General features: G+C 48.9%; 1 long non-coding RNA gene and 1 pseudogene across 1 annotated transcript; both read left to right on the top strand.

Annotated features, from left to right (window-relative positions):
- Positions 1–35739: 35739 nt before the first annotated feature.
- On the top strand, positions 35740–38619 carry LOC146177821 (uncharacterized; annotated as a pseudogene).
- Positions 38620–67000: 28381 nt separating this feature from the next.
- Positions 67001–68962, top strand: LOC146177820 (uncharacterized). Its single transcript, XR_014701094.1, has 2 exons — positions 67001–67658; positions 68212–68962. It is a non-coding gene; the product is annotated as an uncharacterized LOC146177820 (long non-coding RNA).
- The last annotated feature ends 3127 nt before the right edge of the window (positions 68963–72089 follow it).

Below are 72089 nucleotides of genomic sequence, written 5' to 3'. Positions count from 1 at the left end.
ACCCCTACTGGCAGCGTAGTCTACGACAGTGTCCGCCGCCGCTTGCAGGCGCTCCTCAATGCTCGCATCACTACCCTGGTTAACTCAGAGATTGATGTCATCCGCATAAATACTGAAATTTAGCCCCTTTATGCTCCTCAGAGCTTCTGGGAGGCCCCCCAGCGCTACGTTGAAAAGGAACGGGGAGAGAACCGAGCCCTGCGGCGTCCCCCTGCTCCCTAACGTCATTGTGGGGGACTGGATGTCTTGAAACTTTATGCAGGCAGTTCTGTTTGACAAGAAGTCCTTAATGTACTCATATGTTCGTTCACCTACTCCGATTTCTGGGAGACCGTGGAGGATCGCTTCATGTTTAATTTTGTCAAAAGCCTTTGTGAAGTCTAGGCCGAGAATCGCTTTGGCGCCCACCGCGCACGGCGCGCCTAGCGGTGTGACATCACAGCTGGAAGAGCCCAGTGACCTCTTTTTCAAGGGATCACTGGGCTCTTCCAGCTGTGACGTCCCACCGCTAGGAGCGCCGCGCGCGGCGGGCGCAGGTGTTAGGCAGCAGCCGCCACGCGCGGCCTCGCCTCGCGACGGCACAAGTTGGAGCCCTACTGTTGCAGCTGTGACGTCACACCGCTAGGCGCGCCGCTCGCGGCGGGCGCAGGAGTTAGGCAGCAGCCACCGAGAACTAATCAACATAAATATTCTTTTCTTCAAACCATCTCGCGGACTGCTTTTTTCGGGTCCTGGTTGTATCCGGAGTGGGCTCAAGGAGAAGGCAAAAGGGAGCGGACAAGAAGGGGTGTTTTACATAGATGAGATGGTAACTTGATTAGTGGCATAGATGTGAAGCTTTTGTATGTAATCAGACTTGCGAGCATGACGATGGACAATAATAATAATAATTGGTTCACAGGAAGGGAAAGACGCTGCGAGGCGCGAAGGCTTTTGATGAAAGTGCGCGCTCCAAGAGTGCCGCCGCTCCTACAGGCCGGCATAAGTCGTGTCCAGTATCCCCCCCCCCCCTCGTCATTGTCACCACCACCGTGGAGCCTGGCTAGCGAAAACTCGCTCCAGGCAGCCGACTACGACAACGAGACTGAATTTGTATCGGAGCTTGACCGCCTCGAAAAGCTAAGGTGTGTCAACTCTCCAATGTCTACATTTTGTGTTCTGAATTTTGTGCATTTATTTCCTTTGAGGTGCCAGTACCTTTGCTCTTCAATCTGAACGATAGAATTCATTTCGTCTGTCCTATGCCGTATAATGAGCTATAAATACCGTTGCTTCTCGCAAGCGAATCACGGCGTGGCGTATGTGAAGACCGAGCTCTGGTTGGACGGCGTTCCAAACGGCATCTCAAGTGTCCGACAAATAAACGGCGCGCAGCAGGAAGTACGCCAATATACCGGCGCCGACGCTTCGGAGACATTTTTTGTGTGCTTTGAGTTTCGAACTGCCCAACGTCGTGGCGTCTCCGGTTGTCACGAAATCGGCGCACATTTTCATCAAGCCGGTACGGCGCGAGGCCCGCGCGGCGTCGCGTGCAAAAGCATGGAGAGAAAAGCCTCCTTCCCCGCGCGGGAGAGCGCGTAACTTTGTACGCGTTGCCGTCACCCTCTTTCCCATTTCCCGGGGAGGACGGTGGTTCATCGGCCTGGAATACGCCAGAAAATTCCAGAATCTTCTATGGGACCTGGCCAATGACGACGCGCGGCTCGACGGGAGGGGGAGAGAGCGCTATAACCAGCGAAGCTAAGTGTGTGTGCGCGCTAGCTTTGACGCGTGCTAACAGACAGACGCGGCGCGCCCTATTTAAAGAGTCCGCGCTGCTTGTTGAGTCAGTCAGTTCGTCAGTGTTTTGCGACGTGCTCGCCTGTGCTTCGGCTAGACTCCCGGGGATCACCCGCTGCTGGCAAGCCCACGGACCTTCAAGGGAGCGGCGCTCGTCTCGTATGGCGACCACATCGTGACTCTTGAGGCGTCGGACTGCAACAGTGCCCGGTGAACAATTTGGTGTTTGTTTATGTAACTCTCTCGTGTTTGATCTGTTGGAAAGCCTCTGTGTTATTGAATCATTCTGTAGTTGCATGCTTAGCGCTTGTTTTCTGTGAACCTCTCGTCTGTTGTGTTTCAAGTGTTCTTGTGTATCCCTTTGTATCGTCTCTTGCTGTACATAAATTGTGTTTTGCTTGTTACTTCTGACTCCGATCCTTACTCTGGTTTGAACCGGCGACAGCTGGGCACCAAACGACCACCCCCTTCTGTCACTACAAGGTAGTTGAATTTCGGCTGAGCTTGCCACGCAGGTCGAGGGCATCTCCTTTGCGACCGGAACAGCTACCCCCACTCACTCTAAGGGTGCCTGGGAGTGTGCGCACCGTTAAGGGCGCATCGTTAATAATACCCCTAATTATTAACGGGTGACACCGGAATACAGGATTTCCATAACTGCCGCCAGCTAAATCTGATAGTGAATAGGGTCTATAGACTCCTCCCGCACCACATATATGTATAACGGGTAGAGAAAGTTCCGGAATTTGCGAGATAAATGAACAGGTCCGAACGGACAAAAGTTTTTGATTGGAAGTTTCTAAATGAAAGGGGAAATGCAACTAAAGCGACCCACAGTAGAGGAAGCGGGTTCGGAGAGACCCCACGTATCTCCCCTGAGAAATAGCGAAAGGGATAGGTTGTAGGGGAAAGGGAAGTAGGAATGAGAATAGGGTTATGGGATTTTGGAGAAGAATGTAGGCAGTGGTAGAATTTTGGCTGAAAATTTGAGTCGAGATCCCTTTCGGGCCTCTGTAGAGGGCGAGTACTCCCTCTTAGCCGTATATGCGGCCCTCAGCCCCAAGATTATTCCACCACTGCAAGGCATTTGCCGGGTTCCCGGCGTCTGAGACAGACTTTCTTCATGAAGCCGCTTTTGAGGTTCCCCGTCCATCAAGCTCGGTTCCATCACCCCGACTCTACTTGAGGTACTAGCGAGGTAGATTTCGCTTAGCGCCCATCTCTACTCCAAGGTACTAGGCAAGAGACCAGACTTCAATCCGGGGAACACTGAAGGATACTCTTCCCCGGGTTTCGCCCGACAGTGCATGCTGGAAGGTATGTTGATCAGCGTTCAGTCGCTTTACTCCCATCCGTTGCTACATGCTTATGTCCGCCTCGTGCTGTAAGGCCTTGTATCCTACACAGGATGCTTCCCACGTGAGCACTTGGCGAATTGTTCGTCGGGCTACTAACCGGTTCCCAGGCCTGTATTTCCACGCTGTTCTCCCGTACTAGGCGCGTCCACACGTATGTTCCACCAGTCGTTTCCGAAGATTCGATTTTACTAGCTTTTAGCTATTCTCCACAGTCTTTTTCTCTCTTTCAAGGGAAAAGTGAGTTCCCCAGAACCCAAGCTTGGTTCGAACCAGCCGCCTGGCTTCCGTTGAGGCATAGTTCTCTTCGGAAACGGAAACCAACGCGCTTGCGGTTGGGTAATGCTTTTATGCACGAGGAGAATTTTCAATCCAAGGTACAGAGTCAGCTTCCTGCATTTTATAACCATACTCCGCAGCTACGCCACCGTTCCCAAGGCAGCGGGGAGGGCTTTTCCTTGGCCTATCGACAGCCCCATATGTTGATTTTTGTTCAGCATCCAAGGTTAGCTAACTGCGTTTCCTAACCGTACTCCGTGGCTACGCCGCCTTTCATCATACTGTTGCGGATGGTTTCTCCCCTGATGGGGCTGGTACAGGTTGGTCACCGCCGCTTGCGGCGGGGGCTAGCCTGGCACCGAATTTTTATCTGTTGTAGGCCGTCATTGCACACACCACCGCTGGTGGTGGACGACGGCTTTTGTTGCGGCGCGTGTCTTTCTTTCCCCCTTCCTTTTCTTTCTTCTCTATATTCTCTTCTATCTGCACGAGGCAGCGGAGGTGGCTCAGCTACAGAGCCAGTAGCAGGCCCGTGCATTTTCTTTTCCTTCTTCCTACAGCCACAAGAACAACAACTTTCATCTGCAGCGGGCTGGGCTTTCCAACGGCCTGCCGATCAACCTAGATACTGCAGAAGAGCTTAGCACCAGAAGCCAGCTAGCCACGTTTCCTTGCGTACTCCGAAGCTACGCCGCCGTTCCCTTGGCAGCGGGCAGAGCTTTCCCTTGGCCTGCCAACCGACGCCAATACTGGACTGCAATAAGAGCCCAGTATCCAAAACCAGCTAGCTGCGTTTCCTTTCGTGCTCCCCAGCTCGCCACCATTCCCTTGACAGCGGGCAGGGCGTTCCCTTGGCCTGCCATCCGACTCCAATACTGGACTCCAATAAGAGCCCAGCATCCGAAATCAGCTAGCTGCGTTTCCTTTCGTACTCCGTAGCTACGCCGCCGTTCCGTTGGCAGCGGGCAGATAGATAGATGGATTTATTGAAAGGAAAAGGCAGAGAGGTTGGCCCGAATAATTCAAATCTGGCCTGCTACTCTGCACTGGGGAAGGGGAAGGAGAGAAGAAAGAAGGTCATGATGGGTGACGATGTGGGAGAAGGCATATGAAATATATATACAGACACAGCAGCTTGCTTTACAAACGTGAATCAAGTCCGCTGGCGCTCAAATAACGGCAAAGAGCGCGCACTGCCTGGACGCCCTTCCCCTTGTCCTGCCAAGCGCCCAGCAGCAGTTCCTCCGACAGAGGCCTCTTGTCTAAACGCTTCAAGGAAGCAGCTAGCACATTTCTTTCGTTCGCATACTCTGGGCACACCAATAATACATGGTCCACAGTCTCTGGGATGCCACAAGTTAAACATTCCGGTGAGTCCAGCTGTCCAATTAAATGTAAGTATTTGCGCGTGAAAGCCACGTTTAAACGAAGTCGATGTATCAAGCATGTCTGATGACGCGGAATATCACGCGGAACATAAAATTTAAATGTTCGATCAAGCCTTCTTAGACGGATGTGTCGGGCGTCTGGTTGAGCCCAGTAAGCTGCTGTAGCAATATTCATATAACTCTTTAGAAGACACGTCGTATCCGCTCTTGAAAAAGGCACAGCTGTTTGGAAGCCATTGATGAGTGCGCTTTTCGCTTCAACATCGGCCTGCTCATTCCCATGGAGGCCGCAGTGGGCAGGAATCCATTGAAACATTATCGTGTGGCCTTGCAGCTGGGCAGATGTGATGAGATCCATAATGTTTAGTGCCAGGGACTGATAGGCAGTGTGGCGTAAGAAGTTTTCCAAAATTTGTAATGCAGTCTTCGAGTCCGTGAATATACACCATTTTTGAGGTGGTTCCCCACATATATAGCGAATAGATTCTCGAATGGCTACAAGTTCGGCAGCGGTTGATGTAGAGGTATGTCCCAAAAGGAAATGCAGAGTCGTTTTCCGAGCTGGTATGACCACAGCTGCAGCGGATGCCTGTGCTGACACAGATCCATCAGTGTATATGTGAATATAACTGGGATATTCTGACCAGATGTGTGCCAGAGTAAGTTGTTTGAGTCCACTAATTGGTACCATTGATTTCTTTAGTATTCCGGGAACACGAAGGTGCACAAAAGGTTTATCCATCGTCCATGGTGGTTGGGTGGGATGATATGGGAGGGCATATCCTGTCGGTACTTGCGACTGATGGCAGCGGAGTGCAGTTGTAAAACTGCAGTCCGGCCTCTCATCCAGAATCTTGCTGAGTGGGTGAAAACGGTGTCTTGTAAGTGCTCGTAAATATACACGAAGTGGTTCGTGTGACAAGTATTGGACATTGGGCGAGCGTGTGCCTCTTCAATTGTGCCTTTGTTAGAGGTGCATCTGGGCAGTCCAAGGCATATTTTCAGTGCCTGCGCTTGCACGCTCTCTAAAGTCCGCAAGCAGGAAATGCTCATACTAGAGAGTACTGGGAGACTGTACCGGATGTAGCCAACAAACAGAGCCTCGTAAAGGCGTATTAAGGAGCGCTCAGTTGGACCCCATTTGATGCCAGCTATGTAACGAAGTACATGGCAAAAATTAATTAGCCTCTTCTTCACCATAGCAATATGTTTCGACCAGGATAGTCGGTGGTCAATAATTACTCCCAAGAATCTGTGCCTGGAGACGTATGGTATTACGACTCCATGAAGGGTAATCGGGTAGTGGCTGACACATTTTCCCGTAAACGCGATCACTGCACACTTTTCTGCCGCTAAAAATAAACCTTGACGCCGTAAGTACATCGATGTTAATGACACAGCTCGTTGCAGTCTCGCACGTAGTTGTGGGCGCGTCGAACCAGAGGCCCAGATGCAGATGTCGTCAGCATATGCACTTATGTGGATGTTAGTTGGCAGTTCACTCACCAGGCCAATTAGCGCAACGTTAAATAAAGTTGGGCTGAGAACTCCTCCCTGTGGAACTCCACGACCGACCTGAAAGTGAGTAGTATCTCCTTCAGGCGTAGTCATGTAAACAGAACGGCCGCTGAGATAGCTTACAATCCACAAGTACAGCCGGCCACCAACTCCCACGTCGTCAAGTCCATCAAGAATAGCTTCATGGAGGACGTTGTCGTAAGCTCCCTTTATATCTAAAAATGCAGCAGCTACTAGTCGACGGTGACGCTTTTCGTGTTCTACTGTCGCCACAAGGTCGATGACGCTGTCAATGGAAGAGCGTCCACGGCGAAATCCAGTCATCATATTAGGATAAAGATCATTACTCTCTAGATACCACTCAAGTCTTGCCAGCACCATGCGCTCCATAACTTTTCCAACACAGCTTGCTAGGGCAACTGGCCGGTATGAGGTAAGTTCGAGAGGAGGCTTTCCAGGCTTCAAAAGAGCAACCAGGCGGCTAATTTTCCAGTGTTCAGGAACAGTACTAGAAACCCATATATCATTGAAATAATTAAGTAGTGCAGTTCTACCATCCTTGCCTAGGTTCGATAAGGTTGAATAAGTAATCCCGTCAGGACCAGGTGCAGATGAATGCCGACAAGAAGCAAGAGCGGCGTCTAATTCAGCTATTGTAAAGGGCACGTCGTATTGATCATTCGGCGAAGGTGGTGCAAAAACCTCTGAAATTGGTAACTGTGCCTGGTTTGTGCCCACAACCATTTTACAAAAATCTTCAGCTACGTCAACTTCATTGCGGCGTTGGTAAAGGGCCAGGGCACGAAAAGGGTGCCTTTCTCGCGGAGGTGTGCGCAAGCTTCTCGCAACATGCCAGATACGCGACAGGGGCTTACGGGGATCCAGTGATGAGCAGAACTGTCTCCAACTTTGTCGTCCTAACCTCTCCAGGTGACGCAAAACTTGACGTTTAGCTCGGCGAGAAAGTGCGAGATCTTGCGCGGATTTCGTTCTTCAGTACTTCCTTTCAGCCCGCCGACGGATCGCGCGAAGCCGCTCGAATTCCACGTCGATGCTGGACACTGACACCGGCACACTAACATAGCGAGTGTTCTCACTGAGAGAGGAAGTAATGAGTCCCTCTATTTGAGATGGTGACTGGAGGTCCACGCTGGAAGTCTCCACCGCTGCCCTAAAGGCGGGCCAGTCTGTGTATTGCACACGAGGTGAAGTGGCAGGTGCAAACCACTTGATGCATATGTACGTTGGTATATGATCACTCCCATGTGTTTCCACATCACTACACCAAGAAACGGAGGGATGGAGGTTTCTGGAAACAAACGCCACATCCAAGCAGCTGCTGTAGGTTGTTCCGCGTAGAAACGTCGGTGAGCCGTCGTTTATATTGACGAGATCTTGCGTATGCATAAAGTCTGCCAGGTCTCTTCCTCTATTGCTCATTATTGCACTACCCCACTGAGGGTGGTGAGCATTAAAGTCCCCCACAATAATACGAGGAGCTGCACAACACTGGATTGTTGAAAATAGATATGATTTGTCCAAGCCATCCCTCGGTGGAATATAAGCGCCAATTACAGAACATACTCGTCCTTTCAGGGTTAACGTCAAACAAATGTAGTGGTTCGTGTTGTGGGGCTGCAGAGCATGGCGGACGTGCGCAATGTCTTGGCGTACACATACCAGCACTTTGCTTGTTTCGTTTGCTTCTCTAGACCATAGCAGAACATATCCAGAAAGGCGGAAAGCAGCCGGCATGTTGGGCTCACAGATCACAATCACAGGAAAGCGGTACTTCTGTACCCGCTGTCGGAAGTCACTCAGCCGACCACGCAGGCCTCGGGCATTCCATTGCATCACAACACTGCGGCGCAAGTGCATCGTCACAGAGGTGGGGTTAGTTTGTTGCGCCATTGTGAATTATTGCAATGCCGCCAAGAGCGGCTCAAATGCGTCCAAAAACTGAACAGCAAACTTTGCTGTTTGCGTATTGATGCTGGAGAGCAGCACCCGCATTGAACGAACCAGCTGTTTCAGCATTTCTTTTACCTGCTGGCTGTCGGGGTTGTCGGAATTTTCAGTACGTGTGGCAACCAAACTGGGATTAGGCCTGGCGTTGGCCTTTGATGGTAGAGCTGGCCACTCAGCATCAGAGGCGGTAGGTAATACAACAGCCTCTGTCTGATCCTTGGCATGTGACACTGTCTGCGACATTACAGCAAGAGTACTCTTAGCGGGATTAGACTCAATCTGTTGTGGCACCTGAGCTGACGTTAACTCTGAAGTTGACTTATCCAGGCTAGGCTTGCCTTCCGATTCCTTGTGCCGGCGTCGGGAACGGTGCTTGCGACGACGAATAGACGCGGCCGCTTCTTGATGAGTCGAGTTATCTCTTACCATCTTTTTTAGTATACGTTTTTCATCCCGAATTTTAGGACAGTCCTTAGCCGTCGATTCATGGGCACCCGAGCAGTTAGAACACCTGACAGTCTCCGTCTCGCATGCGTCATGAGGATGCGTACCGCCGCATCGACGGCAGGATACCTCGTTTCGACAAACGGCGCTCACATGTCCGATCTTGTGGCATTTGTGGCACTGAACAGGTCTTGGAACATACATCCGAACTGGGTGCCTCACATAGCCCACTTTAACGTGGGATGGGAGGGATTCAGTTTCAAAGACTAATTTAACGCACTTTGAGCGGCCGAATCGATGAACATCCACAATGCGCGCCGTAGATTTGATCAGCGTGCAGAGATCGCTTTCACTTATCTCGGGGTCAACGTCGCTGATTACACCTGCAGTAGTCTTTTTCCCATGTGCAAGGAAGGAACGGACCGGCATGTTGCCTAGCGCACCAATTCCTTTCAGCTTGTCCACTGTTGCCTGGGATTTGACATCCACGGTCAGGACATTCTTCCAGGGATTAATTCTGACTTCGTCAACTTCACCGGGAACCAGCTGGTCGAAAAACTGCGTCAGGTGCTGTCTGTTTATCACATTCAGATTCGCCGTTGCCGTTGTTGGTACGAAGGCCACGGAGAAGATCCCTTGCTTTTCAGCGTTCTTCTTTGGTGTCTCACTCATTACTGATGTTCGGCGCAGCTTTCTTTTCAGGCGGCGCGACTGGACAGGCGTGTAGCTGTTGTCGGAATCCATCTCTGTCACGGTGGAGTCATCTGCCGAGTCTGGAAGCTCCACGTCCGCGACGTCAAGGTGACCCGTCGAGTACGCTGTAGCCTGTTCGATGGTGGCGGGTGGGCGCAGGGGTCGTGCGCCCGCCATCCCGAAGGATGTCGAGATCACAAATAGCTCACAGCGATATAAAATCCAGAAAAGTGGAAGAGCGCTAGCTTCAGACGTTCGGAAACCTCCACTTCTTCTTCTTCCTCCGGCAGCGGGCAGGGCGTTCCCTTGGCCTGCCAACCGACTCCAATGCTAGACTCCAATAAGATCCCAGCATCCGAAATCAGCTAGGTGCGTTTCCTTTCGTACTATGTAGTACGCCGCCATTCCCTTGGCAGCGGGGAGTCCGTTCCCTTGACCTGCTGACCGAATCCAATACAGGACTCCAATAAGAGCCCAGCATTTGAAATCAGATAGCTCGTTTCCTTTCGTACTCCGCAGCTACGCCACTGTTCCCTTGGCAGCGGGCAGGGCGTTCCCTTGGCCCGCCAACAGACTCCAATGCTGGACTCCAATAAGAACCCAGCATCCTAAATCAGCTAGGTGCGTTTCCTTTCGTACTATTTAGCACGCCGCCGTTCCCTTGGCCGTGGGCAGGGCGTTTCGTTGGCCTGCCGACCGACTCTAATATATTGGTGCCTCACAGCGCGCCGTCTGTTACATCACTCTCTGAAGTCTTTCGGGACGAGGTGCGTCTGGCATCGCAGCAGCACCAACTCTCTGATATTCCTAGACGGACTGAGGTCAGACCTACGTATGCATCTGTCCTCTGTCGGGCGCCAGCACCAATTTTCGACGTGAATATCGCGACTCAAGCAGTGCACACAGTCTAGTCTTTCCCGTGTGCCTGATCGACCAGTCTAACAGCGGCCCCAAGCGTGCTTACATCTCGATTGTATTACCGGGCTCGTTGCAGGAGCGTTGCCTTCATGGTGGTCGCTTTAGTAAGGAATTCAGCAACAGTACGCGCTGGACTTCGCGCAAGACCGGCGAAAAGCACCTGCTTGACCCCGCGCATGAGGTGGTGAAGCCTCGTCTCCTCGGCCATGGAGGGGTTAGCACGCTTGACGAGGCACGTCATGTCCTCCATATACATGCGGACACTTTCGTTAGTCCGCTGGTTACGGGAGTGAAGCGCACCTTTAGCTTTCTCCTGGCTGTCTGCGTTGGGGAATGTGGCTAGCAGATTTTGGCTAAATATCTCCCAGGTAGACAGGTTATTCTCGTGGTTCTCATACCATGTCCTTTCGGAGTCCTCTAGTGCAAAATACACGTTATGGAGCTTACCGTCGTCGCTTCAGCTATTGTAATGGGTGACCCGTTCGAAGGTGTCCAGCCAGCCTTCCGCATCCTCGTACACATCGCCATGGAAAGATGGTGGTGTTCGCGGCGTGTGGTAGCAGATGGGCGCCGAAGACATGCTATCTGTGGCCATTTTTGGTGGAACAGGCGGTCGAGACTGCGTCGTCCTCGTCGAGGTGGCAAGAGGCTCGAATTCAGCTGACTGGCTGCGGAGGCGGTGGCTTGGGCGCTGATGGATCGGTGTGAGATCCTTGTTTTTATTGTGAAAACAATACTGCTAGCACTTCGAGCCTTTGGCGGGTCGTGGCGCCTCCATACATGACCTTTAACGTGACCGTGTGACGTCGCGCCAGACCGAGAGACGGGACCACAGCTCGCGCCATCGGATGGCGGTAGTGAGTCCTTACAGGAGCCGCAGCGGTGACGCCACGCCATTTTCACGTGACCGTGTGACTTCACGACAGACCGAGAGACGGGGCCCCAGCTCGCGCCATCGGATGGTGGCGGCGAGTCCATACACGGCGATGTGTCGCAGCCGAGAGAGGGCGCTCGCTGTTTGTGATGTCACGCTAGGAGGATAAATGGGGCTGTAGCTCGTGGGAATTCCTCCCCTGATGGGGCGTGGACAGGTAGGTCACCGCCGCTTGCGGTGAGGGCTAGCCTGCCACAGACTTTTTATCTGTTGTAGGCTGTCATTGCACCCGCCACCGTTTCGGTGGTGGATGATGGCCGTTGTTGCGGCGCGCGTCTTTCTCTCCCTCTTCCTTTTGTTTCTTCTCTATCTTTTTCTCTGTCTACACGAGGCAGTGGAGGGGGCCCCGATTGATGTGAACTCAAAACAGGCAATAAAAAAAAGCCGGGGTGGTGCAGTGGTAAGACGCCCCATTACTGTGCCGGAGTACCCGGGTTCGAACCCGACCTCGGCGGCTGCGTTTCGATGGAGGCGAAACGAAGAGGCGTCCGTGTGCTGTCCGATGTCAGTGCACGTTAAAGATCCCCAGGTGGTCGAAATTACTCTGTAGCCCTCCCCTACGGCTCCTCTTTCCTTTTTCCACTTTCACTCCCATCTTCCCCCCTTCCCTTACGGCGCGGTTGCGGTGTCCACAGAAAACAAGTGAGACAGTTACCGCGCCTTTCTCTACCTATAAATAAATCAATAAATAAATTTCCCTTTCCCTCCCACTACAATGCTCGACACTTTCTTCTTCTCTACGCCCGACTACTCCTCATCAGTACCAGCCCAGTTCTTATCCCGTGTGGCCAGATGCCGTCATCTTGTCCGCCTCAACACAAAAGCGCGCCATGAAGACCGCAAGAGTCGCTACGATTCTACGCATCGTGCGGTCTCTTTTCGTCCCGGTGACGAAGTCCTGCTTTACACACCACTGCGCGCCCCGGGCCTTAGTGATAAATTTCCGCGTCGCTATCTTGGTCCCTACAAGATCATAAACCAAACTTCCCCCGTGAACTACCAAGTCACACCTGTTGATCCCCAAGCCGATCGACGCCACCGTGGAACTGAAATTGTTCATGTCTCCCGCTTGAAGCCGTTTGTGCGCCGCGGTCCATCGGTTGATTAGGAGCGGCCAGGCTGGCCGCTTCCGACCCCCCGGGAGGATTGTGTGAGCCTTCCACGAATCTTCTTTCATTTGTACATACCATAATCTTCTTTCTTTTGTACATACCATCGTCATCGCCCGCGGCGCCGGCTCCAGCACGCGCCTGGGTTCACCATCAGATTAAAACGCTGACATGGCGTACCTTGCCTTGCCGTCACGACTTTGGCGTCTCGACCTGGCCTTCTTTCACAATATACTCGTATGTTCTCTTGCCCACGTTTACTTCCTTCAGACCTCTGAGCACCGCCTCGTGTCGGACGTTGTCGAAGGCCTTCATGAGGTCAAAACCTAAGATCACCTTGGAATCTAATCCTTTCTTGTCTATAATGTCATGTTTTAGCCTGAGCATTATATCCTGCGTGCTGAGCTTAGGTCTAAATCCCATTATCTCGTGCGGCCACATGTTTCCATCTTCCATGTATCTCGTTAAGCTCGTCTGCACTATGTGCTCCATGAGGTTCCCCACGCACGACGTCAGCGTGATCGGTCTTAGGTTTTCGAATTTTGGTTCCTTCCCCGGATTGGGCATGAGAACCACCTCTGCCTATTTCAATTCCTCCGGCAATTTACCTTCCTTCTATACTTTGTTCATGTATCGTGCAATCGCCTCTATCGAGTCGTCGTCTAGGTTACTGAGCGTGACATTAGATATTTTATCCGGGCCAGGGGCCGAGCGAGTTCTTAGCCCAGCAAAATCTGCTCTGATCTCCGCTATCGTAATGTCAGCGTCCAGCGCTTCATTTTCCGCTCCTCCATATTCTGCCTGTCGCACTGCCGCTGCGTCCCCTATGTAAATGTCCCTGAGCTTGTCAATCAGCTGTTTGTCCGTCCCCTAAAATGCTTGTCTTGCTTTCACCTGGTTGACGCTCGCTATATGTTTGGATTTGCTCGGGTCGAGAAGATGCCTCTGTATATTCCACGTCTTTGCTAGGCCCATAATCCTTTCTATCTCGTCGCACCTGCCGTAACAATTTTTGCTCGTTCAGTTTGATCGCATACACTTCAATTTCTTTCATGTGTCTGGCTAACGAGCGCCTTAGGTTTCTGTTCAATGTTTGAGATTTCTGTCTGTTTTCGAGCCTTTCTTTCTCCTTCCACATGCTCATTAGTTTGCTGTACTACCGCTTCCGCGTCCCTGGCATCTTCCCTCAGCCGTTTTGCCCAGTCTCCTGTGTCTTCAATTTCCTTAGCTTTGTGGCTTCTGCGAATCGCCCGGAATTTGTCCCACTCCACAAGTCTCGCCTGTTTGAGTTTCCTCAGCTTGACTCCTTCTCCCAGCTTCGTGGCTACAATGAAGTGGTCAGTGCCGAGATTTTCCATGGCCTTTACCCATTCTATTCTGCCAGTATTTTTACTGAAGGAGAGGTCCGGCGTGTTGTCTCTGCTTATACCGCCACCTACTCTAGTAGGCGCACACGGGTCGGTATGCAAGCTTAGTCCCAGGTTTTGGGACTCCTCAAGGAGAAGTTATGTTCGAAGCCGCTCTCCAAGCTGTCACCCGCCGTGCTCGTCCAGAGGGCGACGGTCTGTTCAGCTGCTGGCATTCGAAAGGGTTCTCCTCTCACCCGCCGTGCTCGGTTGCGCTGACCGGCGGTCTGTTGACTTGTACCTGCTGGGCACCTTGGAGTACTACCCGGAGTCGAACCAGGTTTACAGCATGTTTATTGCAACTGGTCTCTCCTTTTTGAAATCACCCCTGACCGCTCGTTAAATTGACTCCTAAACAAAGACCATATCGTAACGCCAATAGGGACGAAGTAAACTCTCTGGGCGGGGCCAAGGCTCCAGCATAGTTCCTCCTCACACCCGTAGTGCTGTGCGCACAACATCACGCGTGCACATTCCAGAGTTCAAATCCGCCGCCGTGGTCACGTACGTCCTTGCCGGACAGCCCGAGTCCCGTGGGAATGAGCTTCCTGGCCTCCGCTGCTCTTTTACACAAGAGCCCAGCGCTCGCACACACACAAACACACACCTCCACACACCGTGGATGATCTGTGGTTCGGAATAGTGCTGCTCGCCTTGCCGACGCGGGACATCCGGAGTCGTCTTGCGGGCGGCGTTGCGTCGGCGACTTGAAATCCGCGCCAGCCAGGCAATCCGCGATCCAGGGTCACGGGAAATGAACGAAACGTCACGCACCGCGCTCCGGCTCTCAAGTACACGCCCCGCAGCTGCGCTCTCGACGAGCAGGCGCCAGTCCAGAAGCCGACGGTGTGGTAAGTCGCGTTGATGAGCACAACAGAAGTCTACCCTTCGGATCTTACCTTGCGTACCCCCCTTCCTGGTGTGCCACATTAAAGTCCCTCACGATCACCAACGGGCTCGGCCCGGCCAGTTTAATGGCTTTTCTAAGTATCGTTCCAAATTTCATTTTCCTCTGCCTCGGGTTACTTGTAGATATTAAGCAGAAATATTCTTTTTGTTCTCTTGCGTCTAGGGATCATTTTTATCATAACCGCTTCTATGTCTCTCGTGCTCACGTCGTGCTCTAGTGTTGCTATATTCCTTTTGACCAGTGTGGCCACTCTGCATTTTTCACCCCTATCGCTATAGAATCTTTTGGTATCCGGCCAGTTTGACCCGATTTTCTTCGGTTTGCTGCAGCGCTATAGCAATTGGTTTGTCCTCTACATGTTCCAAGTGCTGCTGTAAAGCGCTCGCTTACGTCGGTACCCACGGTAATTCCATTGCCAAATGGTGGCGTTCTCTTTCTTATGATTCCTGCACATCATTGTGAAAAACTACACGGTCCTTGTTCGTCATCCTCTCGGTGATTCCGCTACAATCTGGTCCATCATCATCATCATCATCATCATCATCATCATCATCATCATCAGCCTGATTATACCCACTGCAGGGCGAAGGCCTCTCCCATATCTCTCCACTTAACCCGGTTCTGTGCTAGCTGAATCCACTTGACCCCTGCGAACTTCTTAATCTCATCCGCCCACCTAACTTTCTGCCGCCCCCTGCTACGCTTTCCTTCCCTTGGAATCCAGTTTGTTACCCTCAGCGACCATCGGTTATCCTCTCTTCGCACTACATGTCCTGCCCATGTCCATTTCTTCTTCTTAATTTCCACTAGAATGTCGTTAACTTGAGTTATTTCTCTGACCCACTCTGCACGCTTTCTATCTCTTAATGTTACCCCTACCATTTTTCGTTCCATAGCCCTCTGGGTTGTCCTCAACTTAAGTAGAACTCTCTTGGTTAGTCTCCACGTTTCAGCCCCATAGGTGAGTACAGGCAAGATGCAACTGTTGTATACTTTCCTCTTGAGCGATACCGGTAAGCTGCTAGTTATAATCTGCGAGTGCTTGCCAAATGCGCTCCATCCCAATCTTATTCTTCTTGTTATTTCCTTTTCATGATCCGGATCTGCGGTTACTACCTGTCCTAAGTAGATATATTCGCCTACTACTTCCAGTATTTCGCTACCTAATGTAAACTCCTGTTCCATCCATCTGGTCCATTAAACCCTTAATGTCTCCTAGAGCTTTTAATCTTACATTCACTTCCTGCATCTGCGTTTCTAGCCTATCAATTTTGCTCCGGTAGTGGATATCACATCAAGGATGTGACGTCACGCAACCGGAATTAGAGCCAAAAAAGGGCATAAGAGATTGGCGCGCAATTTTAAAGTACCAAAAACTAAAATGGGCAAACAAGGAGTGAATTAAGCTACTAGAAGCAACCAGAACTAACCAACAGCAGCATCCGAGCTTTCGCATTACTCCAATGTAGATTCTGCAGTGCTCTATAATTTCCTCGAAAGGCATACAAAGGTGCATAGGGATTGCCGCAGAGCACCTCTACTGAGAAGTTGCCGGCGCTAGGCCGCCACAACATGATTGAAGAAATGATCGAGGCTCACCTATGTTCACAATAAACACGGCGTACCACCACTTTCATCGGTAAGAGCTTGGTTTATAGTGCGAAGATACAACGGGGCCGAAAACCGTCCTTCCGCGCGGCATTCGAGCTCGCTTTTGGTTCGCTCAATCCCAAGGAATGTGCGTCTTGACTTCCGTATGGAACGATGGCAAGAAGGATGCGACACCAATTCTACCACCAAGACGCAAGCGCCATGTACACCGACGCAACGGATCATGCCCTCTACCCTGATATTGCAAAAGTGTTGACAGACGTGAATGGCAACCCTCTTAGTTGTACAATAGGTACGATCCACACAGAGGTTGCTTAGGAGACAGCCATGCCATTTACACTCTCTAACACCAACGCCACCACCATTATAAGCGACTCCAAGCGTGCCATCCAAAACTCCGCCCGTGGCCTCTTATCTGCCTCTGCGGAACGAATCATAGTGCAAAGCCCAAATTCCTATTCCGTTACTCCCATATTGGTCCTCATATGAGCAGCGGTGGCGTAGAGGTCGCATGTCCGCCTCACATGCAAGAGAACCATGGTTTCGATCCCGGTGCCGCGCAATTCTCTACGAATAAAAAGAACGCATGTCTATGCAATTGCATAAACAGATTTGAAGTGCCACCTGATGCCGGTTAACACCTCCGGAAATGCACTCGCTAACCAGGACAGGATGTGGCCACCCTGGTGAAATATTTGGCCACAAACGCCCATGAATAGTCTTACAAAACCTCTGCCCTCAGTCCCCAGCGGCTGCGGAGCAGCTGACCACAGCGGCGATCAGACCTGTAACGCAGCAAAGGATGCTAAGAACCTCTCGCTCCGGACAGGCTGCCATTAGAAACTGACCCTGGTAAAGTTTAATTCTAGAACCCTAGCTAGTAAGGCTAGCATAGCAGTGCTGTTTGAGGAACAAGATGGTATGAAATGGGATATCATGGACTTAGGTTAAGTTAGGAGGCCCAATGTGGCATATACCGCACTAACCGGTTTACCAGTTTACCGGAGAGAAGAGAAATAGGAGTAGGCTTCCTTGTCAATAAGGATATAGCTATTAATATAGGTGAGTTCTGTAGCATAAATGAGAGGGTGGCAAGCGTCGTAATTAATCTTAATAAGCGGTATAAACTGAATGTTGTACAAGCATACGCGCCTCATGTACTCATGATGACCAGGCCGCCGAAATCTTCTACAAAGATGTAGAATTGGCAATGGGGAAAGTAAAGACGCAGGGTACTTTACTAACAGCCCGAAATCTTCTACGAAGATGTAAAATTGGCAATGGGGAAAGTAAAGACGCAGGATACTTTACTAGTAGGGGATCTCAATGCCAAGGTAGAAAAAAAAACAGGCTGGCGACCAGGCAGTGGGCGACTATGGCATTGGTTCTAGGTATAGCAGGGTTGAGTTACTAGTTGCGTTTGCAGAGCGCAATAACTTAAGCATCATAAATACCTTCTTCAACAAAAGGAAGAACCGGAAGTGGCCATGGGGAAGCCCTAATGAGGAGACTAAGAATGAAATTGACCTGATACTTTGTTCTAACCGTGGAATCGTGCAGGATGTAGAGGTAAACGGAAAGGTTTGATGCAGTGACCACAGAATGGTATGGTCTCGAATTAATCTGGATTTGAAGGTGGAACGGAACAGACTAATGAGGAAGACGTCCTTCGACGATGTAGCGCGAAAAGGAAAAGTAAAGGAATGCAGGCTCTCGCAGCAAAATAGATATGCAGTGCTAACCATGGAGGCCGACCTTAGCCTAGAGGCAATTAACAGTAATTTCAGAATTACCGTTACTGGGTGTGCGGTATTGCCAAGCCGGTGTGGTACAGTGGTAAGGCGCCCGACTACTGTGCCGGAGTACCCGGGTTCGAACCCGACCTCGGCGGCTGCGTTTCGATGGAGGCGAAACGAAGAGGCGTCCGAGTGCTGTGCGATGTCAGCGCACGTTAAAGATCCCCAGGTGGTCGAAATTACTCCGTAGCTATCCACTACGGCTCCTCTTTCTCTCTTTCCACTTTAACTCCCATCTTCCTCCCTTCCCTTACGGAGCGGTTCAGGTGTCCACAGACACAATTTGGATTGGATTGGAAAACATTTATTTCGTCGCTCAAGCAGGTCTAAGGAGAGACATAATAGATGGCAGCTAGTCCATGGCTGGCGGCGACCTTATTAGCCCGCTCGATGGCCCGTAGTTGAATCTTCGGGTCCGAGCTGACCAGCACGGCTTCCCACTGCTCGGGAGAAGGGAGCTGTATTAATTCCACCGCAGGTGGATCATTTGCGCAGTTCCAGAGAATATGATCGTATGTCGCTCTTTCGCCGCATTTACTGCAGGTTGGGTTGTACTGACCTGGGTACATCAGGGCAAGCACCGCCGGATTTAGGAGAGAGCGTGTTTGTAGTCGGCGCCAGGTAACTTCCTGCGACTTTGTTAAAGATTTGTGGGGGGAGGGGGGGGGATATGTGCGCCTTTCCAGCCTGAAGTGATGGGTAATGTCATGAAAAGAAATTAACCCGTCCTTCGTGAAATTCGGGTCGGAGGGCGCGCTCACTGCCCGGTCGACGAAACCTCGGGCTTTCGCGTGAGCTGCCTCGTTCCCCGGATTAGACGAGTGGGCCGGGACCCAGATTAGTTCAATTTCCCTAACCGGAGTAGGGGTGCTTTGGAGGATGCGGAGGGTGTAGACGTGATGCGACCCCTCGCGAAATTGCGAATGGCTGTTTTAGAATCACTGAATATAATATCGGCGGACGTGTTTGCAATAGCTAAGGCTATGGCCGCTTCCTCCGCCTTCTCGGAGGAGGTGGTTGCGATTGATGCGGCCGCCAACGGGGAACCGTTCCCATTCACAGCGGCCAGTGCGAACGCTTGTCTCTGGGTATGCCGATATTCCGCCGCGTCCACGTATGCAGCATTGATGTGTCGGCCGTACTTGGCATGTAGGGCGCGAGCCCTCGCCATACGTTGGCCTTCGTGGTGCGCGGGGTGTATATTCTTGGGCAAAGGTTTAATGAATAGAGCTGTCCTGTGTGACAAATACTGCGCCTTTCCCTTCCTGTGAACCAATTATATATTTATTTTAGTTTGCGGTAGAAGTAGGAGGTACAATTGTTAGAAATTTTATCTCTATCTAAGCAAACGAAATATTTGATTAAGAAACGGAAATGAAAGCCTCCAACCTAACAGGTAGTCAATACAGCGAAGCGCTCAAAATCACAAAGGACGAGGAGGGAACAGGACAATAGCGCTCCTTTGTGATTTTGAGCGCTTCGCTGTATTGACGATGAACCAACACGCCCAAACATTTTCCCTTCTAACAGGTCGGCCAGATCTGGCATTAATATTAATCAATAAGCGCAAGGTGACCGACATAAGGAAGTGTAGCATGGGGAAAATTGAGCATGCTCTAGAGAACGGTCGTAGCCTGAACGCGCTAAAGAGGTAATTAGGGATAGCCAAAAATCAGATGTTTTAACTGATGCAGAAAGTCGGCAATGTCATTACCAACATTTATGGTCAAGATAATCAAGGTGACGGACCTCGTCAGTATCCGAAGTAGTCAGGACAAAAACGAAATTGGCTGTAGTAAAGCAAAATGAGCCCCGCCGGGGTGGTGCAGCGGTATGACGCCCGACTACTGTCCGGAGTTCCGGGGTCGAACCCGACCACGGAGGCTGCTTTTCGATGGAGGCGAAACGAAGTGGCGTCCGTGTGCTGTGCGATGTCAGCGCAAGTTAAAGATCCCCAGGTGGTCGAAATTACTCCGTAGCCCTCCACTGCGGCTCCCCTTTCTCTCTTTCCACTTTCAGTCCCACCTTCATCCCTTCCCTTACGCAACTAGGTGGTGTTGCCTTACGGCGCGGTTCAGGTGTCCACAGAGCAAGTGTGACAGACACTGCGCCTCTCCCTTCCTGTAAACCAATTATTATTATTATATTAATAAAGAGAAATGAGACGTTCCGCCAGTAAAGAAAGACGAGGTTAAGTAAGCCTTATAAGCTGTGAAAAGGGTGAAAGCAATAAGAAAAAAATTCCGACATCACTGGAGAGTATGGACTGGAGAAATGCGTAAGCTTAGGCGCTGCTGTGTTGTCCACGAGATGTGTCAGTGGGATTTCGTGAGTGATAAATACGGGGCCGTTCCTTTCCTGTTGCTTACATAATTAACCACATCAACCATTTTGTGACTTACGCATCTTTACTTGATACTCTATCCGATGGAACAATTCTCTTTTCGATATACCAACTAGTTCCTCTTCCGCGAGTGACAGACACGGGGTCTTTCCTTTCTTGTTTACCACTTAACTAGCCTAAGCTTCAATGGAGGCGAAACGGAGAGGCATCCGTAGGTTGTGCGATGTTAGCGTTGCTGTTGTTGTTGTGGCTGTATGACTGCTGAATAACCCTGTACTACCCCCCCCCCCTTATGTAATGTCCCGAACGGGACCTTTAAGGGTTAATAAATGATGAAATGATGATGAAAAGAAAATGCACGGGCCTGCTACTGGCTCCGTAGCTGAGCCACCTCCGCTGCCTCGTGCAGACAGAAGAGAAAATAGAGAAGAAAGAAAGGAAGAGGGAAAGAAAGACGCGCGCCGCAACAACAGCCGTCGTCCACCATCAAAGCGATGGCGGGTGCAATGACGGCCTACAACAGATAAAAAGAGTGGAACGCGATAGCGTCAGGGGCGAGTGGCGCGCCACGTGTCCGGGCAGCGCCGCACATTGCGAGAAGGGGTTCTTCTGTGTTTGCCGCAAGATGGCTCTGCATGTGCGCAGAGCGCAGAAGAAATGCAGCGGAAACGAACTTCGCTACTTGTGTAACTGCGACTTCTGTAAGTAAACGCTCATAATTACCGATATACACCGCAGTATAACGTTCTACGGCACGTTTCTAAGGCAACACCGCATTCACTAGAAGCGCTTTTGTACCGCTTTCAAGCATCGAACTCGTGGTTAAGTGGTAGCGTCTCCGTCTCACACTCCGGAGACCCTGGTTCGATTCCCACCCAGCCCAACTTGGAAGTTGCTTTTTATTTATCAAGTGCATGTCGGAATTTATCGCTCACGGCCAACGCCACCGACGACACCGGCTTTTCTGCGACACGAGCTCCTTAGCGCTACCGCGTTAAAATTCGGTGGCAGGATAGCCCCCGCCGCTAGCGGCCGTGACCCACATGCCCCAGCCCCATCAGGGGAGTGATGGTAGAGCACTTTAACGATTCCCAGGTGGTCGAACGTACTTCGGAGCCCTCCAGCATGGCACACCCTTTTGCTCTTTCCGCTATCATTCCCATCTTTCTTCCTTCCTTTCCGGCGTGATTAAGGGGTCCACAGAATAAGTAATAATAATAATAATACCTTTATTTTCCATCAAAGTGATGGGGGAGGCAGGGAGAAAAAGCCGAGCAATCGGCTTGACGAGCTCACACCCCCCCCCCAAAGAAAATACAAAGTAAATATACATAGGCAGAGCAGTGTAGCGTCCACAAAAAACAGTAAAATAAAATAAATAGAAGTACATTCGACGAGACATCGCGTTTAATGATAGCGCATAAAAAATTGATAAGAACCAGCACCTTATTGCACATGAACAGAGAGTCGGTAACAAAAAAAGAAAAGCGAGATCGCAGTATGATCAGGCAAAGTAAAATAACAAAAAAAAAAGGACCAGTTTCTTTCCATATAGCAGTAGTAATAATAGCAGTGTCAGCAATGCAGCAGTGACAGTAATAATAATAGCAGTGTCAAACTGTCGCACACAGAAAAGAAGAAGAAAAGACAGCAAAACATTCAAAAATTGAGTTTTTACACAAAAGAAAAACAATCGCAATCAATTCCCGTCACAAAGGTAGTACATCAAGATAACAACTTTGAAGGCTTCAAATAGCATATCAAAGACAAACAGGTTCAGTCGCTGATAAAACTACTCTGACGTCATCTTTCGATGACTGTTCGAGTTGAAAATCATGCTTAGCCAGTAAGTTTAACAATTTTGGAAGGCGACATTGAATCATCTGCTCACCATAATTTGTGCGGCATTGAAATTCGCTCCATATGTCTGAGTTACGAGTAGGGTAATGCACTTCCTTTCTCTGCAGGCAAGCCAGTTCTCTCAAAAAGCTGACATTGTTACGTATTTCCTTTTTATAGGCTAAAGCTAAGTGATAAGCGTACATATCATGAATCGCCATTATGTTATGTTTCTGGAAAAGTGGAAGAGATGGATGGTCATAAGGAACGTTAGATATAATTCTTAACATTTTTTTCTGCAGTCGATGTATTTTATGCATGTTTCTTAGGGTTGTCGTTCCCCACACCAAATGACAATATTTTATGTGCGAGTGAAACAGTGCATTGTATATAAGAACTTTAACTTGAGTAGGGAAGGTGTGTTTGTTGATATTAGTCAAGCCAACAGCACGTGACAACTTGTGTACAATGTAATCTACCTGGGCGTCCCATGACATCTGTTCTGTGAAAACGACACCAGGTATTTTAAATGAGCTAACGATATCTACTAGTGAATTATTATATCTGATATCTTCATTGATAAACACGTTTCTATTTTTCGGACGAAAGAGAATAGCTTTAGTTTTATTGGCATTTACTGTTAACTTGTTTCGTTCAGACCATTCTTCAAGCCTTATAAGCGCTCTGTTTGCCTGGTCAAATAAATGATTAGGCTAAGTCGCCGAAAAAAGTAATGTCGTGTCGTCTGCATAAATGACAAATTTGGTTTGGTCGTCTATGTCAACAATATCAATTACGTATATAATAAATAAAAATGGCCCCAGGATGCCACCCTGAGGCACGCCTGATAAGATTGACTTGGTGTCAGAAAGATAGGGCCCAAGATGAACAAACTGTCTACGGCTAGCCAAATAAGATTTTAAAAGTGAGAGGGCAGTTCCACGGAAACCATATATTTCCAACGTTTTTAAAAGTATATTGTAATCTATGCAATCAAAAGCTTTGGAAAAATCTACGTAAATTCCTAAAGCTAACTGTTTTTCTTCGAACGCTTTCATTATAAACTCTTTTTGTGTCAATAGAGCAAGTTCCGTTGATCGATGTTTGCGAAAACCAAACTGTGAAGAGTTCAGTATCCCGTACGTATTGCTGAAATTCAACATTCTGTTTAATATTATCTTCTCCAGCCCTTTAGAAAAAACGGACAACACAGATATAGGTCTGTAGTTCGCGATATCGTTTTTATTCCCTTTTTTTGTGCAAAACTGTCATTTTAGCTATCTGCATTCGCTTGGGGAATTGGCCTTGAGACAAACAGAGGTTGAAAATGTTGCTTAGGCATGGTGATATTAAATCCAGTACAAATTTCACAGGCTTGATTTTTAGACCATCGGCATCGGTGCTAGCACTGTTGTTTAACCCTGCGAAGGTTGAAATCACTTCAACGTCAATCACAGGACTCAAGAAAATGGATTCATCATTCGCTGACCCAATATAGCTCAGCGAGTGGTTATCACTATTATTCGAACCTACTTCAACAAAATAATCATTAAATGTGTTAGCTAAACAGGACCCACTTAGCTGCACATCCTTCCATTTAATTTTCATTGGTTCACTTTGGCCAGGACTAGGATTTATGAAATAAGTGAGCTTTTTCCATGTCAGGTCAGTTCTGGTTCCGCAAGAAGAGAATTGATTATAGAAGTATTGTTCGCTTGCACGTCTAATTTCTTTTGTTAATTTATTTCGAAGCGACTTGTACGACTTCAGAGTTTCAAGATCACGCGTCTTCAGGAATTGTTTGTACAGATTATCTTTGGCATTTATTCTGCTAAATAATTCAGTGACATAGTGTGACATATATTGCGCCTTTTTTGTGAACCATTTATTGGTTTGGTTTGGTTTGCGGGGTTTAACGTCACAAAGCAACTGCAGGCTATGAGACACGCCGTAGTGGAGGACTCCGGAAATTTCGACCACCCGGGGTTCTTTAACGTGCACTGACATCGTACAGTGCACGGGCGCCTAGCTTTTCGCCTCTAGCGAAAAGCGGCCGCCGAGGCCGGGATTCGTTTCCGCATTCAATTGGGAACAGTAGTCGAGCGCCGCAATCACTGCGCCGCCTCGGCGGGGCGTGAACCACTCTAATTACTTAATTAAATCACGTCAACCATTTGTCTCTTTCAGACCTTTGCTTGACGATCTCTCCTATGGTACCATTCTATCGGTTCCTCTTTTACAGCGCCGACAAAGGCATGTCCACACGAAACCCTCCTACATCGCCTTACAATGGTTACGCATTAAAACAAGGCCTATCAATAAAGGATGTGCCAAACAAAGCACGAATTGATCGAGAATATCGCGAAATGGGCTCATTAAATACCATATCCTACTATCCTCTTTCCTTCCCTTCACTTCCACTTCAATCAATCAATCAGCCTTTTATTTTGGAAATCAAACTAGCGCACTTCAAAACAAAGACACAGGAAGAAAACGACAACACAGCGCTGACTTCAACTGGTTTTTATTAGAGAGTGACACAATATATATGTACGAAAAGTGGGCGTGAAAGATGGTTGGTTGGTTTGTAGGGTTTAACGTCCCAAAGCGACTCAGGCTATGAGAGACGCCGTAGTGGAGGACTCCGGAAATTTCGACCACCTGGGGTTCTTTAACGTGCACTGACATCGCACAGCACACGGGCGCCTTGCTTTTCGCCTCCATCGAAAAGCTGCCGCCGAGGCCGGGATTTGATCCCGCGTCCTTGGGAACAGTAGTCGAGCGCCGTAACCACTGCGCCACCCCGGCGGGGTGGGCGTGAAAGAATTGATAACTGCTGAGTTTGCACGTGGCGTAAAACACCAAACGCAAAGTTAAAAGGCGCACGATAACAATATAGGTCAAAGCAAGGCAGAACGGCAGGGCTATGAAAAATAAAGAAGCGAAAAACGGGGAGGCATGTAGGTAAAAACAGTTAAAGATGGCACGATCCGAAGATACATACTAAAGTCGAAAAAAGACCAAAAGGGCATTAAGAGCGATAAAAGCCAATAGGGGCATTAAGAGCGATAAAAAACACAAAAGGGGCATTAAGAGCGATAAAAGAATCAAAAGGATAATTAAGAGCATTACAAGACCAAAAGGGCATTAAAAACAGAATACCTAAAACAACCAAGGCCAAACCGCTAGAGGCTGAGGAGTGTACCCGGAATCTAAACATTAAAACTACTGTACGTCTGGTTCAGATATTCTAACTCGCGTTTAGTCAGGGCTATTGAGGGTGTGCTAACACAATTTTGACCTAGCTTTAGAATGTGAGCGGCTTCTATGATTTCGCGTGTGAACTGATGTGCATTTCTCGCAATGACAGTGCAATTATGAAGGGATGGCTCACAGGGCTGAGAAGGACACTTTAGGCAGTGAACACCAAGGTTTCTTTTCGTAGTATTGTAAACACTGTTTGAGTGCTCCATAAGTCGTTCGTTTAGGCAACGCCCGGTTTGCCCCACGTAGGCCTTGCCACAGCTCAGGGCAATCTTATATACGACACCAAATTTGCAGGGAATGAAAGGTGCCTGGTGCCTAAAAGGGCAGGCTGGCTTTCGCACAGCCGGGGCATTGACTCTGCGGCAAAGCTTGGAAAGCTTGTCAGGCGCCGAGAACAAAACACGGATGCCTGCCTTTTGCCCAATCCGTTTGAGCCTGTGGGAAATAGTATGAAGGTAAGGCACCACAGCAACCTTGTGTTGATGCTCAGGAGCAGCTCTCACTTGACCCCTTTTAAGCTTCTGCAAGAGGGAGCCTGCTACTGAGGTCAGAAAATGCTCAGGGTAGCCAGCATTGATCAGCCGCTGAGTTTGCTCTTCGATGTTCTGGCCCATAGAGTGTACACAAGACTTCATTAAGGCATTTTTGAAACAATGGTTCACAATACCCCTCTTAACAATCTTAGAATGGGCTGAACTGTAGGGCAACAAGGACTTGCCCCCTCTCGGCTGGTACCACCAGCACAGGTGGTCATCTGCCCTGGATAGCCTTAAATCAAGAAAGCGTAAAGCTCCCTTATCCGGTACCTCATGGGTCAAAACAAGGGGAGAGAGGCACTGTTCAAAGCGAGAAAGCACTTCTGAAACTGAGCTCTGAAAAGTGCATTCGTTACTAGCCAAAAGGATTAAATAGTCATCGACAAATCTGAAAATCTTCACAGAAGCTGACGAAGATAGCTGCTGTTCTAATAGTCGGTCATGATGGGCGAGATATATATCACTTAATATTGGAGCAATGCAGGAGCCAATGCACACTCCGCTCTTTTGAATAAAAATGCTTTCATCCCATGAAACGAAAGTTGAGCTAAGGTAAACTGTCAAAAGTTCCAAGAAGCCGCTCACCGAGATGCCACAAGAATTCTGGAAGGTAACGGATCCGAACGCATCGATACAACTTTCAACACACAAAGAAGCTTCCACATGACAAGCTTCTTTTGTGTGTTGAAAGTTGTATCGATGCGTTCGGAAGCGAAGACTGGCAGGTTTTCGTATTTTAAAAACAGGTCAGTGTAGGGAAACAATAAGGAACACCAGCAATGCATCTCACAGGTCTTTTTTTGGAGAAGATGCAACTTGGTCATGTTCGTGATACCAGTGGTACCCCAAACGATAATACAGTATTGTAAGAGACAGAATTAAAGAGTTGTACACCAACAGCCCAGTTTTGACAGGAAGAATGGTGCGCAAGCGCGATATAACTCCGACAGCTGAGGATATTGTCACAGAAGCCAGTAAAACTGGGTAGATTAATTTATTTTCACCTGCGCAAAGGCACCGGCAAAAGAAGGCACGGAACCAACTGGCGGGCGAGCACCGAGAGCGAAGAAGACGAGCGCGTGCCAGTCTTCCGAGCTCGCCTAATAGTGGCATCAGTAAGATAACATTGCGGCATTGCCCCTCCCGGTGGGAAAGGCATCGTCCCGATGCCGAGTGGTGAGGTCGAGGGGAACCGTAGTCGGCGAGGATACCGCTTTCACATAAAGCAGTTAAAGAAGCGAAAAAAAAAGACACATATGTAGCTTGACTTAGCGGGAGTAGAAGGGCTTCATCCTGGCGACATGTACGACTTCTGGTTGTGCTTGCCGTCAGGATGAGCGAACAGGAATGAGCGATTAGGGATCACTTCGTAGGTGACGTCGCGGAGTTAGCGCTGTACTTCGTAGGGGCCAAGTAGCGGCGCAGAAGCTTCTCGGAGCTTCCTCGCTGGCGAACAGGTGTCCACACCCAAACCTGGTCGCCACGGTTGTAAATTACCTCCCTGTGACGAAGGTTATAACGTCGAGCATCTTTATCTTGCTGTGTCCGGACACTCAGTTGTGGGATTCGGGCTTGCCGCGGCTGCCCTTTGAGCGGCCGCCGCCCGTGCCATGCTGTTCTCCTCGTTCCCTTTCTCCCGCCTGAGGCGGCGGAGAGAGGTTCGGACGAATTGTCACTGTCGTTCGGCCACAGCGCCACCCTGGCGTCCCAGTGGCTGTTCTCATTGGCGCCTTTTGGCGGGAACACGGCACCGCTTAGACGGCCGCGCTCGCGCGACCGTCCGAGCGGTGCTGAGGGAGAGACCCCTCCGAGACATCGCAAGGTGCGTACGCTGCTGTTCTTGTCTGCCGGCCTTTGTCCGCGCAGACCAGTGTGTACTCGAGTTCGTCTGCTCCGGGTCGTACCTGAGAGCGCAACTCGAGCCTGTCGATCGTGATCCAACGATCCGCGACAGGCGTACCTTGCGGTGGTTGCCCACTCTCTCTCAAAGGAACCCTTAGACCATCGCGAAAGAGAGAGATCACAGCACGCCCCTGCGTGCTTGCGGCGCGCACTCCGTGTCGCTTCTTGCGCGCAGGGGATCGAGCCTTGCTCCTCGCGCGCTCCCGGGACAGAGTGACTGAGTATGTGTGTGTATGTGCGTTTGTATATATGTGTAAGTGTGTGTGTGTGTGTTCCGCTGGAGGAGGGCTTTTCAATAAACGTCTCCTTTGTCAACTTGGAGGCTTGTGTCCTTGTAGCGAAGTGCGCTCCTCTCTGTGGAGGTGGAGTGCGCGTTGTGGTGCTTCAGTGTGCGCGTGGTGACGGACGATCGGGGCTTCGGCTCGCGCGACGCTCGAACCCGCGGTGGTTGGTGGCCTATGACTACGTAGAAGCCACACAGTCTAGCCAGTACGGAGCGGCGCGGCGTTGGGACCACCAGCAAATTCTGAATGTCTGTGGAAGCGTAGTTTTTCTTGTAGAGGACGCCGTCACGCAAGCAGAACGACGACAGGTCACGCGTGAAAAGGCGAGGCGGTGATGAGGCGCCGAGAAAAACGGAGTCATCTGTTTCAATTGAAGAACACGGGATAGGGCCTCGGGATAGACAGTCAGCGTCACTGTGTTTCTTGGCGGACTTGTACACAATAATGACATCGAACTCCTGTAAGCGGAGACTCCAGCGGGCTAACCGGCCTGAAGGATCTTTGAGGTTTGCTAACCAACAGAGTGAGTGGTGGTCACTGACCACGCTAAACGGCCGACCATACAAATACGGCCGAAATTTTGTTACCGCCCACACAACTGCAAGGCACTCCTTCTCAGTAGTAGAATAATTCGCATCGGAAAGATACAGGGTGCGGCTGGCATAAGCAATCACCCGCTCAGCGCCATCTTGCCACTGAACGAGAACTGCACCGAGACCAACGTTACTGGCGTCGGTATGCAATTCTGTGTCGGCCTCCTCGTCGAAGTGGCCAAGTACGGGCGTTGTTTGGAGGCGCTTGCGAAGCTCCTCGAAGGCCCTTTGCTGCTCGTCGGCCCAGATGAAAGGCTGGTCGTCCTTTGTTAGTCGAGTCAATGGTTCCGCTATCCGGGAGACGTCGTGCACAAATCTCCTGTAATATGCACAGAGGCCCAAAAACCGACGCACGGAACATTTATCAGTGGGGGTAGGAAACGCCGCTACGGCAGCCGCCTTCTCTGGATCAGGGCTAATTCCTTCAGAGCTCACGGTGGGACCCAGGAACTGGAGCTTTTGGAATACAAAGTGGCATTTTTCTGGTTTTTGTGAGAGCCCGGCCCCGCGGATGGCATTTAGCACGGCTGTCAAACGTTTGAGGTAGGTCGCAGAGAAAATGACAACGTCGTCAAGGTAGACGAGGCACGTCTGCCATTTCAGGCCGGCTAGGACAGTGTCCGTCATTCTTCGAAAAGTTGCTCGAGCGGAACACAAACCGAAAGGAAGCACCTTAAATTCGTACAGTCCATCAGTAGTAATGAACGCGGTCTTCTCTCTATCACATTCATCGACTTCAATCTGCCAGTACCCACTGCGTAGATCGAGCGACGAAAAGTATCGGGTGTGGCGAAGTTGGTCGAACGAGTCGTCGATTCGAGGCAATGGGTAGACGTCCTTTTTTGTGATTTTGTTGAGCCTCCTATAGTCGACGCAGAATCTGAGTGTTCCGTCCTTTTTAGCACAACTGGTGAGGCCCATGGGCTTGTGGACGGCTGGATCACATCATCCCGAATCATTTCATCAACCTGCGCCCGAATAGCCTCTCGTTCTTTCGCCGATACTCGGTAGGGGTGTTGGCGGATACGGCGCTCGGTGGGATCAACTATAATTCGATGTTTGGCTACTGACCTCTGTTTCTATTTGGAAGTGAAGGCAAAGCAGTCACGGTAAGTGTCCAGAATTGCTTGAAGGCGGCATTTCTGGGTAAGAGACAAAGCAGGATTCAAGTCAGTTTGAAGAGTCTGTGCAGTGCTCTCGGGAGGGTTCTCGTTGGCCAGCGAAAGGGCGCAGTGGGCGGAGGGCGCACTGACTTCATCAAAGTAAGCGATGGCTGTACCTTGCGGTAAATGGCGTAATTCGGCACTAAAGTTCGTTAAAAGCAGTTCAGTTCGTTTATTACTCAAGGCAAAGACCCCCCGAGCGACGCAGACTTGTAAGCTCAACAATAAATTCACGTTCGTTTCCGCGAGGCCTTGAAGGGCGGGAGGGTTGTTGCACTGCACTGTAACAAACAAGCTGGTGCGTGGAGGTAAAGTGTCATGTTCGTCGCAGACTCGGAAAACTGGCCTGCCTGCGTAGTCGTCGCTGTGCTGTGTGTACACGTCGGAAATTGCGCAGTGAGTGGAAAAAGACACCATAAAGTCACGGAGGTCGATGATTGCGTCATTTTCTCTAAGCAAATCAAGGCCGAGAATCGGATCCTTGGAGCACTCTGCTACCACAACAAAGCATTATAAGAAAGTTACGTGGCGAATCTCAACGCGAGCGGCGCACACTCCGAGCGTCGTTACCACATGCTCTCCGGCTGTCCTTATCGGTGCTCCGTGCCAAGGAGTCAGGACTTTTCGCAGGATAGTAGCAAGGCCATGACTCATGAAGAGGGCTTCGTCGGGCTGGTTGGTTCATATTGAACGGAAGGAAGAAACAGCTTGCCCGAACGGACGAGGAGCAACGGACGGGTGGCTGATACAGGTGTCACCAAGTTTGTGAATGTGAAAAGCCTCAGATATGAGGCGTGAGGTCAGATCTTTATATTTGGCGATAATTGTGGTCTGGTTTAAAAATGCCTCACAGTCCTTGCAAGCGGTGGAATGAATGACTATGTTATTTTGGCATGACTTGTTTTCTATCTCTTTGGTGTGTTCGCGTAGTCTATCATTAACGCACCGTCCAGTTTGCCCGGTGTAAAATCGGGCGCATGAGAGTGGAATCTTGTAAACAGCACTACAACAACAGTTCACAAATTTCTTTCGGTGAAATTTCTTTTCACAAGTCTTCTCTCTACTTTCTCGGTTGACTTTCATGCACAACCCTCCTAACTTATTCCTGGAGGAAAAAAGAAGTTTCACGCCGGCTTTGCTGATAATATTTTCCAGGTTATGTGAAAGTTTATGCACATACGGTATGCACGCCATGTTCTTATTATTTCAATCGCGTGAAACCTGAATTCTGAGTTTTGATAGTATTGACTCGGCTACGCTTGAAAGGATCTTAGTCGGGTAGCCTGCAGTGGTGAGGCTAGTGATCTGTGCGTCAAAGCTGGCCTGAGTTTTGTGTATGCATGACCTATGCAAGGCTTTTTTAATGCAGATTTTTTCTATCCTGCGCTTAGTAATCTTCAAGTGAGCCGATCGGAAGGGCAGAAGGCTCTTCCGGGAGCGTGGAGAGTACATCCAACACTCATGGTCGTCCGATAGCACAAGTTCCAGATCTAATCGGCTCACTTTCGGCGCGTGTCTTTCTCTCCCTCTTTCTTTATCCTCTATTTTCTCTTCTGTCTGCGCGAGGCAGCGGTGGTGGCTCAGCTACAGAGCCAGTAGCAGGCCCGTTCATTTTCTTTTCCTTCTTCCTACAGCCACAATTCTCTTCTGTACTAAGATAAGACGCCCGACTACTGTGCCGGAGTACCCGGGTTCGAACCAGATCTCGGCGGCTGCGTTTCGATGGAGGCGAAACGAAGAGGCGTCCGTGTGCTGTGCGATGTCAGCGTACGTTAAAGATCCGCAGGTGGTCGAAATTACTCTGTAGCCCTCGACTACGGCTCCTCTTTATCTCTTTTCACTTTCACTCCCACCTTCATCTCTTCCCTTACGGCGCGGTTGAGGTGCCGGGGTGGTGCAGTGGTAAGACGCCCGACTACTGTGCCGGAGTACCCGGGTTCGAACCAGATCTCGGCGGCTGCGTTTCGATGGAGGCGAAACGAAGAGGCGTCCGTGTGCTGTGCGATGTCAGCGCACGTTAAAGATCCCCAGGTGGTCGAAATTATTCCGTAGCCCTCCACTACGGCTCCTCTTTCTCTCTTTCGACTTTCACTCCCACCTTCCTCCCTTCCCTTACTGCACGGTTGCGGTGTCCACAGAAAACCAAGTGAGACAGTTACCGCGCCTTTCCCTTCCTATAAATAAATAAATCAGTTCACACAAAACAAGTCACACAGTTACCGCGCCTTTCCATTCCAGTTTTTTTCTCTCCTGTACGCACGAGGCAGTGGAGGTGGCTCAGCTACAGAGCCAGTCGCAGGCCCATGGATTTTTTTCCTTCTTTCTACAGCCAAAAAAACAACGCTGACATCGCACAGCACATGGACGCCTCTTCGTTTCGCCTCCATCGAAAAGCAGCCGCCGGCAGTCGGGATCGAACCCGGGTACTCCGGCACCGTAGTCGGACGTCTTACCACTGCACTACCGCGGGGGGACTAAACGTATTTTAAAAAGTTTTGTTTCGAGGAAAGGAAAGGCGCTGTATCTTACACCGCTCAGCAGACACCAGAATCCTCTGTATTGGGAAGCGGGATGATTGAGGAGGGGGGGAGAAAGTGAGAAGAAAGTGGCGTGATGGAGCGCTCCGGAATAATTTAAACTACCAGGAGACCTTCAATGTGCCTGACATTGAACAACTCGCGGCCGTCTTTCCATTTCACCCCCATCAAAATGTCGCTACGATCGTGTTCGGTTCAGCATCCGAGTGTCGCGACGGATGCGTTTCTATGGAGGCGAAATGCGAAAGCATCTGTGTGCTGCGCGATGTCAGTGCAGCTTAAAGATCCCCAGGTGGGGAAAATTATTCCGCAGCCCTCCAGTACGGCACCTCTCTCTCTTTCAATCGCACCTTCATCCCTTTCCTTATTCCTTACAATACAGGTCAGGTATCCACGGAGATGCGTGCCACATACTGCGCCTTTCCTTTCCTAGAAACCAATTTTTCTTTCTCCTAATGAAGACAGATCGCGGAGGCGGAAATTTGAGATGATTGGCCATTTACGTACTACCTCGGCGCCAGGGCCAGATGACGTAACCAATAAAATGCTAAGAAACTTAGACTGAAAGCTCCTGTCAGCAATTAAGGACTTAATGAATGACTATTGGAAGAAATGTTAACTTCCGCAGATGTGTAAACACGTGAAGGTTGTCTTTACTCCTAAATCCAAAAAGAAACTAAGCATAGAGAACTGAAGACCCATCTCTCTTACGTCATGCTTAGGTAAACCTATGGAACACGTTATTCTAAATAGGTTTCAAAAGTACGCAGAAGAGTGACCTACTGCCCAGCTAAATAATTGGCTTCAGAAGTCAACTCTCTATCTAGTATGTAATGCTTCAGTTACATGCAGAAGTAATAGATCCTCCTAACAAAACCGGCACCAAATCCCTTGCCTTGGATCTGGAAAAAGCTTTCGACAATGTCTCTCACGGAGCCATTCTCCAAACCCTCTCCAAGGCGCTTATGCCTGCCACCTACCTCAAGATACACCTTTTCACGCTGAACTCCTCGCGATTTGGGGAGCCTTGTCAGGAGTGCCTTGCACCGGAACTGGGTCAATACGTATTCTTACTGATTCCTTTGAAGCTTACAAGGAAATCGCTACTTCGGGTTCACAAGATGCAACAGCTACGGCTATACAGCGCCTCCTTAAACGCCACCAACTCGCGACCAGAACTGTCGCTATTCTCTGGACCCCAGGTCACTCAGACGAATCGGGGCAAGGCGGCGGCACGCGCCGCGGCTGCCTTGGCAGGTGGGATGTCCACATTTGCTTCCCCACCCCCCTTGCTTCATCCTTATTCGACCTTGGGCGGGCAACTCACCTCTTCTCTTGCCCTTATGCACTATACTCGGACCAGTCTTCGTAGCCTCAGTCAACAACGCATGCAGGTGGCCACACCAGACCCACCTTTTACGAGAAGAACCCACCTCACCCGAAGTCAAGAAGTCTTTTTGAATAAGCTCATCGCCCATGCGGCTTACAAGCCACGTATTATGGCCCGCTGGCCTTAGTATACGGAGAAAATGATTACGTGCCCCCACTGTACGACTCTAACTCGCGGCGGCATATCTCATTTACTTTGGGATTGCCCTGCTTTTTCTGCTGGACGCCCCGAGATTGAACCCTACCGCCTGAACTACCGTTCCCTTCTAGAAAATGATGCTAACACACAAATGATATTTGCCAAGTATGGCTCGCTTATGGCCTGGTTAGAGCAATGTGATTCGAGTGACGACCTAAACAATGAAGATTCAGTCTACTCCCCTTTATCCCCATCCATGGCCATGAGCCTTCCCATTCAATAAAGGACATTCAATCAATCAATCAATCAATCAATCAATCGCGGGGTACAAAAACTTTAATTACATTCGTTCCTTTCTTTCGGGAAGGACTGTGGAGCTAAGTATTGCAGGACTTAGATCGGCCAAAATAGCAACAGACGACAGTGGAATCCCGTAAGGATCAGTCCTCTCTCCCTTCTTATTCAATCTAGCACTGATAGGTCTGTCTCACAAACTTGAAAAAAATCTTCAACACTCCCTATATGCTGACAATGTTACCTTGTGGGTAACAAAAGTTTCGGACGCTCACATAGTGTAAACGCTTCAAGAAGCAGTCAGTGTAGTCCAGTAATGCGTTCACCAGTATAGGCTAAAATGCTCATGGCCTAAGATTGAACTACTGGCAGTCAGAAGGGAAACGCAAGACAAAGTAGCGATAAAAGTATGCCTGCACGGGCTATCCATACCTGCAGTCGATACTATTCGAACACTCGGGCTCTACATCCAGAGCAATTGGAACAGCAATGTCTCTAACAGCAGGCTAGAAATGACTATGCAGCAGATCACTAGATTGATACACAGAGTAGCGGCAAGAGAGAGAGAGGAATGAAAGAGGCTGGCATTTGTCGTCTAATCCATGTCTTTGTACTAAGTCGATTTACATACTCAGTCTCTTATCTCCGCTTCATTCAATCTGACAAGGAGAAATTAGACATACTCATTAGAAGCACCTACAAGGCTGGACTAGGTCTACCCAGAAACACTTCAACCGTAAAACTTCTCTCACTTGGGATGCACAACACTGTAGAGGAGCTGATCACAGCACATAAGACAGCACAGCGACAAAGACTCACGAACTCTAAAACAGGCAGACAAATTATCAACCACATGGGAATTAATGCCGAGCCACTAGCAAACCACACAAGCTCACTACCAGGAGGAGTGCGCTACAAAATTATATCCAAACTTTTACCCAAAAACATGCATTCCTCCTTTCATAAAGGCAGGAGGAAAGCTAGAGCTGCGCCCTAAACAGAAAATACCGAAATCACGATGGATGGTGTACACCGACGCCTCGGACTGCAGTATGGCTGAAGGTACATTTGCCATCTGTGCAATTAAGCAGTTCAGTAATGTCATTAAATGCGCATCAGCCGCTTCGGTCAAGGTCCGCTACTCGGACCAAGCGGAAGAAGCCGCAATCGCTGTAGCCATCGCTAAAACAGATACAGACATAATTGTCAACGATTCAAAAACTGCCAGGCATAACTTTTCACGTGGCAGAATATAAAATACTGCCAGAAACATCCTGGCAGATATCATACTGGACAGAGAGATAGAACTCGTATGGACACCCGCCCACTCAGGGAACCGAGGTAATGAGGCTGCTCATCAACACGCTAGAGGTATTGTCGGCCGAGCGGTGAGACCTAATACCGTGCGACTTGAAATGGAAGAAATGTTCACATACAGCGATCTTACACAGCACTTCAAACTCTCTAGGAGAGTGTACCCACCAACACACAAATCACTAACAAGATAAGAAATTGTTTGGAGGAAACTACAAACGAACTCCTTCCCCAACCCTGAAATGGACAATCGCTATACTGCCAACCTTCTCGAATACATATGCGCAACTGGACTCCACTCCTTCTTTTAACTTTCTATCTCCTGCATCCCATTCCCCCTTTCTCAACTTATGTCTTGTGGCAAACTCTTCGAAAAAAAACCCCTGCAGTTTATGTACACATATTTCCGGACAGCATAAGCTCATCCTGCACAAGGTGCGGAGAGAAACCCGTTCTGAATCATATCCTGTGGCATCGCTCAGAGGACCCGCCTCCCAAAGCTCTCATAAAAGCTCCCTCGCTTGAATCCTGGAGGACGTGCTGCGTAACGTGAGCCTCAATATGCATTTGGACGCCGTAAACCGCGCTGAAGAAGTCGCCGCAAACAACCAGCTAATGGCCACTTGGCTCTTCCACTAAGACCCAAGGCCAGAAGCCCATTGCCAGCGACACCAATAGCTTAGAAGGACGTGGCAGGCATACTCCCAAGAGTTGGTGGGATGCTGAGGTCCGAAGGGTGATCATGGAAAGGAAGGAGGCGTGCCGGCAGCATCGACTGGCGCTGCGAACTAAACAGCCCGAGGGAGTCATTCTGTGCCTGTGGCAGGTGTATAAGGAGAAGAAGAAGGCAGCCAGCCTTGTACAGGATAAGGTTAGGACCTTGGATAGAAAGTTCTTGGATGAGCTTAGGAAAATTGGGCGAAAACCACCACTTTCGTTCTGGCAACACGTGAAGAGGTTGTAAGCCCATGCAGCACCGAAACAGCAGTTACAGGGCCCCGAGTCGTTACAGTTGCTCTCTCCAGAGGAGAGCCTAGAGCTGATGGCTGAACGAGTCAGAATGTCGTTTAGAAAGGGCAGTACACAGCCTGATGAACGAGAGCCAGAGCTACCAATGACAGGGCCACAGCCGGATCTTCAAAAGTGGTTGGGACAAGTCGGGGAGATAGAGCTGAAGGTTATTATCGGGCAACTTTCGGGCGGTACAGCGCGGGCATAGATGATGTCCCGGCATCGCTCCTGAAGATGGGTCCTACATAGAGCCAGGAATTGCGAGCAGTTTTAGGCTACTACTTGGAGTCGGGCGAAATTCCTGATGAACTGAGATTGGGCAGAATGCTGTTCCTGTTTAAAGGCTCTGGCAATCGCAGAAGCCCTGCGGCGTACAGACTAATCACGGTGTACCCGGCTTTATATACAGGGTGTTTGCTCAAGTCCTACGCAGACGAATCCAGGCATGGGCGGAGCAAAAGTGATGGGTGAGCTGCAGCAGGGTTTTCGTCAGGGCCGGAGATTGGAGGACCATTTATTCATTTTGACACAGTGTATCGAACTCGCGATGGGACAGGGTAGAGAGAAGGCACACGACTGCATGGGACATAATGTGCTGTGGAGGATGCTGCGCCTCAGGGGGTCTTCCTGAGGAGGTCATCGCCCGGCTACGCGCCCTCTATACAGACACCAAGGTAGTTTGAAGTGGCAAGGCCCCCAGTCTCATCCGGTCGAGGTGCAGCGGGGTCTACGACAGGGATGCAATCTCTCTCCGCTGTTGTTCATGCTGCTGCTGAGCGATCTTGAGGATGAATTGGAAAGGTGTGGCGAGGGTTTTAACTTGTTATACATGGACAGCGGCCGGGTAGTGCAACAGGTCCTACCGGGCCTGCTGTACGCAGACGATATTGTGCTTATGGTGGGCTCAGAGGCAAGACTGCAACAGTTGCTAGATATCTGCACAGTGCACGCGGAGCAGTTCGGTCTACAGTTCAGCACGAGGAAGAGTGCAGTACTGTGCTGGTCTCATGTCAGGACGGCTGTGGGACCGAGACTACTGCTACAAGGGCGCGAAATCCCGTGGGCTTCAACCTATAGGTACCTCGGGATAGACCTCATGACACAGTGTGCTTACTTGGTAGACTACGAGAGCAGCCTCCGTGCGAAGGCGGTGGCAAGCCAGAATGTCCTCAGAGCCAAGGCGTCGTGGTCGTTCAATAGAATGGAGGTCCTACGCACCATATGGAAGGCGGTGATGTTGCCAGGTCTGACATATGCAAATGCAGTGTTGTGTACTACGTGCTCGACGCGGGAATTTATGGAGCCAAGACACAGAGAGGTGGGAAGGCGGAAGCCCATCGTTCATCCCCCAAAGAGGCGGTGCAGGGTGATGTTGGCTGGCCCTCCTTCGAGGCCCGGGAGGCAGTAGCCAAGATTAGTTTTGAAATGCGTTCGTGGACTCTGGAGGCGGACCGCTGGGTTCATCGAGTACAACGCGGCCTTTTGTATTGCGGAGTATGCACACGCTGGAAGAGGAGGGTACGTGAACTGAGTGCAAAGTATGAGGTACTACTGCCAACAGTGAAAAACACTAAACACGCCTGCTGGACTACTTTGAGGGTGCGTGAACACGTGGCAGCGGCGGAGACCAGGTGGTGGCCAACCGCTGCAGCGGCCAAGCCGGCTCTTGGTATGTGCTCCACGCACAAGAGGGACATCACTCAGGAGCTGTCCCATGACAACTCCCTGGGGAGCGTCCTGCTTTTTGAGGCCCGTGCGGGGGTGCTGCACACGAAGGAATGGCACGCGCGGATCGAGGGCAGGGACAACGCAGATGACTTGTGTGCGGTGTGCGGGCGGGAGACAGACGATCGAACATACTGTGTTTGCTTGCCAAGTGCTCATGGCTTGTCGGCCTAGCGGGTCATCTTTGCCGCAGGTGCTGGGGTTCACGTCTGGACAGCCGCAAGGAGACGCTGCGATGTACAGTGATGAGACACAGCGGGATGAGAGGGCTGTGGAGACAACCAAACGACGCCTTGAGAACTGGATAAGTCATACTAGATAAATAGTGTTGGTGGCGTTGCGCCATGATGGGACAGACTCCGTCACAGTAGGGAATTGACTTAGGACCTTTCTGGTCCACCTGGTAAAAAAGGGAAGCCTCAGTACCAATCCAATCCAATCCAATCCAAGGACGTCTTCAAATGGGATTGTAAACATTGTAACTACTGAGTAAAAAACAAAATAATATTATACGTTCTTAGGTTGATGAACGTTAGCTTTTAAATTTCTTTAAGAGAACGCGGCATAATTATTGTGCAGTAATTATAGCGCAGCTTATTTTTTAGCGGCCTTTCTTACTTTTGCGAACCCGGTGGAACCTTCCAGAACGCGATGATCTTGCGTGCGGGAAGATCGTGGTTCAGCGGTGTCTTCTTTGTATGTCGCACTGATGAAGGAAACGTATCGTCACGTGTTCGTCTTGCCATTATTTGGAAGCGGCACACAACATAAACGTATTTGCTAATGTGCCACACGTAGTCGTTCGAGCATTATCTTTTTTTTTTGCGAGTAATAGATCACTGAGCACGGACTATGCAAAAGCCAATGCACACTCCCTTTTTTCTGGCTCTCGGTTTCTTCTTTGTGTTCCTTTAGCCGGGTTGGGCGTCATTCCATTCCCTCAACGGTAGGGTCCTCTGAGCAGTGTTACCTGGATAAAAAGAAATAATAGCGGGTTTAAAGTGTGCCGTATTCGTTGCCGACGTGTTCGGACGCAGGATCATGGGCTCCACCAGAGCAGCGATAGCGGCCCAAGCTGGCCGCGGTAACAGGTCCTATGTAAGTGAAGATAGTGAATATCATATTGTTTTGCCGCAGCTGCCCACAGGACGTGTTGCTTAAACACGATGTTTTTGCATGGTGACGTTCGAGCTAGGCCCTACCGCGTAGAAGACTTTCGGGATGCACTCGCCGAGACCGACGCGCTCGCCGAGGTTGTAGCCTTGGGGGCGTATCAGGTTAATCACGTGTGGGCTGTCACCTTCAAGACTGCTGAAGCCACGAAGCGTATTGTGGCTTTGAAAGAGCTGAAAGTGAAGGGCCGACGGTGTGTTATTATCGACCCTCATGACCAGCAAGTCCAACTCAGACTACATTGGATGATACACAGTGTCGCAGATGAGGACTTTCGCACGGCTTTCGCCGCATTCGGAAATGTGACGGAGGTCACTCGAGAGCGGTGGCGCGTCCAGGGCGTCAGCGAGAAAGGTTCGACAACGAGGTCAGTATTTCTCGAGTTGAAGGCCGGGAAGAAGGCGGATGACCTGCCCCATCAAATAAGGGTAGCAGGTGAGCTGGCCCTCGTCGTCGTCCTCGGAAGGCCTATGCAGTGCCTACGTTGTCATGGTTGTGGCCATGTACGACGCGAGTGCAAAGTACCGCGTTGTTCTCGCTGCCGACGCTTTGGACACACGGAAGTTGACTGTGTCCGCACCTACGCTGCGGCAACAGTGCCCGCTCTCAGAGAGGAGACGCCTGAAGATGTAATGGATGTTGTTGAGGTCGAGGAAGCTGCTAAAGGAAGCGAAGACGTGGAAACCTCTGCGGCATCCGTCAACGTGGAAGCACCGACCATCACCGGCAAAGAGGCGGGTGATGACACAGGAAAGCAACAAGAGTCGGCAACCGGGGTGCCAGCGGCGTCTGCGAACGAGAACGCACCCCTTCAAGACGCAGGTTCTTTGGAGCCTGCGACGAAGGTGACCATTTTTACGGGAAACGGCGTTCGGTCAACGAGCGCCGGCAGCGCACCTAAACGCCCGCATACAAAGGCAGGAGACGGGAGCGAACAGCAGACCATTAAGAACGACGATGATCCACCTATGAAAGCGACCCTGAACCGGCGACCTCCTTTCAAGCCACGGCCCAACATCGCGGCGGACAGGAGGGCCGAGGAAAAGCCACCCTCGAAGCAAGTCGAGCCCGTAAAAGATGATGAAGGTGGGCATTCTGGAAACGTCTAGCGCCATGCTAGACGTGAAAGGTAAGCGTCATGCTCCCGGCCTCCTTCTAATGCATGATTATGGCGATGGATCAGTGTCTGAACGTTGCAACGCTCAACGTCCGAGGGTTGGCTGGTAGAATGAAGCAACGCCAAGTACTTCGCCTTTTAACAGAGCAAAACATAGACGTGGTAGCAGTTCAGGAAACTAAAGTGGAGGGAGAGGAGAAGACAGGGAGCATGGCGCAGCGTTTCACATCGCGGTATGAAGTGGCTGTTAGTCGCGCAGTAGGCACGTCGGCTGGGTGCCTTCTTCTTGTAAAACGGTTGCCAGGACTTATAGTGCAGGCCGTGATTTCGTTTACGTGCGGAAGGTTGATTGTTTGTGACCTGGTTTTGCATAACAGTGAATGGCGCATTCTCTGCGTTTATGCACCAAATGCAGCTGAAGACAGGCTCATTTTTTTTTTAAAAACATTGAACGATACTTAGATTCAACAAGGCAGCTGATAATTATGGGTGACTTCAACTGTGTTTTAAGCGCCCGAGACAAAACCTCTAACCGCCCCTTGAAAGATGCAAGCACCGATTGTTTGTCGCAGATGATTGCAGAGTTTTCATTAGAGGATGTTGCTTAGTGCTTGGAGGGAGCACGCAGCGTGCAATACACCCATTTTCAGAGTTCTAGTCATGCTCGACTTGACCGAATTTATTTATTGTTGGATGTGATACCGAAGTGTAAAAATTATTCTGTTATCCCAATGTCCTTCTCCGATCGTTGTCTGGTAAAATGCACTAGAGGAGCTAGAAGCCCAAGCAAAAGTTTTGTGTGGGACCTTTGGAAGCTGAATTCCAAACTTTTAGAAGACGATAACTTAATCGAAATTATTGTACAGAAGCTAAATGAATAAACGACCTAACAGCAGCATTGGGGAGCAACGGGAACTGTGCAAGCAAGAAATTAAAATGAAAGCGATAGAAACAGCCAGCTGTATTCGCCATAACGAAAAGCGAGAAGAAGCAGGCCTAAGATCAACATTAAAGAAGTTAATAGCGCAGGAGTGTAAGGAGCCGGGGGTTTACAAAAAGGACATCAGAAAGATAAAAAAGAAAATAGAAATATTAGACGAGGACCGATATCGAGGAGCGCTCGTTCGCGCCAGGGCCGAAAGATGGGTCGCCGGCGAGACGCCCACTAAGCGGGCTCTGGGTCTTGAAAAAGCACAGGCTCATCGAAATGACATAACCGAAGTAGAATGGAACGAAAGCCTCATGATAGATAAGAACGACATTGCACGTGCGTTCTTCGACAATTATCAGGAGCTATTTGCTTTTCGGGACATGAAGTTGGAGACGTTTAAGCAGGTGTTTCTTTCCTCCTTGCCACGACTGGATGCCACCACAAAAGACAAGTTAGAGCAGCCGATTACCGAGGACGAGGTTGAACGCGCCATTGATAATCTGAACCCAGAGAAGTCGCCTGGGCCGGATGGTTTGAGCGCAGCCTTTTATAAAGCATTCAAGCTAGATCTGCCCCCATTGTTAGCTGCAGTATTTAACGAAGGCTATGAACTTGGTGCACTCCCTCCTTCGTTCGCATCCTCACACACAGTGTTAATTCCTAAGTCAAAGCAAACAGAGAAACTAAAATTTGTGACATCATACAGGCCTATTTCTTTAACAAATGTGGTTTACAAAATACTGATGAAAGTTCTGGCAGCCAGGCTACAGACAGTGATAAAACATATCGTTGGCTCCCACCAGACGTGTGGTATAAAGGGCCGGTCCATTACAACAAATATTCATAAGGCGAGGTGCGTGCTGGAATGTTGTGACGTTGCTTGCGCGAGGGTCGCGCTTCTTCAGCTCGACCTAGAAAAGGCGTTTGACTGTGTTCCACATGATGCATTGTTTGCAATATTGGATTATATCAATGTTGGTTCTATTATCAGAGAGGGAGTAGCCCTGGCGTACCGAAACTGCACAACGCGATTGATTGTTAAAAGTACTAGGGGAACCCATAAATGTGCGGCGTTCGGTATGTCAGGGTTGTCCCCTCAGCCCTCTTCTATTCTGTATTTATATCGAAACTTTATACCTGTCTATTATGCAAAATCCATCTGTTCAGGGCTTTCAACTGTACATGTCTGAGGTCAAACTTTTGGCGTACGCTGATGATGTGGCAGTGTTTTGTGCGAACAAAGAAAGTATTCGCGCCGCAGTTGAATTTGTGAAAGATTTTAGTGCGACCACAGGAAGTCCAGTAAACTGGGGAACGTGTCTAGGCTTCTGGCACGGGGCGTGGACATCAACGCCTGACTTTTTTGCCAACGTTACATGGGTTACAACACCCGTGAAGTATTTGGGCGTACCTCTAGAATTCTATGAAGGCAGCAAGCCATTTTGGCGCGCCCAAGTTCAGGAAATACGGGAGAAGGCTGACAAGTGGAAAGGAGTGCCGCTGTCTATCTTTGCGCGAGCCACGTGTGTAATCTATTTTTTGTTGTCAAGGTGTGGTACGTCATGCAAGCACTTCATTGTTCTAGGTTGAGTGTTCAAACGCTACACCGAATCTTTGCTGTGTTTGTATGGGCGTCAAGCTGGGAAAGATGTAGTCGGGATAACCTGTTCCGGCCAATTAAAGACGGAGGTCTCGGGCTTGCTCACTTATTTGTGCGCCAGCTTGTAAACAGATTTATTTTCTTTCGCGACGTTACCGACCCCTTTTTGCGCACTGTGTGCCAAGTGAGGCTCGCGCGGACGTTGCTCAACTTCGTTGTTGCCACGAAAAGCATGCCAGGGCGTCTTTCTAGTTTTTTCAAAGCGGTTGTCAGCAGTGTTCGAATTCTGTCAGCTCGCTTCTCGACAGAATACTTAAGTTCAGTGAAAAAGAAGAATCTATATAAAGCTGTTTGTAACGACTTCTTCTCTGTTCCTATGTACAGAGCCTTGTATAGCGGCCGTCTAGGTCAAGACGTACTGAAGCGTGTCAAAAGAATGCCACTTTCTCCTGTGGTAAAGACGTTTTTCTTTAAGTTACATACAGGAACATTATCGGTAGAAACGTTTTTTGAAAGCAAGGGCTTTTATATGCCATGGGGTTCACTTTGCTTAATATGTAAACAGCCAGAGACAATAGACCATGCATTTCTGCACTGTTGGGAGGGCGTCTATTTTGGGGATGTGCTGCAACGAACTGTTAAAAAAGAATTACCATTAGACTCATACGGGATTATATTCCTGCCAACTGAAAATAATGATGGGATTCCACTTGATACGGTTATGCTAATAGGCCTGCACAGTCTATGGCGGTCCAGAATGGCGGGTTTGCACTGTGACCCTGACGCCCGCCCTGCAAGGCTCTACTTTAGCAAAAGTACACACGCATTGGTTGAAATGCACAAATTGAAGACCACTGTGCCAGACTGGATTTCGAGAGTCGAACCACTATGCGAGCTGAAGGAATTTTAACTTGACAAAGGCAACGCGTATGAGCCTGTCGGCATCAGTATTAACAGTGTCATGCTTGTGGTAACCGCTCTGCTGTGAGGATTGTTAGTAGCGCGTTCTTGTTGGTTTTGTTTTGTGTTGGTGATGACCGGCAATAGAGAAAAAAAAAAAGCTTCAGTGGCGCAGTGGATTTACACTTCTTGCCTCAGCAATAAGCGATTAAAATATCTGTTCGAATCCTGCACTAGCAACTTTTTATTTTTTCGGTTATTCTTTTTTTAACGCAACATTACAATAAGCTACTATGTTCATTCCTGGGGAGTGCTTCCCTTTAGGCTACAATATGTAGTGTTTTTATTCCTTAATAGCCGCAAAACCAGCCTTGAACATAGCCACGAGGTGATGGCATGATCCCCTTCATGGATCACTGCCTTCTCGTGGCGGAGGGGCTTGCGAAACTCTATGAAGTCGTGAGCTCTGCTGTGTAGGGCCACCCAAGATAGACAGGTCACGGCAGAGAGTTCTGACAAAATGTGATTACTGGAGAAGGTAATGGCAACCCACTCCAATATTTCCTGCCAAGAAAACCCTATGGCCAGTCACAATACCATTATTGATATGGCGCCGGAAGATGAGCCCCCCAGGTTGGAAGGCGTCCCACATGTTACTGGGGATGAACAAAGGGCAATTCCTAGTAGCTCCAGGACGAATGAAGCGGCTGGGCTAAAGCCAAAAGGACACTCAGTTGTGGATGTGTCGGGAAGCGACCAGAAAGTCCGATGTTGTAAGGAGTATAGCAACCTCACATAGCAACATGGAATGTAAGATCTATGACGCAAGGTAAACTGGATGTCGTCAAGCGAGAAATGGACAGATTGAACATTGATATCTTGGGTATCAGCGAGCTCAAGTGGACCGAAATGGGAGAATTTAACTCCGGCGACCATTATGTCACGTATTGTGGGAACGAATCCAAGAGAAGAAATGGGGTCGCTCTCATAGTAAACAGAAGAATGGGCAAAGCAGTGCTAGGGTACAACCCCAAAAACGACCGAATGATTTCACTTCGGATCTTACCCTTTCAACATAACCGACCACTACTGCTGGAGAAGCTTAAGTTGAGAGATTTTATGCGGACCTACAATGCCTTTTAGACCGCACCCCATCATCAGACGTCGTTTTTCTCGTAGGAGACTGGAATGCTAAGGTCGGGAGTGAAGAAATATCCGGAATTATAGGCAAGTTCGGTCTTGGCGAGCCAAATGAAGCTGGGCAGAGGCTAGTAGAGTTTTGTCATGAAAACAACCTGACCATAGCGAATACTCATTTTCAACAGCACAAGAGGCGCCTGTACACATGGACTTTACCGGACGGTCTGTACAGGAATCAGATCGATTATATTCTTTACCGGCAGAGATGGAGAAGCGCTATACAAGCAGTAAAAACAAGGCCTGGGGCCGATTGTGGCACCGGTCATCAGCTTCTTGTTGCCAAAATTAAGCTTCGATTGAGAAAAACGCAGAACACTAGAAGGCCTTTCAGGTATGATCTGGATCAAATTCCATTAGAATATGCTGTGGAAGTGAGGACTCGATTTCAAGAATTAAATCTAGAAGACAGAGAGCCCGAAGAGGTGTGGACTGATGTTCGTGATATAATACAAGAAGTTGCTACTAAGGTAGTTCCAAAGCAAAAGAAATGCAAGAAAACAAACTGGTTCTCTGAAGAGGCTTTGCAAATAGCTGAGGTAAGGAGGATGGAAAGAGAAAGATACAAGGTTCTCAATGCGGATTTTCAGAAAATAGCAAGGAGAGATAAGAATGCCTTCCTGAACATACAGTGCCAAGCAGTTGAGGACAACAGCCAATTAAGGAACACAAGAGCTCTGTATAAGACAACCAAAGATATCACAGGAAGCTTCTATGCTAAGCTGGGCGTGATAAAGGACAAATGAGGCAAGGACCTCACTGACGCCTCAGAGATAAAGAAGAGGTGGCAGGAATACACAGAAGAACTGTACAAAAAGGACCCGAATGTGCAAACCCAACATAAGACGGTTGTGATTACTTATCTCGAGCCGGGCATTCTGAAGAGTGAAGTTGAATGGGCCTTAGCCAGCCTTGCTAAGAACAAAGCTAGCGGAATTGATGGCATTCCAGCTGAGTTGCTTCAAAACCTCAACCATGACGCTGTCAACATTCTGCATACATTATGTCAGAAGATTTGGACAACCCTGCAGTGGCCACAGGATTGGAGGAGGTCAGTTTACATCCCCATTCCAAAGAAAGGCAGTGCCAAAGATTGTTCCAACTACCGCATGATCGCGCTTATTTCGCATGCTAGCAAGGTGATGTTGAAAATCCTCGAAAGTAGGCTGCAGCAGTATGTAGATCGGGAGCTTCCGGACGTGCAAGCTGGGTTTCACAAGAGCAGAGGAACTAGAGACCAAATTGCCAACCTTCGCTGGATCATGGAAAAAGCAAGAGAGTTCCAGAAACCCATCTACTTCTGCTTTATTGATAATGGAAAGCGTTTGACTGCGTAGGTCACAGCAGATTGTGGCAAGCTCTCCAAGAGATGGGAGTTCCAATTCACCTCATTTGTCTCCTCAGGAACCTGTATGAAGGGCAAGAGGCCACAGTCAGAACTGGGCATGGTCTTACTGATTGGTTTCCGATTGAGAAAAGGGTGAGGCAAGGCTGCATACTGTCACCCTGCCTATTTAACCTATATGCAGAGTGCATCATGAAGAAGGCCGGCCTGGACGAGTCTTCAGCTGGAGTGAAGATTGCTGGAAAATGTATCAACAACCTTAGATATGCGGATGATACCACTTTAATGGCAGAAAGGGAAGTGGAACTCAAGAGACTTCTGATGCGCGTACAAGAAGAGAGTGAGAAGTTTGGGCTCAAACTGAACATTAAATAGACAAAGATCATGGCTTCTTGCACTATCAAGTCCTGGAGCATCAATGGACAAGAAGTGGAAGTTGTGACAGATTTTCTCTTCTTGGGCTCCAAGATTACCTCGGAAGGAGACTGCAGCCATGAAATTAGGAGACGCCTGCTTCTGGGAAAGAGAGCAATGGTTAGCCTTGACCGCCTAGTAAAGAGCAGAGACATTACTCTGCCAACCAAGATCCGTATAACTCGTGCTATGGTCTTTCCAGTTGTGATGTATGGATGCGAGAGTTGGACTGTGAAAAAGGCTGACCGCCGAAGAATTGACGCGTTTGAATTGTGGTGCTGGCGAAGACTCTTGAGAGTTCCTTGGACTGCCAGAAGATCAAATCAGTCGATATTGTCGACCATAAACCCTGACTGCTCATTGGAGGTTCAAATTCTAAAGTTAAAGCTCAGCTACTTTGGTCATCTGATGAGAAGAGAGGAGTCGCTGGAGAAAGATTTGTTGTTGGGAAAGGTTGAGGGCCACCGGAGAATGGGTAGGCAGCGAACGCGATGGTTAGATGGCATCCTCGAGGCACTGCAGATGAAGTTATGTGATGTTAGGAAGATAGTGAGAGACCGGAAAGCGCGGCGTGACATTGTCCATAGTGTCACGAAGAGTCGGACACGACTGAATGACTGAACTGAACTGAACTGATGGCATAATATAACACTAATCAATTACTTTCACCGTAATCATTTCCTGCCTTCAGTTAGTGTATATTACCTTTAGGTTGCGTTCAGAGACACCTTTCGGTAACTATCACTGTTTAACCCGCTGATAAGTAACCAGTGAGGAGAAAGAAGTTGCGGGACCCAACCGTTGAGGATACGGAATTATGCCCGGGTTGGTTGTTGGCCTTCCATCCACTTTTTTCCTGTTTCTGTGGTCCATTTGTTTGCTCTCTGGCAGCGCCTCTTCTTGGTAGGTGTTGATAAGGTAGTTATGGCTTTTGTTGGATGGATGCCATGACTACTTTTTTAAGATGGGCGCATGCGCAACAACCCTTCCTTCTTCCTGTTGTACGTAAGGCGCGGTTCAGCTGTTCTCGGAATAAAAGTTGTTAGCGCAGTTGTGTGTCCTCCTTTTTCTTGTCCTTCCGGTATGCTTGACCAACTCGCCCAGCAACATACATTGCTCACGATACGATTATGAAATGATTAAACTTTCCTATTTCGTGGTTTAAATCGCAGACAAAGCCGCCGCTGCCGTCCAGCAAGGACGCTATCTACTACAGCCTCTTGATTCCGGAACTCAAGGCTGCCTTGAGGGACTGCTTTCTGAGAGGCACCTTAGGTGAGTTCTGTTTCCAAGGTCATGTTTTTAAGGACCAGTTGCGCGCACACAAGACAAAGGAAGAGAACAACGGAGAGCGCCACTCGTCATTAACAACAAAGCCATGCACCAACTAGCCCAACAAGAGGTTCTAGTAAACCAAAGTCTTGTTTATTTCGCGAAGCGTGTACAGCTCATTCCGTCGAAAAGACGTCGCCGTACCTGAGTTTCGGTTCGGATGTTGTCGGAAGTATTCGGAACGTGGCAGCAAAATGGGTGCCTGTAGTTGATCGACAAATGCTAGGAGCTAATTGGCTGGAAGCGTAATGGGTGTTTCGTGCCTAATGTTACACCCATAATTACTGACTTACTGGTAATTCAAAACATTGTCAATAAGTAACTGCAACTGAAATACAAGTACAAAATTAGGAAAAATTAAAAGTAACAAGATAAAGATAGAAAACTAAATGTGCTGAGTCATTCCGTCGTAGAAAAATTCGAAAGTACTGAGTGGTCGTGTCATAGCCCGTTATGACTAAGTAATTGAAAGTGCTGGCTCATTGCGTCGTAGTTTGTCGTAGCTAAAGTCTAGGCTAGCAAATTGCGGAAGCCACTTTCTGTAACCGAGGCCGAGACCACCACGACCTTTCGAGCGTGGGGCAGCGCCGGCTGGGAGAAGTAATTGCCTCCCCTAGGGGGAAGAAGAAATAGCGATGGGTGTGCCACCAAGGCATCTACGCGGATTCCCGCGAGAAGACGTCAGCAGCTTCTGGATCCAGCCAGCAGCGTGAGCGGTCGTCTCCCGCCACCCCCAATGTTAGAGGTCGAGAGAAGGCTGGCCCTAGTACACGAAGCGCGCGAAGGCCCGTTGGGCAGGGCCACACGTCTTCTGATTCCAAACTCGGAAGCAACCAGTAAATACCACACCCTCTCACCGCTTTCCCTGGCAGGTACCGTTGTATGGCTTTATTCGGAGAATGCGATGCGTACAGGAGATCCTGGCCGCCATTCACGGCGCGTGCAAATGTTCGCTGAAGTCGCACCCCATATCCCTAGCCGGTGAGTCGAAAGCCCTTCTTACGTAGCCTTCTCCTTCAAGGAAGACCTTATTGATGTTATATAACTGTAGCCAGGCATGCTTTCTATTTCTGGCAAGTGCAATGAATAGAATCTCAGTGTTAACGCGGTGTCGTCTTGGTCGTTGTCCGTTTTTTCCCCCGGCTCAAAGGCGAAGGGACTGCACCCGGGGAATGGAAGCTGGGCGGAAGGCCGTCTCTCAGGCCGCCACAATACGAACGCATACTATGAGTCTACTCTTAAGGTGAAGCCTAAGTGTCATCGTGATTATTTAGAACGTTAGCTCTATATATTGCGTTCATTTGCGACTCCCCTGATGGGGCTGGGATAGGTAGGTCATCGTCGCTTGCGGCGAGGACTAGCCTGCCAACGAATTTTTATCTGTTGTAGGCTCTCATTGCACCCGCCACCACTTCGGTGGTGGACGACGGCTGTTGTGGCGGCGCGCGTCTTTCTTTCCCTGTTCTTTTTCTTTCTGCTTTATTTTCTCTTCTATCCGCACAAGGCAGCCCCGCCAGTGTGGTGCAGTGGTAAGACGCCCGACTACTGTACCGGAGTACCCGAGTACGAACCCGACCTCGGCGGGTGCGTTTCGATGGAGGCGAAACGAACAGGCGTCCGTGTGCTGTGCGATGTCAGCGCACGTTAAAGATTTCCAGGAGGTCGCATTACTCCACAGCCCTCCACTATGGCTCCTCTTTCTCTCCTTCCACTTTCACCCCCACTTTCCTTCCTTTCCTTACGGCGCGGTTGAGGTGTCCAGAGAAAACAAGTGAGACAGTTACCGCACCTTTCCCTTCCTAAAATCAATCAATCAGGCAGCGAGCGGAAGTGGTCACTCACCTAGAAAACCAGTGGCAAGCCCGTGCATCTTCTTTTCCTTCTTCCTACAGCCACAACATCAACAACACATTGGCTCGACGCGCTTGCCCCATAGCATCTAGGGAGGTGAAGGAGGTGGTGAAGGGTGTTCTTGGCCCAACAGGGCTGGGATGGTGGGGCTGGTACAGGTTGGTCACCGCCGCTCGCGGCGGTTGTAGGCCGTCATTGCACACGCCACCGCTGGTGGTGGACGACGGCTGTTGTTGCGGCACAGCGTCTTTCTTTCCCTCTTCCATTTCTTCTCTATTTTTTTCTTTTGTCTGCATGAGGCAGCGGAGGGGGCTCAGCTACAGAGCCAGTAGCAGGCCCGTGCATTTTCTTTTCCTTCTTCCTACAGCCATAACAACAACGCACTTGCCCCGATCTCTTTTTGTATTGTCGCTGTATTGGCGCTGTCGGCTTCTCACCGTACATGTGGTGGCCGTGTTTCCACATTTTTGTTCAATTTCAGTGACCTTATTTGATTGCTATAACCGATAATATATTATGACATCATTGTGATAAGCTGTTTATTTTACGTTATCACACATATAGCACCTGACGTTGCAGTGGCGGCCCATTGTTATATCATATATATTGTTAAAACCGGTATTGTTATAAGTGGTTTTGACTGTATTATGATAAACAGGGGCTAGGAACAACTACAGAAAGTAAAAACACCCAAAGGAACAATAAAGAAATGATAAGATGACCAGCTACTGCTATCTCAAAATAGAAGTTTTTTCTCTGACAGCTGTTTCTCTGACACAACCTCCTGTTCTGGTGATATGATAGATATGATATGCGTAAGCATATCTTTCCTGTCCTCTAATGCCGATTATAAAAATTATCGTGGCTCGCTCCAGTTAGGCGTGGCTGGTCGGTCGTGTTTGCGGTGCTTTTTTTTCATGATTGGGAATATGCATGCCCGTGCCATTTTATAATACATTGCGGTGCTTTGCGAGGCGCGTGTTAATGCAGCGACTTGTTGGGCCAATAAACACAGCCCCCCGTGTGGTAGGGATAATGTACACCACATTTATAATTGTGAGGATTCACAATCCCTTGCCTCCATTATAACAACTGCGCGTAATTAACACGCGTGATTACGCGCGCTGTTAAGGAGGTTGGCGGAAGAGAGGGCACACTGGCCACCCCCCACAGCCGCACAGTCTCCCGCGGCAACGCTGCCGCGGGTTTCCCTCTTTCCTCCCGGCGTAACACCTCTCCCTGTCCGAGTCGAGAAGCGCGTCTGTCGCAACTCGCTCTGGGCTCTTCGGCGGTTGAGCGCGCACACGTGCGGTTTATGAGTTCCACCGAGGTAACCACCGCCGTCACCGGAATCGCCCAGCCACCGTATACGCACCTACCGCAACGGGCTCTGAGCGCGAAGCCGCGCCAGGTGAGCAGACATCCTCTCACCTCCTTACGTGTGCTTCCCCATTAGGTGGTTTATTTCCCCCCGTATGCAAGCGGGACGTTCGCTATTTACGGCGGTTTTATTTGAGTGTTGTGCCTTGCCGCGTACTCCGGCACAATCACTCTGTTCAAGTACGTAACTCAGTGCTTGTCCTCTCTGGCCCGTACCCGCTTCAGTACCGACTTCTCGCACCGCGAGTTGGGGGACCCCAGCTCTGTCTGCTAGGGCTGGGACATCGGCGCTGTAAGGCGGCTGTGGCGTCTAGCCCCCGCCCGCCCCCGGAGCTTGCTTTCAAGAATTAACCCCCATAAAATGCAGGCCACAAACGACTTATCATGTCTTATGCCGCACATCATGCGCGCACCAGCGTTTTGTTGTGTGGCTTAACCTCCATCGACCGGCAAACGCTGCTGAACTTGTTTGGCGCTCAAGAAACGCCAACGATATAACTTGCTGCGAGCTTCTTAAGGCCATGAATCTTGCAATTAATTTAAGACAGGACAGCAATCTTTTTGCCATTTCTCATCTTAGTTTGGCCGGTGTTTTTTTGTTTTTACTGTTTGAACCGTATTCTCACAGGTCCCGGATGTGACGTAATGAGGACAACCAGGTTTTTCTAGGCGTGCGATCTGCGCGTCTAGGCTGTCGTTTACTATATGATGGAAAACCTTGAATAATGCCACTATAATAAACAACTGGGATATGCTGTTCTTCACCACTTTTGATGCCCCGAGCTGTAGCAGCAGTGTTTCAGTCTTGAATTATATATCGATAACACACATGGTCATCCTGGAAGTGAAGGCAGAGGTCAAGAAATTGTATCATCTTGCCCTCGGGTATCTCAATGGTGAAACCACGGTATAAGCATAGAAATACGTCTCAACGGTTGCAGTGAAACCCTTCTAGTTCTCGGCGCTTCTACTGATGACGCCACATGGCTGGGACCGCTGGAAAGCTGGCTGAAGAGCAGAAAGTTGATGTAAGTGTAGGAATAAAAATTCAATTAGTAAAATGACAATATAGTTGAGCGGTTTATAACACCATTGAAGATACAGGGGAAAAAAAGCCGAGCATGGTGTAGGCTGCCAGCACTCCTTTTTCAAAGGGGACGCTCTTACACTCCACTCATCCATCCATGCTTCTGGAGTTGGAAACGGCGAAGTAATCTGGAAAGCAATAGACATTAGCAAGAAAATGTTGGAATATTAGCTATACGTATACAATGATGGAACAACTACCTTGAATGCAAAGCTTAGCCAAAATGAGTAAATAACCAGAATATAAGATGCGTAATTTCCGAGAGTTCTTAGTGTTTAACAGCCGTTTTTCTGACCTTCAGGTTATTTATCGTGCTCGAAACATTGGCCACCAGGCGTATAAAAAGCCGAGGTCTGTATTGATTGGTCACCGCAAAACATTCAAAGGATTCAGTCCTCGCCGTGCAGGTGTCTCATCAGTGGTGCGGACCGCGGTGAGGGATCGTAATTCTTTAGTTATATCGGGCTGAGCCGAGCAGAATCTGATGGCTTTGTAGGACCGGCATTCGGCTCCGGAATCTTTAGCGCCTGACGGTCAAAGACGACGACTATAACTGCAGAATGCTCACTCCGACGCTCGTTCTTATGCAAGAGCAGGAAGTTTATTTAATGCAGTATTAAGCGTCGAGAATGTCCTGGGCCAGGGTCACCAAGGCCAACTGGTCTTTCAGCTGGTCAGAGGCTAACCAAGCCCGCCACGTTGGGGAAGGAGGTGTGGAAAGTGAAGTGACTGAATTACAACATGGCAGGAAAACATGCAGGGTTGAAAGTTTGCATACTGCTCAGAACAATTCGTGCATGCGGGGGAATGTCTGATACGATAGAAATGATGGGGCTGTAGTAAGGAGTCTATCAGTTGTATGCGTCGAAGAACTCATATTTTCGTGGTAGTGAGGGACTTGTCAGGAAGAGGAACTGTACGTAGGGTTTCCCTAATGCTGTCATAGTGAATATTAATTTCTTATTGTAGTGCAGAGTAGCGTCCCAGGCGCTCGGTGCTGAAGTTTGCGGGAAAACCTACATATAATCACCGGACTTTCTGCTCATTTTCCAAACATTAACAGCGCTAACAACGGGGACAAAGGGTAGAAAAACACAGGACAAGCGCTGACTATCAACTGAAGTTTAATCACAGAAAACACAAATTTTTAAGGGAACAGGCAACAGCTGAACAACAAACCAGAAGGCACGTGCTACTATGTTAGGTCAATATAGATGCTTCCTGCGATTAAACTTTAGTTGAGAGTCAGCGCTTGTCATATGTTTTTCTACCCTTCGTCCCCATTGTTCACGTTGTTATTTTTTGGAAAATGTATCAACAACTTGCCCACCTAACTATAGTGTTTCTGCTCATTGTTCACGCTATTACAAGTGGTGGTGGTGATAGCGATCCCCTCACCATGGAGCGCCGCAGCCGAGCATTGCCTACCACTTCTGCAATGCCTGAGACCGCAATCCAACTTGCCCAATCCCCTCCATCGCCTGTCCTCTGTTCCGCCGCTGCGCGGCAGCGTGATCCAGCCATCTTGAGCGGCACAGATGACACAGATGTGGAAGACTGGTTGGCGTCACATGAACGCGTAAGTGCGTACAAGTGGGACGGCAACGCGAAACTCATCAATGTTATATTTTATTTGAGCGACGTTGCCAGTCTGGGGTTCTACAATCACGATGCTGACATCTCTAGCTGGACAGCTCTCAAAACCAGCCTGGCCGAAGTTTTCGGCCGTCCCGCTGTCCGCAAGCTTCGTGCCGAGCAACGCTTGCGAAGTCGGACACAAAGAAACCGGCAAAAACTTCACTAGCTACATAGAGGATATCTTCGACCTCTGCAGGCGCACAAACCCTACCATGAGCGAGACCGATAAGATCAAGAACTATATGAAATGCAATGAAGATGATTGCTTGGAGATGCTCATCGCCAAAACTCCAGACTGTGTCCGATGTCATCATCTCCTGCCATAGCTTCGATGAGCTGCGCAAACAGCGGCTTTACACACATGCTGGCCTTCACGAGGCCACCCATTCCAGCTTCACTCTCACCGGGGATGGAGCTATGGACCACCAGTCACTCCTTCAGCACATTTAGCAGTTTGTCCATGAGGAAGTCGCACGCACGCTCTACAAAATTCACTAAAACACGTGGTTGGGCTAGTTGGTGCATTGCATGAAGAAAGACTAACCAGCCAAGAAGACGCACACATAAAAAAACTTTCTACGTCTCTGTTTCTTCCTGTGTGCGTCTTCTTTAGTCTTTCTTCAGCTTTACAAGTCTACCTGCCCGCCCGCGCCTGCGCCGCCACTCACTCCCATTCTATAGCGTGTCATACAGAAGCAGGTCGCTGAGGCTCTGCCTCCTCAGAGCACCTGATCACGACTCCTCTCACTTACGCTGACATTTTGGTGCGCTCGCAACCCTCACCTATTTCCCCTGTCTACAGCCCGCCCCATCCTATGCTGCAACCCCCGCTTATCGTCCGTTTGTCCACCTTCGATCACAGCTGCTGCCTTTCAACCCCTGGCGCACGCAAGACAACCGACCTATTTGCTACGCCTTTGGAGTCTCCGGGAACAGGACTTGTTTCTGCCGCAATTGTGGCTATCGTCCCTACGACTATCAATCATGCGCCGTCCCCCTACCCTCTGTCCCCTGAGTCTTTTCTGCAGTCCCCTTTTCGTTATGATCTCCGCTCCCACCGCTCGCCGTCTCCTGGCCGTCGTTCCGATTCTCCCATGATCCACCACCAACCAGCCATCCGCACGGAAAACTAACGGCCGCAGTTCTGGAGGCAAGGACTAGGCCGTCAGGAGCTAGCTGAATACCTATTTCTGTGCCCGCCAACATAATTACCGTGTTCATTGAAGGAGTCAATTGCCGTCGAAGCCCTGGCGCAGCCGTTTCCGTTCTTAGTTACGCCCTCTGTCGTAGACTCAGAAGATAATGAGGTGATGACGCCTCTTCCTGCCGTTTGTCTTCGCACTGCCAGCGCTCAAAACACTCGACCATTAACCGCCTGCACCGCTCGCCTTCTCATCGGGGACGTTCCCTCCACAATAGAATTCATCGTCCTCGCCCGGTAACCTCATGACGTGATCATTCGCTGGGACTTCCTGTCCGATAATCACGCCGTGATAGACTGCGCCCATGCACAGCTTGAGTTATCCCCCCGCAGTGACACTCCCTTGCACGTATCCGGGCTGCTGACGCTACCGTAGTCGTCGCAGAGGACACCGACGTTCCGCCTTTCTCCTCAGTGCTCGTGCCTCATTCTTGTGCTGCTCTTTCTGGGCCACTGTAATTTATGCTCCCTTGTTACGATGCGCTGACTAGAAATCTGTTCTGCTGGCCAATGCTGTGCAGACAGTTTTTCGTAGCTCAAGTGCTATTTTCGTCGGCAACCCGTGTCCCTGGCTTAGCACTTTACTCCGTGGCCAATCGCTTGGTAGCGTTGCCTTGCTCTATTCCACCACCACCTAACTGCTCGTTGATAGCACTGCCGGCCTTCACATCAGCGTCATAACGCATTTTTCTGTCGCCACTCCATCTTCCTTCGAAGAATAACTGCCAGTCTGTCGACGCTGGCCTTACTGCCATACAACGAGCTTAACTTGTCGCCATCCTACAAAGTTTCTCAGCTTAGTTTGGCTCCCAGCACCCTTTATGAAGCCGCACAACTATCATTACCGTATTTATACCGACACTCATGCCCCTTTGCGCCCACGTCCGTAGGTCTCAGCCGCTGAGCGCTGTATCAGTGACGAACAAGTGACCGACGTGCTTCAGCGCAACATAATTCAGCCGTCGCACAGCCCATGGGCGTCTCCGGTTCTCCCTGTCAAGAAAAAAAAATGTAATTCTGCATAGGCTACCGCCGACTGAAGAAGATCACACACAAGGACGGTTACCCACTCCTTCGTACCGACGATGCCCTCTACTGAATGCAGGGAGCTGAGTTCTTTTCGTCATTAGGCCTATGTTTAGGTTACTGGCAGGTGGCAATGGCAGAGATCGATCGGCCAAAACCGCTTTCGTAAGCAAACTACTGTATACTGTACCATAGTGTATATATCTTTTTTATTTTTACGTACCCTTTTCTTTCTCCCTATCGCTCACCTCTGATTTCCTCTACCTCTTGCTCGCTATCCCTTTATTTCCGCCATCTCAGTTCACGAGCTTCAGATATCAGATAACAGATACCGGGGCTGGCAAACATCTTTTCCTTCAGTTTTTATACACAATAAATAACAACAACAACAACAACAACCTGATCAGCTGTGCCATTCGGCCTGTGCAATGTCCCCACCACGTTTAAGCACATGATGGATAACTTACTCAGATGGCTCAAGGCACACATGCGTTTGTTATCTGGACGATGTTGTCGTCTTTTCCCCCGAACTTTTCTTTTCACCTCCAGCGCCTTGAGACTTTTCTGCGATGCAAAGTAGAAGTTTGGGCTAGTTGGTGAAGGTTCATAAAGAAAAAAATGAAAGACGGCTTAGCTCAGCTATGCCTGGATATACGTAGCGAAAAGCAGTGACTACATCGGGATCAGAAGTTCATTTCTGCACTCTCCTGCGCCGTTCGTCAGCAGCTAAACTCTCCTTGGCTTCCATGTCGAGCGCGTCTAAGTTCACCGGCGTTCTGTAATTCGTTTACAGGAAAAGAAAGGCGCAGAATATTTGTATGGATGGAGGGAATATAAGAGCGTCCCCTTTGAAACGGGGTGGTAGCAGTAGCTATCATGCTCACTTTTCTCCTTATATCTTAATTATTTATTTAGATTGGTTAACTAAACCATCATTCTATTTATTAAATTTTTGTTCCTACATTACTAACATTATGTCACTTCTCTGCTTTTAGGCCACCAATCTTCCAGCCGTTTTTTGCTAGTTTCCACTACCGGTTTATTCACCCGACCACTGGTATCTCTAAACCCCAGAGCTTCACGAACAGTGACTGCGCCTGCATCAACTTCCGGATGGATACCATTACATTCGAGTGCAATATCGTCAATTGTTTCACTGAAGTTACCACATACAGACACGCGTCATCTTCATTGTTAAATTTCTTTTTGTAGCTGCGTGTTCTAAGGCACCCTGATCTAGCTTCGAAAAGTAGAGCACTAGTTGCCTCTTGAGTTATCAAAGAAAGCTTCCTTCGTGATCTGCATTTTCCAATTTTCCACTTTCGGTATAATTCCACACTCTGTTTCTTTTCCGTAGAATTTATCCAATTTTTACCTTCTGTGTTTTTCACCTGCTGCTTAATGCTCTTTATTTCTCCGTCTTTGTGACTAGCATACTTACTGGTTAGTTTCCTGGTTCTTTTCCTCCATTTTGAGTCAATGCTTTTTAAGTACAGGTGTTTAAATACTTTAGCTGCCCATTTATTCTGCAATTTCTTCAGGCGTTCCTGATATAATATTTTACTCTCAGCTTCCCGTACTTCGAAAGATGCCCAGCCCATATCTTCCTGTACCGCCTCATTTGTGGTTTTGCCGTGTGCACCTAGTGCTAATCGTCCAACGGCTCTCTGATTTATTTCTAATGCCGACTGTACCTCTGATTTTAGGCACAAAACCGCATTTCCGAAAATAGTCCGGGTACCATAATTCCTTTCCAAATACCCCTTCCAAATAATTCCTTTCCAAATACTCCTCTTGCGGCGGGGGCTGGCGAGCCAATACGGCTGTTGTTGCGGCGTGCGTCTTTGTCTCCCTCTTTTTTTTCTTTGTTCTCTATTTTCTCTCTGTGAAACGAAGAGGCGTCCGTGTGCTGTGTGATGTCAGCGCACGTTGGTTGGTTGGTTTTGTGGGGTTTAACGTCCCAAAGCAACTCAGGCTATGAGAGACGCCGTAGTGGAGGACTCCGGAAATTTCGACCACCTGGGGTTCTTTAACGTGCACTGACATCGCACAGCACACGGACGCCTTGCTTTTCGCCTCCACCGAAAAGCTGCCGCCGAGGCCGGGATTCGATCCCGCGTCCTTGGGAACAGTAGTCGAGCGTCGTAACCACTGCGACGTTAAAGATCCCCAGGTGGTCGAAATTACTCCGTAGCCCTCCACTACGTCTCATCTTTCTCTCTTTCTACTTTCACTCCCATCTTCCTCCCTTCCCTTACGGCGCGGTTGCGGTGTCCACAGAAAACGAGTGAGACAGTTACCACGCCTTTCCTTTCTAATAAATAAATCGGGTTTCTCTTCTGTGACTGTGCGATGTCAGCGCACGTTAAAGGTCCCCAGGTGGTCGAAATTACTCCATAACCTCCACTTTCACTCCCACCTTCATCACTTCCCTTACGGCGCGGTTGAGGTGTCCACAGAAATCGAGTGACACTGTTACCGCGCATTTTCCTTCCTATAAAATCAATCAATCCCTTCTGTGAGGCGAAACGAAGAGGCGTCCGTGTGCTGTACGATGTCAGCGCACGTTAAAGATCCTCAAGTGGTCGAAATTACTCCGTAGCCCTCCACTACGGGTCCTCTTTTTCTCTTTCCACTTTTACTCCCACCTTGCTCCCTTCCATTACGGCTGGTTGAGGTGTCCACAGAAAACAATTGAGACAGTTACCGCGCCTTTCCCTTCCTATAAATCAATCAATCTCTCCTGTCCGCATGAGGTGGCTGAGCTGCAGAGCTAGTAACAGGCCCGTGCATTTCCTTTTCTTTCTTCCTACAGGCCAACAGCTGCTCTGGCTGGGCGGCGTTGCAAACGGCGTCTCAAGTGTCCGCCAAATGAATGGCACGCAGCAGGGCGTACGCCGGCTTTGCGTGCTTTGTTTCGAACCGCCCAACAATTTGGCGTCTCCAAAATACAGGTGGCGCAGTGGTAAGACGCCAGACTACTGTGCCGGAGTTCCCGGGTTCGAACCCGACCTCGGCGGCTGCGTTTCGATGGAGGCGAAACGTAGTGGCATCCGTGTGCTGTGCGATGTCAGCGCAAGTTAAAGATCCCCAGGTGGTCGAAATTACTCCATAGCCCTCCACTACGGCTCCCCTTTCTCTCTTTCCACTTTCACTCCCACCTTCCTCCCTTCCCTTACGGCGCGGTTCAGGTGTCCACAGAGCAAGTGTGCCAGATACTGAGCCTTTCCCTTCCTGTGAACCAACCAACCAACCAACCAACCACAACTGCCACCTGATCAGCCTAATAGTGAATAGGGTGACATCATTGCAGCTTTACTGATTGATTGATTCATTTATAGGAAGGGAAAGGCGCGGTAACTGTCTCACTTGTTTACTGTGGACACCTCAACCGCGTCGTAAGGGAAGGGAGGAAGGTGGGAGTGAAACTGGAAAGAGAGAAAGAGGAGCCGTAGTGGAGGTCTTCGGAGTAATTTCGACCACCTGGGGATCTTTAACGTGCGCTGACATCGCACAGCACACGGACGCCTCTTCGTTTCGCCTCACAGAAGGGATTGATTGATTTTATAGGAAGGTAAATGCGCGGTCGGGTTCGAACCCGGGTACTCCGGCACAGTAGTCTGGCGTCTTACCACTGAACCACCCCGGAGGGCGACAGCTTTACTGGCAACCAAGGCACGCATAACGCAACATTGAAGAGGGGGAAAGAGAGAGAGAGAGGGCCTACGGCGAACCATGAAACGGCGTCGGTGAAATCCAAGCTCTGGTTGGACGGCGTTCCAAACGGCATCTCAAGTGTCCGACAAATGAACGGCGCACAGCAGGGAGTACGCCCGTAGACTGGCGCCGACGAGTTGGAAACATTTTTTGTGGGCTGTTAGTTTCGAACCGCCAACCTTGTGCCGTCTCCACAATACAGGGTTGCCACAGCTGCCGCCTGCAAAACAAGCTAGTGAAGCGTGGCTGATCCTGGCCCTGATGGGGCTGGGACAGGCAGGTAAACTACCCCTTGCGGCGGGGGCTAGCCTGCCACCGATTTTTTATTTGTTGTAGGCCGTCATTTTCGTTTCATAGCCCTCTGGGCTGTCCTCAACTTAGGCAGAGCCCTCTTGCTTAGCCTCCACATTTCAACCCCATAGGTGAGCACCGGTAAGATGCAACTGCTGTATACTTTCCTTTTGAGCGATACCGGTAAGCTGCCAGTCATAATCTGTGAGTGCTTGCCAAATGCGCTCCATCCCGCTCTTATTCTTCTTGCTATTTTCTTTTCATGGTCCGGATCGGCGGTTACTACCTGTCCTAAGTAGACATATTCGCCTACTACTTCCAGTGCATCGCTACTTAACGTATACTGCGGTTTCTTCCTCAGGCTGTTGAGCATTACCTTAGTCTTCTGCATATTGATTTTCAAGCCTACCTTTCTACTTTTCCTGTCTAGGTCATCAATCATTATTTGCAGTTCATCTCCCGAGTTGCTTAGCAAGGCAATGTCATCAGCAAATCGCAGATTACTGAGGTATTCTCCATCTACCCTTATCCCTAACTGCTCCCATTCCAAGTCTCTGAATACTTCCTCTAAGCAAGCTGTGAATAGTACTGGGGAGATTGTGTCTCCTTGCCTAACACCTTTCTTGATGGGAATTTTGTTACTTTCTTTATGCAGAACTATGGTTGCTGTGCAGCCACTATATATATATCTTCCAGCACTTTCACGTACGGCTCGTCTACCACCTCATTTCGCAATGCCTGCATCACCGCCGAGGTTTCAACTGAGTGAAATGCCTCTTCGTAATCAATGAATGCTATGTATAAGGGCTGATTATATTCCCAGCATTTTTCTATCACCTAGTTGATGGTATGGGTATGATCGATAGTAGAGTACCGTTTCCGAAAACCTGCTTGATCCTTTGCTTGATTGCAGTTTAAGGTTATCCTGATTATATCAGCGATTACCTTAGTAAACGCCTTTTGCGTAACAGACAATTGGCTGATTGGTCCGTAATTTTTATGGTCCTTAGAATCCCCTTTCCTATGAATGAGGATAATGTTTTCATTCTTCCATGGTTCCGGTACCGTTGATGACACCAGGCACTGCGTGTACAAGGTGGCCAGTTTTTTTAGCACGATATCCCCCCCGTCGTTCAACAAATCTGTAGTTATCTGATCTTCTCCATCTGATTTCCCTCTTTACATAGCTTCTATTGCTTTCTTGACCTAGTCCTTCGTCACTGGAGGAACATCTGACGTCTGAACGTCGGACCGCCAATCTCATTACGGTCCTGACTACTTTGGCTACTGTAGAGATCTGTATAGAACTCCTCGTCTACTTTGACTATCTTGTCCATATTCGTGATGACGTTTCCCGCCTTATTCCTTGTTACTTAAGTTACTTAAGTTGAGGACCACGCAGAGGGTTATGGAACGAAAAAATGGTAGGGGTAATATTAAGAGATAGGAAGCGTGCAGAGTAGGTCAGAGAAATGAGTTACTGACATTCTACTGGAAGTTAGGAAGAAGAAATGGGCATGGGCAGGACATGTATTGCGAAGAGAGCAAAACCGATGGTCGCTTAAGGTAACAAACTGCATTCCAAGGGAAGAAAAGCGTAGAAGGGGGCGGCAAAAAGCTAGGTGGGCGGAGGAGGTTACGCGTTCTGAAGGGTCAGGTGGATGCAGCTAGCACAGAACCGGGTTAATTGGAGAAATATGGGAGGGATAGTCAGGCTGATGATGATGATGAGGCCGTCATTGCACCCGCTACTGCTTCGGTGGTGGACAACGGCTGCTCTTGCGGCGCGCGTCTTTCTCTCCCTCTTCTTTTTCTTCTCTATTTTATCTTCTGTCCGCACGAGGCAGCGGAGGTGGTTCACCTACAGAACCAGTAGCAGGCTCGTCATTTTCTTTCCCTTCTTCCTACAGCCGCAACAAAACAACAGCCTACTTAACCTGATAGTTAATAGGGCCTATATGCGCGATTCACCTGGTTACGGCACTGCCTATGACGTCACCATGTGACATGGCCGTCTCGAAACGTCTAACCATTGCTGCTGGTTAGTGACAGTTAACCATGACGCGCTTTCTAAATACTAGGTGATGTCTAATTAGTGTTAGTTAAACACCCTTTAACTAGCAAGTAATGGTTAGTGATAGTTACGATGACCTCCATATGCACGGGTTCCTATGGGCATCTGCAACGGCGGCGGAGCTTTTACTATTGGTTGCTGATAGTAACCTTCATGGATCACTGCCTTGTCGTGGCGGAGGGGCTTGCGAAACTCGATGAAGTCGTGAGCTCTGCTGTGTAGGGCCACCCAAGAGAGACAGGTCATGACAGAGAGTCCTGACAAAATCTGATTCACTGGAGAAGTTAATGGCAACCCACTCCAGTATTTCCTGCCAAGAGAACCCTATGGCCAGTCACAATAGCATTAATGATATGGCGCCGGAAGATGAACCCCCCAGGTCGGAAGGCGTCCCACATGTTACTGGGAATCTCCAGGACAAATGAAGCGGCTGGGCTAAAGCCAAAAGGACGCTCAGTTGTGGATGTGCCGGGAAGCGACCGGAAAGTCCGATGTTGCAAGGAGATATATCACATAGCAACATGGAATGTAAGATCAATGACGCGAGGTAAACTGGATGTCGTCAAGCGAGAAATGTACAGACTGAACATTGATATATTGGGTATCAGCGAGCTCGAGTTTGAACGGAATGGGAGAATTTAACTCCGGCGACCATTATATCTTTTATTGTGGGCACGAATCCAAGAGAAGGAATGGGGTCGCTTTCATAGTAAACAGAAGAATGGGCAAAGCAGTGTTAGGGTACAACCCCAAAAACGACCGAATGATTTCACTTCGGATCCAAGGTCACCCTTTGAACATAACAGTTATCCAAGTCTATGCACCAACCACTGCTGCTGAAGAAGCTGACATTGAGAGATTTTATGCGGACCTACAATGCCTTTTAGACCACACCCCATCATCAGACGTCGTTCTTCTAATAGGAGACTGGAATGATAAGTTTGGGAGTGAAGAAATATCCTGAATTACAGGCAAGTTCGGTCTTGTTGACCCAAATGAAGGTGGGCAGAGGCTAGTAGAGTTTTGTCAAGAAAACAACCTGACCATAGCGAATACTCATTTTCAACAGCACAGGAGGCGCCTGTACAAATGGACTTCACCGGACGGTCTGTACAGGAATCAGATCAGTTATATTCTTTCCCGGCAGAGATGGAGAAGCGCTCTACAAGCAGTAAAAACAAGGTCTGGGGCCGATTGTCGCACTGATCATCAGCTTCTTGTCGCCGACATTAAGCTTCGATTGAGGAAAACGGAGAAAACTAGAAGGCCTTTCAGGTATGATCTGGATCAAATTCCCTCAGAATATGCTGTGGAAGTGAGGAATCGATTTCAAAAATTAGGTCTAGAAGACAGAGAGCCTGAAGAGATGTGGACTGATGTTCGTGATATAATACAAGAAGTTGCTACTAAGGTAGTTCCAAAGCAAAAGAAATGCAAGAAAGCAAACTGGTTATCTGAAGAGGCTTTGCAAATAGCTGAGGAACGGAGGATGGCAAAAGTTATAGGGGAAACAGAAAGATACAAGGTTCTCAATGCGGATTTTCAGAAAATAGCAAGGAGAGATAAGAATGCCTTCCTGAACATACAGTGCCAAGCAGTTGAGGACAACAGCCAATTAAGGAACACAAGAGCTCTGTATAAGACAATTAAAGCAAAAAACACATGTGCTAAGCTGGGCGTGATACAGGACAAACGAGGCAAGGACCTCACTGATGCCTCAGAGATAAAAAAGAGGTGGCAGGAATACACACAGAAGAACTGTACAAGAAGGACCCGGATGTGCAAACCCAACATAAGACGGTTGTGATTACTGATCTCGAGCTGGGCATCCTGAAGAGTGAATTTGAATGGGCCTTAGCCAGCCTTGCTAAGAACAAAGCTAGCGGAATTGATGGTATTCCAGCTGAGTTGCTTCAAAACCTCAATCATACCGCTGTTAACATTCTGCATACATTATGTCCGAAGATTTGGACAACACTGCAGTGGCCACAGGATTGGAGGAGGTCAGTTTACATCCCCATTCCAAAGAAAGGCAGTGCCAAAGATTGTTCCAACTACCGCACGATCGCGCTTATTTCGCATGCTAGCAAGGTGATGTTGAAAATCCTCCAAGGTAGGCTGCAGCAGTTTGTCGATCGGGAGCTTCCGGGCGGGCAAGTTGGGTTTCGCAAGGGCAGAGGAACTAGAGAACAAATTGCTAACCTTCGCTGGATCATGGAAAAAGCAAGGGTTCCAGAAACCAATCTACTTCTGCTTTATTGATTATGCGAAAGCGTTTGTCTGCGTAGATCACAGCAGATTATGGCAACCTCTCCATGAGATGGAAGTTCCAAATCACCTCATCTGTCTCCTCAGGAACCTGTATGAAGGGCAAGAGGCCACATTCAGAACTGGTCATGGCCTTACTGATTGGTTTCCGATTGAGAAAGGAGTGAGGCAAGGCTGCATATTGTAGCCCTGCCTATTTAACCTATATGCAGAGTGTATCATGAGGAAGGCCGGTCTGGACGAGTCTTCAGCTGCAGTGTAGATTGCTGGAAAACGTATCAACAACCTTAGATATGCGGATGATACCACTTTAATGGCAGAACTCAAGAGACTTCTGATGCGCGTAAAAGAAGAGAGTGAGGAGTTTGGGCTTAAACTGAACATTAAAAAGACAAAGATCATGGCGTCTTGCCCTAAGAAGTCCTGGAGCATGGAGGGACAAGAAGTGGAAGCTATGACAGATTTTCTCTTCTTGGGCTCCAAGATTACCACGGGAGGAGACTGCAGCCATGAAATTAGAAGACGCCTGCTTCTGGGAAAGAGAGCAATGGTTAGCCTTGACCGCCTAGTAAAGAGCAGAGACATTAGTCTGCCAACCAAGATCCATATAATTCGTGCTATGGTCTTTCCAGTTGTGATGTATGGATGCGGGAGTTGGACTGTGAAGAAGGCTGACCGCCGAAGAATTGACGCGTTTGAATTGTGGTGCTGGTGGAGACTCTTGAGAGTTCCTTGGACGGCCAGAAGATCAAATCAGTCGATATTGTCGACCATAAAGCCTGACTGCTCATTGGAGGGTCACATTTTAAAGTTAAAGCTCAGCTACTTTGGTCATCTGATGAGAAGAGAGGTGTCGCTGGAGAAAGATTTGATGTTGGGAAAGGTTGAGGGTCGCCGGAGGAGGGGTAGGCAGCGAACGCGATGGTTAGATTTCATCCTGTAGATGAAGTTATGTGATGTTAGGAAGATAGTGAGAGACCGGAAAGCGTGGCGTGACATGGTCCATAGGGTCACGAAGAGTCGGACACGACTGAACGACTGAACTGAACTGAACTGATAGTTAACCATGACTAGCACTTTCTGAGTGCTAGTTAATGTCTGATTACTGTTAGGTAAACACCCCTTAACTAGTAAGTGTTGGTTAATGAAAGTTACGATGACCTCCAAATGCATGGCTTCCTATGCCATCTGCAACGCCGGCGGAGCTTGGCGAGGGGGCTTCGCAGCTGGCCTTGGCTGGGACGTCACTCGGTCGCGGCATACCGCATACAGCATACGCGAAGCTCGACTCTGACCGTCGTGGTGAAGGTGTTTGCTTCAAAACAGCGCAAACACAGGACAGAGAGAAGGAAACACCACAGGTATGGTCTCTGGAAAGACTTGCCACTGGCCGGACTCTAAGCAAGTTTTAATGGAGGAAGCGAAAACAAAATTAGAGGGTCTCTTAGATGTCTCTTAAGAGGAGAATGGCGAAAGCATACCCTTCCTCTCCTATAAATTTGCCCCCCATATTTATCCTCTTGTCAGCATTCGTTGCATTGATATATATATATAATTATAATTGGAGGAAAGGCGCAGTATCTATCACTCTCCGGCAAGTGGGAGTTCGGACGGTACACTGAAATTACTGAATTATTTCAATTCGGCCATGCAAGTTATCCTAAGCCTTTTAAGGGCCTTACAAAGGGGGAGGAACGCACACTCCTCCGCCTTCACACCAAAACGCTGCTGTGCCCGGCAGTTTTACAACACTTTAATCCTGCCTGTACAGGAAACTGCCCGCACTGTGCGGAGAAGTCTTCGGATATCTTCCATATGGTGTAGGCATGCCAGTTAACCCCGTTCCTCGCCCCCCAAACCCTACCCCACCCGGGAGGACTGGGAGGCAGCCCTGCTTGGCTGCTCCGACCTGGCAAGCCAGAAGGCCTTGGTCCACCGAGCCCGAGCCGCGGCGGTCGCCAATGGGCTCCTGTATTGAGGAGCCCATCTAGTGTTTACGTGAGGTTGTCCCGGCTGCGTATTTGGGTTTGCTCGGGACGGTGGCTCTGCAAGAGAGAAAACGACAGAAGAGACGAAGAAAGTCGGCTGTTCCGACTACCATCTACACCCCCAAAGGCGACGCAAGAAGCTTGAGAGAGCAGAGCCCAGCGGCCCAGGGCCCAGCGGCCCAGCGATTCAAGGCGTATGCTTTTTCAATGGGCGTTCATGTCGGCCACCGCGAGGCGGCGCAAGCTTGAGAGAGCCGAGCCAGGCCGAGCGGCCCAGCTATTCAAAGAGTATGGTTTTTCAATGGGCGTCATGTTGGCCGCGGTAGCACGCTGCTCCAGCTGGCTGACTTCCGAGGTTTCGATTTCCGTGTTTTTAACTGGTGGCGTGTGTTGTTTCGTGCGCTTTTGCGCACCTAATTAAGCTTAAATTCGTTATTCCAACCGAACTTGTGTTGCCATCGACGGATGAGTGTCCAGCTGGCGGACTTGACCAGCTATTTACGTGCTTTTAACCTGTGGCGTGTGTCGTTTAGTGCGCTTCTGCGCACCTATTTAAGCGCTTTTTTTTTTTTTTTATACCGGAAAGCTTTTCCAGCACCTGTGCTTGTTGCCATCGGCTGATGAATGCACCCCCCGAGGCGGCGCGATGCTTTGAGAGACCCCGCGGTCCAGCGATTCGAGGCGTATGCTTTTTCAATTTATTATTATTTTTTTTTTTGTGTGTGTGTGGTGAGCATTATTTCTCTGAGAGATTACCGAGGTAATTGTTTTAAGTGTGTACTTAGGTACGTATACATTCCCTTTTAGCGTGCATTGTATGCATGTATTTTGAAGCTTCAAAACAGCACTGACAGTGCTTACGAAACGCAATTCTGTGTGCATACATGTACTTTCAATTATTTGAATGTAAGCGTGCCTTTATAATTATTAAAAATGCAGCAGAGCGCGGCTATGCCGCGTACCTGTATTGTTTAAAACGAGTCATGCACGAACTGTTCCTTCCTTTCGATGTCATCCCAATTAAGACCACACGGGTTCCGAAATGTTTTTTTTTTTTGTTATTGTTTAGTCTGCGTTCCATTTTCACGTGTCAGTATGTTATGTACATCTGTTCCCAATCAGAGGAGCTTCCGTCTAACTGTCGGCTTCAGCCTCAACGTCGGTGGCTTAATTCCACCTGTTCTGCTTTTAGAAAGAACACCTGGTTTCAATTTCCTTACCAACTTTACTGCCCAGTCCCTGCACAGTCTTCTTCTAGCCATTCTTGCAGGACGAAGAAACACCCGAATGACATGAAATTTTCATGTGGTCAAGTGGAACGAAGTTTGGACTCTATTCAAAAGGCGTTTATTTTTGAGGAGTCAGCACAACTATTATCCTTCAGTGCCAGCCATGTGTAGAGTGTTCTGACTGAAACTTCTTGTTTCCTGAACATAAGTGGAAGCGCTCATTTTTACAGCTTATTTCCAGCCTTCTTTGCATCAAGTTAAGTGGGCAACAATTCAAGATGGTACCTCTTTATCTGCTACACAGGATGGCAAAGTGAATATTTAGTCATTTATATATTTTGGTATATACAACATTATTTAATTAAATAGCAGGTATTATTTTAAGGGGTGAAACAGAAATTTAATACAGGCAGTATGTTGCAGCATATGAATCCGTTTTGAAAAACAGAAAGTACACATTTATATACTGCATTTGCACAAACCAAGAACAAATGCAGGGGATGACAATTATGGGCCTATACAGGTGAAAGAAGTGAAAGTTTGTGGACCGCACTTATGCAGACATTATAAACCTGCTCAAAATACAAAATGTGGTGCAAACACAGTGGCCTCAACATGTCCACAGACGAAAAAAAAAACAAACTAAAAGTGGATTAAACAATTTACAGTTCGGTCTCATAACAGGCTGGCAGTTATTTAATGGGCTTTTCAAGTAAATTGTTCAAATCGCAATAAATATATTTTTCCACATAAGTAAATAGCAGAAATCTTTTTTTGCATAATAAATGATAAATAAGGAGGGTAAAACATGACCCATGTAATACAATAAAACAATAAGTGCAGAAAGCATACAAAACATGCATATGCAAAGGTTTATAATTTGTAGTAACCTAACTAAACTGCATGACATGCACCTTTATCTTGGAACTTCAATCGCCTAACTGTGTCCTGCATCAGATGTGCCTGCCTTGGGCCGACGAACTTCCAAACCACATTCACCTACCTGAATTTCTGCTGCCTTTTGGCATTTTTCTTTCCTTAGAGTTCACTATTGCTTATTCCCTTAATAAAACATGCCTTGCCACTCGTCTTATTTTCAGGTTCAGCAACGGCATCAGTAACTCTCGTTTGTACCCAGACCCACCCTTACTGCCTCGTCTTCCTTGGCTGTACACCATGTCCTTCACTTCTACTATGCTGACCCCAATTTAATTCCCATCTGTATTGGTATCCTCACAGTTTGTCCCATATGCAAGCACTCGTGATGCAACTATAATGTAGTTTCCTCCGAAGTGATGTACTGGTAAACTGATATTCATTACCTGGTAATACCGGCCTAATGCTTTTCACTTTATTTTTCCCCCTGACTTCATATTTTCCTCTTTTGATCCAGATCTATTGCCATTACCTGCAACAATGCTGCGCTACATGTTATAAACGGTTCTTCCTTTTCGTTTCCTCAAATTCAATTCAGATTCATTGTTCTGCTTTACCTCTTTGGGTGCTCAGCCAGCTTCTTTAGTTTGTTTATTCATTTTAGTTATACACTTCAGGAGTGATGGACACAAGCTGTGCAGTATCACTAAACTAAGAATAAAAAATGGTTGTAGAGTATTTATCTACGGAGAGAAAATAAACAAGCACAGATGTTTAAACAACTCAAACTCAGAGCAGTGGAATATAGTCAGCAGAGTAATGTGTTTTTAGTTATCGCATTTGTTTTCTAAATATATTTGGTCTCGTATGAATGTGCAAGCTGAAAGTGTTTTTTCAGTCATGTCTAAATGAAGAGCGAGTGTAAACAAGACAATATTTTATGTTGTAGTATGCTCACTTCATAAATATGGTTGTGATATACAGACCAACACGGCTGGTGAAGCAGACAACAGAAATAGATGGATTATGGTAACACTTTTGAAAATACACTCATGACAGGTATTATTAATCATGACAGTAATGACAGAGGTTCTACGTATGAATCAACTATTGCCATGATCACATATTTATTTCACAATGATCAATACAAAAAGTTCCCATGCTTATTTTGGTGTCAGTGGCTGTTGGCACTCTTAGTGTAATACGTGTATATAGATATATATGTAGCAGACATTCGTGCCACTTGCCAGCGACTTGACTACCTACAGTCGCGCCGCCTCAACAACACCTGTGATCCGAGCCAAGCTCCCGAAGCCGATCTGCGCACCATGATCCGCTCTATTATACGGGAAGAGCTCCACAATGATATTTCGTCGGTGCCTGCTTTCTCACGTCCACCTGTTCAATCTCCTGAGTTGCATGGCATTATCAAGGAGGACCTTGCTTCATTCACTCGTCCGATGGCTACAGAACCACCAGCCCCTTCCTAAGTCCCTACGTATGCTGAAGTTACTGCGGCACCTCCTCGTCTTCCTGCCCATCACTGGCCTGTGTCACCCAGCCTCGCCGCCCTGTCCTCGCGACAACCGGTGTGTGGTAATTGGCGGCCTCTCCCACCTCGTCCAGTTTGTTTCTACTGCGGCATCCGCGGCCATGTTACACGCGTCTGTCGCCGATGACTGCGAGATGAGCGTGCGAGCTACAGGTACGTTTGACGTGACGACGCGTACCAGCTTACGCCTCACCAATATTACACCAACAATGACCTCCGTCGACTTCCCCTGACCTGTCTATGACAGCACGGCCATCGCTTCGCCGCTCCCCATCACCCTTTCAGCGGACTTTGTCTCCCCTTCACCCCCATCTTCAGCTCCTGCCTGCCGCACGGAAAACTAGCCTGTGCAGTTTCCGGAGGTAAAACTGCACTGTCTGCCGTCGCTCCAATTCCTCCACTGCTCCAATCGAACATGTCGACTCTATTCGTTGAAGGAAATGTACTGGAAGCTTTAATTGATACTGGTGCCGCTTTTTCCGTTATGCAGCTTGACTTGTGTTTAAAACTCTGAAAAGTGTGCACTCCTTACAACAGTCCTGCTTTACGTGCTGCAAATGGAGAGAATATTAACCCTTGTGAAGCGTGCACAGCCCGAGTCATCATTGACGGTATCTTGCACTTCATTGAGTTTGCTGTCGTATCCTCCTGTGTCCATCAACTCATCTTCGGCTGGGATTTCCTCCAAAACGCCTCAGCAGACATTAAGTGTTTCGCTCCCACTCTTGAGGTCACTGCAGGCAGCGTTGTTGCCGATAGAGAACGACCTTCCTCCCGCTTAGTTATGGTTGCCGATAACGTCCTCTATCCGGACAACGAAGATATTCTTTCTGTGACTTCTGACGCCGTCACCGATGGTGACGTCCTGAGTACACCCAGCCCTCATCTCCTGTCAAGAGGTGTTATCATCATCGTGTCCCTTCTTCGATTTTGTAGCGGTTCTCTTCTTGCTGCCTTCAACACCACATCGGAGCCCATTCTTCTGTGCCGCGGCTCTACTGTTGCATCAGTTGCTTCCGCCCAGCCTGTCGCTCTTCTTCCCATTTCCACCTCTGATCGCTCTGATTCATCCCCTGCCTCGCTCAGTGCAGCACTTCGCCACATAATCAGCACCGACCTGACAGCAGACCAGACAGACGCATTGCTCGCTATATTGAACAAGCACGCAGACCCGTTCGATGTCAATTTCGGCGCATTGGGTCAACCCGCTGCAGCAACGCATCGCATCCACACTGACGGATCAGGCATAGTTAGGCGCCAGCCATATCGTATGCCTTCAACTGAGCGCAAGGTTATTCAGGAAAATGTTCGTGACATGCTTGCACGCAACATCATATGCCCATTGTCCAGTTCTTGGTCACCGCCTGTTGTTGTTGTGCTAGTGCAAAAAAAAAAGCCGGTTCAGTTTTGTGTAGATTTCCGTGCTCTGAATAGAATCACTCACAAGGATGTGTATC

This window comes from Amblyomma maculatum, chromosome 10 (assembly GCF_055883805.1).
Source record: "Amblyomma maculatum isolate TAMU_Amacu chromosome 10, ASM5588380v1, whole genome shotgun sequence".
Taxonomy (NCBI): domain Eukaryota; kingdom Metazoa; phylum Arthropoda; class Arachnida; order Ixodida; family Ixodidae; genus Amblyomma; species Amblyomma maculatum.
The sequence above is the reverse complement of the archived record's forward strand: the minus strand, read 5'-3'. Positions and strand labels throughout refer to the sequence as shown.